This window comes from Notolepis coatsorum (assembly GCF_963971535.1).
Source record: "Notolepis coatsorum genome assembly, chromosome: 15".
Taxonomy (NCBI): domain Eukaryota; kingdom Metazoa; phylum Chordata; class Actinopteri; order Aulopiformes; family Paralepididae; genus Notolepis; species Notolepis coatsorum.
Window position 1 is genome coordinate 2,173,796 of NC_140179.1, and position 61,356 is coordinate 2,235,151.

General features: G+C 43.2%; 2 protein-coding genes across 3 annotated transcripts in view; both read right to left on the minus strand.

The window, feature by feature from the left end:
- The window catches only part of mkln1 (muskelin 1, intracellular mediator containing kelch motifs), a gene marked incomplete at its 5' end in the record, with an annotated part of 84,707 nt that extends 66,344 nt beyond the window's left edge, over positions 1-18,363 (minus strand). For both annotated transcript variants that reach the window (XM_084330893.1, XM_084330892.1), the window contains 2 exons: positions 15,133-15,202; positions 18,281-18,363. In XM_084330893.1, the coding sequence (XP_084187019.1) occupies positions 15,133-15,202; positions 18,281-18,363 (153 nt within the window). The remainder of the gene's footprint in view (positions 1-15,132; positions 15,203-18,280) is intronic.
- Positions 18,364-31,440: 13,077 nt separating this feature from the next.
- LOC311241625 (solute carrier family 22 member 7-like) lies at positions 31,441-57,501 on the minus strand (the record flags this gene model as incomplete). Its single annotated transcript, XM_084330501.1, has 8 exons — positions 31,441-31,651; positions 33,142-33,250; positions 34,023-34,237; positions 36,715-36,867; positions 41,594-41,762; positions 46,968-47,064; positions 49,629-49,958; positions 57,451-57,501. The coding sequence occupies 8 exons, from the start codon at positions 57,499-57,501 to the stop codon at positions 31,441-31,443; spliced, it is 1,335 nt and encodes a 444-aa protein (XP_084186627.1).
- Positions 57,502-61,356: the final 3,855 nt, after the last annotated feature.

The window sequence follows — 61,356 nt, forward strand, 5'->3', positions numbered from 1 at the left end:
TCTGCTGTGGTACCAGGCCAGCAGCACTATATTCTCTGTCTGGCTCGCACTCCCTTTAATTCCTTTTGCACAAAACTCTTGCTCAGCAAAGATGGGAAATACTATCAATTCAACCTTTATTTAATCTCAAATGATTTACAATGATGTTCAGAATTTCTACAGGCATAAAAACACAAGATAAGGAGGAAGGAAAATCAGCTTAAGACAAATTAGACAATGAATAAATGGGACAAACAGTCACAGACTGAAATAGGGAGATGTGTATCATGTTTTTACAGTATTGATTTTTTGCGGGTTGATCATTCCACAAAACGTGGGGCATTGAAACTATATCAATTGATTATTTAAAACGGTATCACTAGTATGCATATCAGTAAAAATTAGACTATCAAATAACATATCAATTACCAATCATTAATTTGATCTCGAATGGAGAGAGGAATGAGACTTTGTTTTCAGCTGCCTCTAGCTGTCCATTTCAGCACTGGACAGCGCCCGGTTACACTCAGCAGAGCGCTGTCCATTTCAGCACTGGACAGCGCCAGGTTACACTCAGCAGAGCGTGAGAGTCAGACAGAGAGGACAAGCCAATGCTGCAGGTAACATACAGCAGGACACACACACACGCACGCACGCACATTGTTTTTATGACTCAGTATGGGTTAGTGTGAATATATAAAACACAGTATTTTTAATGACTTGTTGAAATGAAAACTTTGAAAAAACCCTCTGGGCTTCTTTCCTCTCCTGCACAATTAACACCTTGACGGTGTATTATTTAATCATAATTACTGTGCAAATAGACAAACTAAACTAAACTACTCATCAGGCACAACTTCTCATTTTGTTGTTTTTGTGGCAGAATTCAAAACAAAATATAACTTGCAACTTTCATAGAAATATAGGTTGCATATATCATCTAAGACCAAAGGCTGTTTATGAATATTGTTTTCAGATAAATAACCCTAAGAAATAACCATAAGAACCGATATTAGTTAATTAATTAATTAACCGTTTCTGCGCCAAAAACGAGTTAACTCGTTATTGCCGTCCAATCGTTGAGTGCCAACAACGAGTCGACTCGTTGTTGTGATCGTCGTTTCTTTTATTTGCTATTTCCATTCATAATTCATCCAGCGAGGCTCTGGGAAACTCTGGCACTCTGTCTGAGATCGCAACGGCCCGATACCGCCGCCTGGTGGTATTCTGCCGATGTTGCACTTACTTTCTGCAGGAAGCATGGCTCTGTGCGTCGGTGAATGTCGTCCGGACGCAGTTATCTTGTAATGTGGATCCAGATGAACAGTCAGGTGCATTGAATCGCCTTCGAGACGCAAGAATCAATATGCTTTTGGAGTTTATGGCGTCGGCCTAACGGAAATAGAATCTAATAATTTGAATATTCTTTCTGCCGTGTCATCGGCTAGAGGTAAGAGCAATCTAACGTTAATTCCAGCTTGATTGTCCATTTCTATCATTGCAATCCATCTGATCAACATATGCAGTTGTACTAACGAATGCCGTTATTGACAATCAATTAATCATAAACGACCCCCACCCCCCCCATTCCCTGCATGCATGATGGAACATAATATATACCGATAATATGCATTTGAATTTTAATTGTAGCATGTATAGGGACGAAATGCCAATCGATTAAGTATAATAATGCATCATGGCCTATAACGGCAGGTTATGTATATAACCTAGTTATACGAGTACTGGCTAAGCGTCCCGCTCTTAAGCCATACCGAGATATACCTCATCTCATGTACCTAGTGTACTCCATCAACGAATAAACCAAAAATACACCCAGCACCTGCCAGGCCCCGCCCCTACTGCCGTACTATATTAGTACTGGGCATGGCCACCACTCACTCTTCCTCGGAAAAAGTTTCCAAAGAAAAGTTTCCCCAAGGGAACTCAGGGCACGCTAAGAGCGGGACGCTTAGCCAGTACTCATAACTAGGTTATATACATAACCTGTCGTTATATTTCGTATTGGCATCGCGTCCCGCTCTTAAGCCATACCGAGATATGGGGTAGAGCGGACGCGAGGCCCGACAAATGCACCCCCCTGAGGACCCGTAAGCCCACATCAGGGGGGAGGGGAGTCCCGTCACCCCATCCTTCCTAATGAAGAGGGGGCGCAATCAACTCCACCCGAGTGTGAACAAGAGGGAACTAGAACCCCTTGAACACACAGCACAGGCGGAACCACATGTGACACAACACACTGTGGCCCACACCCACACACCCCTGCTACGCCACCAAAGGACGGGAAGCAGGAGAGGCCACAGACCTCAGAACCGCCTGGGAGATAGAACCCCCGGTCATGTCCATGAGGTAAAACCTTACGAAGGGACCCGGGGAGGACCATGAAGCTGCAGCACAGATGTCCTCCACGAGGCCCCACCCAGGAGAGCGGCAGAGGCAGCCACCCCATGAGTGGAGTGCGCCCTGATGCCCCCAGGGGGAGCCAGCCCGGCCAACGTGTAGCAAAGGGCAATGCCCTCGCACAACCAATGGGACAGGCGCTGTTTCGATAGTGCCTTACCAGCACGAGAACCACCGTAACAGACAAAGAGCTGATCGGTAGCCCTGAGGCCCTGAGTACGGCTGAGGTAAATCCCCAAAGCCCGGACCGGACATGACAGGTGAAGGCCCGCCTCCAACTCACTACGTGAGGAGGTGGATGAAACGCCTGAACCACAATATCCCTGGAGCGGAAGGAACTCTGGATATTTTTAGGCACGAAGGCAGGATTAGGCCGCAGAGTGGCACCGCAATCGGAACGAAAAGACAGGCACTCTGGTCGTACCGAGAGAGCACAAAGCTCACCCACGCGTTTAGCGGAGGTGACGGCCAGCAAGAACGCGGTCTTGAACGACAGCTGTTCCAACGGCGCAACTCAAGAGGCTCAAACGGGGCCAAGGACAACCGACCGAGGCCCAATTGAAGATCCCAACTCGGAGCCAAAGAGCGTTTTACCGGCTTAACGCGTCGGGCGCCAAGCAGGAACGCTTCACAAGAGGGTGGCTGAACAAAACATCACCCTCAAATCCCTCATGATAAGAGGATATAGCTGCTGCATATACCCTCACCGTCGAAGCCGACAGTCTATCAAGGAGAGACTGGAGGTAAACAAGGACAGCATCCAGGAGGCAGGACACCGGATCCCTGCCCCCCGCCTTACACCACTCTTGGAACATACGCCATCTGCCCGCGTAAAGCGCGACAGTGGAGGGAGCATGCGCATTCCGGATGGTATCAACCACAGAAGGGTCCATCCTCTCCAGACTTACCCTCTCACCAGCCAAGCCATCAGACGTTGGCACAACACCGGGTGCTGAACAGCGACCCGTGTGCTTGAGTGAGGGCCTTCGCCGACCAAGGAATAGGCCATGGCGGAGCTACCAGTAGCTGGATCAGGACCGGGAACCACACAGCTGCGCCCCGGTCCGGCGCAATCAGGATCAAGGACCTGCGCTCCTCAACGTACCCGCCCCAACAACTGACCTAACAGATGTATGGGGAAGAATCCCAGGCGGCACGGCATCAGTCCCAGACCTGCCTGACTATGTCCGGACGTAATCCCCACCCGTCAGGGTGAGGACCGCCCCGCGACATTACACCTGTACCCACATTCACCCTGCCGGGGATGTGGGGAGCCCTCAGGCTGCGCAGATGGAGAACGCCCATAGCCAGCCGCCCGCCGCCCGGTGCAGACGGGGGGAGCGTACTCCTCCCTGTCTGTCGATATACAACACAGACGTCGTATTGTCCGTCCTGACTTGCCTCTCACCGGGTCTATTTCCATACTGGAAAAGAACCACCTCCGTAACCTCCTCCTGGGGTGAAGAGGCGGCCAAGAGGGACCACGGAATGAGCAGATGCCCTCATACCGAGCAGGCGTATCACGGACAGCGCCGTAACCGTCCTAGGACGGAACCTCCCGAGCGTGTCGCAACACGCTCTGAGAGGGATGCCCATAGCACTCCACCCGTTGACTGGGAAGAGGAGTACTCTACTTCCAGTCTACAGCAACCCCAGGCTGGTAGGAACCCTGCCTGACATGATACCTGACGATCCACCTTGACCGCCAAGGACGAGAACGTCGGCAGGGCAGAATACACTTCGTAACCCCTGACGACGCAGAGGCCCCAGTGCGGCCTCCATGCACTTGGTGAAAGCCGAACGGCAGCCTCTGGTACTCATACGCTAACCCTGTAAGGAAGTGTAGGTAATCCCTAGGACGGAAGATCGGGGATGCGAACACGCATCCTACAGGTCTATGGAGGAGAACCAGACCCCCACCTGACAGTGTTCAACAGGTAGGAGACGAGCCAAAAAATACTGAACCTTCCCATGGTCCAACATGGGTCTGACACCCCCCCCCCTCCCGATGTCTCAGGCACCAGAGAACACCGGGAGGAAAACGCCACGACAATGGCTTGCTTCGTCCACAGAGATCAGATCTCGTCGACCAGAGCGTAGAGCCATATGGAATCCGCGATCACGGACGGAATCGCGGAATTGAGCAATAAAAATGGAATCAACTATAAAAAAGAAAAAAAAATAAAATTACTTTTTATTTATTTTTTATGTTGTGGGACTTGTACAGCACTTTGTTCAACTTTGTCAGTGCTGTACAGTTTAAACCTTTTTAAATCTTAGACAAACAAAACACTGCTTTCATGAAATATTGTAAGTCGTCATTTGAGGCTTTATAAAAGCACCACAATGAACACAAAGCTGTCAGTGCCGAGTCCGACCTCATCTTAAATAACAAACAGCATTGCTTGTTGTAGTTAACAAACAGAGGCAGAGTTGATTTTGCAAAAATATATAGAATTTTTTTTTTTTTTTAATAATCGAATTTTATTTTCATATAATCCCATGCCCATCAAACGAAGCTTCGAAGTATTTAAGACAGCCCTATTAAATGGACTGTTATATCTTATTAAATTGTGGACATTTATTCATTCCCACTTATTAGACACTATTTCTGATGGTAAAATGAGCGTACAAAGCAAAATACAGAATTCTGAAATATTAAAACGGAAAAAACGGAATTTGGAAAAAAATTAAATGGAATTTGGAAAAAAATAAAACGGATTTCATATGGCTCTACCAGAGCGGTCACTGCTGGTGACCCCGACAATAAGGTCTGTACCAAACCCAAAAACGGGTGGGGTTGTGTAAATACAAGTCCCCGCCTCAGCGTTCTCTCCATCCACCTCGACATATGGTACTGCTGTAGCCATATGTGATGACACTCCCAACGCACCCGCCGCCATGTGACGCAGGTCGGCAAGGAACTGTAGATAGGCGGCCCGGTCCCACCCGCTGTGCGTAGCCAACCCTGGACCTGTGCGAGCAGAGTGTTCCGTGTCGGGACATCTGACCCCGACACTACCCACGAGGCAATCGCACCCAAGGGGGGACCCGACAGAAAGGGCCGGTTTGATACGGGGGAAGCTGACATCAGTTCTAGGTGACAAAAGCTCCCCCACTGAACACCCCTTCAGAACATGCTGAGGAGTTGTTCTGCAGCCGGACATGCAAGGTGTGAGGCCCCCATGGGTTCCTACACACCGTAGCCCTGCAATGATATTACTAGCACCCAAAATCACACGCGCCTGCGAGACCACTGCCAATCTTTCAGGAGTGGGAGGCACCAACATGATACGTGGCCTGGCGAAGGCGAGGCCGGGGAAGCCCGCACTGTGTGCCTCAAAAGGTTTCGAGCCCCCCTGCTGACAACACTTATAGTTGACAGACGTAACACCAGGCTCAACCAACACAGCTTATGGTGTGGGAGCCGCTTGACAGCACAACATTCTCACGGACAGACCCAGGCTCAGCCCCTGTCCCCATGAGAAGCGAAAAGTGGGGCCGCCCGCGCTTCAACGAAGGCACGCGGCCCACCGCCAAAGGAAACAATCAGCCCCCTTTTTTCGCTGGTGTTGGGGGAGGGAGTGATCGGAGAGCGGGTTGCTCGCGGCAGGACGGCGACGGCTTGTATATTCCAAGCCGAGCCCATCCAACATGGCCGATCCCTCGGCCGCCAAGGCTGTCGGCCTTGTGGACACCTGTCGATTCAACGCCCAGGATATCTCTGGCGGGGGAAAACATGGCCGCCTATCGAGGGCCTCGTCATCGCCGCTGACGAGGCCGTGCTCTCTCTTCTTCTGGCTGCGCGGTGTGGGGCCTAGGACAAATACCGCCCGCGCTCCAGCGGAAGACCAAAATCCTCTGCGGAGAGGGGAGCCCTGAGCGGTTATAGCTTGCAGCTGGGTCAAAGCTAATAACGTCAACAACCTTGCGCGATGTGTCGATGTCGGCTGGCCCTCAAGGCCCCGCCACCAGACACCATTTTTTGATAGAAATAACAGCAATTCGAACACAGTTACTAATCGCTGCCAATTCCATACCGTGGCGGTACAGGCTTTAACAGCCCACCAGCCACTCGCCGGGCCGACCCACCTCATGGCGTCGGCCGGGCGGGGCACTGTTTCAATATGTCAAAAACAAAGGACTGATGTTAACACGGAGCACCAGTGGTGGTTGCAAACAGCAACCTCCACTGTGGTGTGCACCATGAAGGGGTTAATGAATAAATGAACTAACACCACGAACATACTGTAGAATGGGCAAGCCCATGCACACGACGTTAAGGGGAGGCGGACCAGAGAGAACCAGTCCCGCATTCATTCATAATATTCACAACAGCACACCAGCCCTAGACCTCAGCCCATTTACCCATGAAGGTAAACAAAGCCCCCCCCCGCACTACTCCCCCAGTAGACACCGATTGACCGTCAGCATGAATGGTTGAGAGGGAAGACTGTAGCATAGACAGACATTCCCGTAGCAGAGAGACAGAACAAAAACAGTAGCCCCACTATAGCATAGCGTTCAACGCTAATGTGGACAGAAAACAGTCAGCTGAGCTAAATTCCATCCTGCAGCAGTATAGCTCTACTGCCACCCGCCGGGCCGACTCGCTCTCAAGCATCGGCTTCCGGGTGGGACACCGTCCAACCCCGCCGAGGCACAGGATCGATGCTACCTGGCTAGGCTACCTAGCCACGGCACACCCGCCCTGCACCCTGTTGTCAACCCATTTACCCGTAAAAGGGTAAAATAGGACTCGGCAAAACCCCCCACATTAGCTACCGACTGACCTTCATCAATGAACCGGTTAAGAGGAGGGAAAAGCGGCAACATCCCACGGCGGGGAACATTAGAACAGTGCCCAGCATTTCAGCATTAGTGTTAGCATTAGAAATAGCATTAGCATTTAGCGTTAGCATTAGTGTGTAGCAGCACGCTCCAGGATCACTTGGAACAGTCCACTTCAGGGGAACGTTCACCAAACCATCTCGCCCCTGGCGCCGACACACAACTCGGTTGTGGAACAAAACAAACCAGCATTACTAACACTAGCATCAATGCCTGATGACACAGGGCCTACCTGTGTGCAAGCCAAACATCGCATGCTGTTCCTCGATCTGCTGCCACAAGACGAGGGAACATCAGAATAGACCCGACGTGTCGTTGGAACATACCCCGAAGATTCCAGGGGTAAGCAAATCTCCGTAAGCACTCAATATTATCTAAACTTTTCGAACAACTAGTTGCATAGGGCGTCTTGCATCCGCTATGATGGAAACGAAAATAGAGATAGAGTGAGTGGTGGCCATGCCCAGTACTAATATAGTACGGCAGTAGGGGCGGGGCCTGGCAGGTGCTGGGTGTATTTTTGGTTTATTCGTTGATGGAGTACACTAGGTAAATGAGATGAGGTATATCTCGGTATGGCTTAAGAGCGGGACGCAATGCCAATACGAAATATAACTAGCGTTCTAGGAATTACCCCAGACCACTCTAAAACTATACATATTCACCACGGTATAAAACGATAATGTATAAAAAATATTACTTTCCCACATCTTGAACGATAGATACCCGATGTCGAATGGGCCATAGTATTGCAGATATAGCTATAATATTTAAATAGTTATAACCCTGCAAACAAGGTGAGCGACTCCCACCGTTTACAGCGTTGGCGGTAGAGCTGAAAAGATGCTCTATTGTCATTAAAGGCCCAATGCATGATTTTTAGACAATATCAACGTGGGGTATAGTTGCATTAGGGCTGCACGCAGGGAGCGAAATTAACTTTTTGACTCACCGGCCAGTGGCGGGTAGATGGGAAGAGTCTACCCGCCAAGCATATTTCTTACCTGCCAATATATATTTTATATATACAATTTCTTTTAAAATAAAATATATATTATATAATCATACTTGTAGTTGTATTATCTGCGAGACATCGCCACCACGCAATAAGTCAAAATGCTTGCTATCTGCAAACAGCTCCACTGTCTGTTTTGGCTGTGTTGCTCTTCTAGAAAAATAATCCTTTCAGGGTTGCCTATTGAAATACTGTACACTTTCCTACTGTACACTTTCCTGATTAATTGAAATGGGGGACCCTGATGTAAACAAGACGAAAGTCTTTCTCTGGTCTGCATCCCCATAACAATTGTGTGTATTGAGCTGTACTGTATTGTACCCATTCTGCAATCTGTTAATAAAGTTTTCAATCAATCAATCAATCACACCTCCAGTACAGAAACATTGTTTGAGTTTGCGTGTCAGGTAGACCATTGATTGACAGTCGAGTCTGCCAATTACATCACATCGCTTGCACTCCGGTGCTGCAGCTGGACCCATTGCCCACCTCTGCTGTTGATAACGCTAGCCAAGTTATTATACACACAGATACACAGTGGGCCAGTGACTTTGGTGTAGGGGTGTAACAATGCATCGATCCTAAGGGGGAAATTCAACTGCATCGATTTGAAAATGTTAGAATAGATTATCGCAATTTTAATGTGTACACGTTATGTTATTGTCATGTCCGTTACAGCCAACACACCGACATACGCTACTGCATCAACGTTATGATTAACAAAGTAAGGCATTCGTTTTGTTGCATTAACGTTATATTACTATTGCTATCGATAAATCTAGGTGTTCTAAAATCTATTGCTATTGGTAAGAGAGACTATAATAAGTTGGTGTCTCGGAAAACGAGAGCCCTGATCGCGGAGTTTCAGGAAGTAAACAAGAAAAATTAGAGCTTCCGATTGGTCATTTGCTTTATTTCCCATGAAACCAGTCACTTCACTCTACTGTGATTGGCTTGAGTGCAATGTGGGACTTGTAGTTTTTTAACGATCTCGCAGTGGAGGAAAAAAAAGACGAGAGAGGAGATAATCTGTATTCGCACAGCGTGCGCGTAATTGATTTTTACCGTTCGCATACAAATATTTTTAGGGGCCTGCTTATGAACTACACGTCTACACGCCACACGGCGGGCAGCCCTCTAAGTGTCATGCGCCAAAGGTAAAAACAGACCGCCCCTGGCGGGCGGCGGGCTTTAGTTTCGGTCCCTGGCTGCACGATTCTGGCTAAAATGTCACGATTTTTCTCCCTAAGAATTGAGATCACGATTCTCTCACACGATTCTTATTTTTTCAATAAAAACATGTATTGCACTTAAACAGACAACATAACATTATATCAAAGTTGTTACGAAGGATCAGATTAAACCGAATATATATATTTATTGATTGATATATATTGCATAGGATTTGTATATCGTCTGATATCCCTTGTGTATTCTTTGTACATATACACGGAATATCCCTTTAACCTAGTACAGACTAGGGCTGGGCGATATAACGATAACGATAAATATCGCGATATATTTTAATAATCGATATCGAAAAATCGTTTTTTTTTTTTTTTTTTTTTAACCGTTTTTTTTTTTTTTTTTTATACCTGCAACAGGGCAGTTTTAAAACCAGAGACAGTGGACAGACTTGTCTTTCTTGCCTGCAACTTAAAGTAATGGCTTTGCTTGTCCAAATGACAATACTGACCTAATTCAGATTTCTTTTTCTCTTGTCCATTTATTTTGTTTGCTTTCTAATTTAAAATACATTTTGAAACCGTCTGTACACAGTAGGCTATGTGTGCTAGCAGAACTAGACTCCAGTCACGAGTCACAGTGCACATGTGCGGTGGTTTGTCCACCAAAAAAGCGCCAAAAGATCGAAAATAAACTAGCAGAGCCAGAACTGTACTCCTCTGGAGCCACAGCCAGCAGAGAAGCCGGTTTACTTTAGCTTTTAAACCAGCTGCAGCCTGAGAACTGGAGTGTGAGGGGATGTAACACTAAAGATGGCGGCAATGACAAAGAATTGCTGCAAAATAAACATACATCTGTTGTTAAAAAAAAAAAAAAAAAAAAAAAAAAAAAATTATACTTATAACAATTCGATAATTATCGATATCGAGAAATAAAATAAAATTATCATATCGTTATCGCGATATGATTTTTTTCCATATCGCCCAGCCCTAGTACAGACCATAATATTTCGTTCTCCTATTGGACAGCGGTCCCTTAGGCGCCACTGCCATACCCCCAAGGTCTGGTTCAAAGTCACCGTCAAAGACTTGCCTGGACATGAACGGCTCTGCGCAAGGATACGAGACAGGAATAGGGCTGGTACTAGTTTGTTCACCTAACGTATAAATACGGCGCAGGTGAATACAGAAGTTAGTTAACCTAGTTCGAGTTACCCAAGTGAAGCCTCACCCACGATACAACGTGCGGTGAAGTAGGGCCCGTTTGGCCCCAAATAGAGCATTGAGACCGCGTGCGAATTGATAGCTGAAGTATCAGAGTTTAACGCTGTACCGTCGAGTTTGACCTATTCTATTAATTCAGTAATAGTCTATTTATGTATAGTGTATCGTGCGGCTACCGTTCTACAGTGACCAGCATCACCAACGCTTCCTCGCACCAGCTAGTGTGCTTATCCAGGCTGGGCAGCTTAACCTGGCGCCTTCACCCGAGGAGCCCTAGACGAGGACCGTGTGGATTATGTACACTGGATAACCTACCCGACGACTACATAGCCCTTTTCGGCTGGATTATATTTGCTTTGGTCCTGTAATTGATGGAGCGGAGAATCGCCTACACCCACAATTGTGTGGGATTTACCCTGTGAGGAGCAATGTCGAGCCCGCCTCTCAGAAGCCTGAGGCTGGCTAGCTTTCTTCCATGCGGAGCTGCATGCCACGGAGAACAGCTGTTATTCGTCTGCGGATCAAGAGATTATTGCACCGTCTCCTGTACTTGGAGTCTCTCTATTCATCGTTGACCCAGACTCTACTACCGACAAATCCTCTCCCCTTGCTGGCCTACAACCGGAGGGACCCTGCCGGTGTCTCCCGCTGCCTTACTAGAGTACCATAGATATAATTCCTAAGATTCAGGTTGTATTCATTGTCTCCTGCGTAATATGAGAATGGACATACGTTATTGATTTGCTGACGCACATTCTTTTGCCTTATAAGCGACCCTACGTAAAGTATTGTTATATACTATCATTGCTGCTAATAAATATTCTTAAACCCAGTTGTGTGTGGAACCGTGTCATTGTGGAGGTGTTCACATCATATACCTGTGTACTGTATGGCCAGTAGTAATGTACATAAGACAGTAGTGGTTTAATGATACCATACTTATTAATACAGTCAGGGAATTGTACCCCTCAGTTACAAAAGTGATCGACTTAAAAACTTAAAAGTGTCTTGTAACATACAAAATAACTCAAGTCTCTTTTCCTCTCTTACACCCGTGCGCGGGACATGCGTGCGTCGCGGCACTTTGCTCTCTCGTCAGTCAGCTCAGGGCATCATTTGACAAACGCTCCGTCAAATGACCACTATCGGTTCTGACCTTTGTCCTGACTCTAGCGTCAGGATGTTATGAAGTGGATGGCCATTTTGGATAATAACACTGTATTTTTACCGGTACACACATTACAAAAACGTTTCTACAAAACTAATTTTCCGTGGGATTTTTATAAACTTTGGACTGTATGACTATAAGACGTCAGGCTATGGAACCGTTGTGTTGTACAGCTCCGTCTCATCTGGAACCCAAAAACAGGAATCTGGCGACAAGTCAACACAAAACTTGAATGTTGAATATATTGAATGTCGAATTAATAGTGTGTTTTGCTTTACATCGTGTAAGTGTGATTGATATCGCAACTGGGATTGTTCCGAAGCAAATAAGTCAACACGTGAATGTAGCGTGACGTGAATGCATAGGGGAATAGGAGCGAGTGTTTTAATGCAACTGATCTCCATTTTGACGCCAATGCAAATACATCAGAATAGTCTCGTCATTTAGAAATGAGATCGCATACGTCTATGAATCGAGATCACGATTTTTTTTACGATTAATCGTGCAGCCCTAATTTGCATACATTCTAGGGGTGTAACGGTACACAGAAGCCACGGTTCGGTACGTACCTCGGTATTGGGGTCACGGTTCGATTGGGCGACTGGTGTGTGTGCGCTGTGAGGCGTATTCTTTGTATGGCTGCTCGTACCGCAGCGTGACGGCCGTACCGTAAATTCGCGCGATGAATACACGTACCGTTACACCCCTAATACATTCCCTTTCTTAAAAGTAACACCCCAACATTTTCAGAGATATACTGACTTGCAATCTTCCCCGGAGTGCAAGACAAGAAGATTGATATCAGTTTAATCTCTGTGCGTCCAGTAGCCCCAGAGAGAGGTCCAGGTGCCCCAGAGAGGGGTCCCGTTGCATGCTAGACAAGCTTACAGCACAAGCACTGGAAGCAGTAAAGAGCAGCTAGCCTATCTCGGTCAAAGGTGAAGAAATATAACTTCCGACAACTCCAAAACGGATGCCCAGAAATTAAATTGACATCACTCCTCTAGTCTGACTCTGGGGAAGATGGCGAAGTTCTTGTTAAGTTCTCCAGAGTAGTGTTGTCACGATACTGGAATTTCTAACTTCGATACGATACCTTGAAAAGTATCGATATTCTATACAATTTTCGATACCACAGGGAAAAGATTTTAATCTTAAAATGTAAATTTCTTTAAATTTCTTTTTTCTCTTGAAAACTAGAAATCATTCAAATAACCTTTGTTTTTATTCGACACAAAAAAAATATCAAACCAAGATGAATTTCCCTATTGGGATTGAAGTGCAAACCTAACTTTCACCAATCTTCATTTAAAAAAAAATAATATATATATAAAAGGTTACTCTTGATCAAACAAAGATGAATGTCCCTATTGCGATTAATAGTGTAATAACTTGCTTTTTCACCAAACTTCACTTAAAACATGAATTTCCCTATTGGGATTAATAAAGTGCAAATCTAACTTTCACCAAACATCACTTTTTTGTAAAAATAAAATGTGACTCTTGAGGGGGGGGGGATTTTTTTGAAAATCGATAGTGCAGAAAGTATCGATATTGCGGGAAATTAGTATTGAAACTGTTTTAAATATTCAGAATCGATATTTATGGAAAAATCGATATTTTTGACAACACTACTCCAGAGACAACGTTATTGTTAAGTTCTCCAGAGACAAAGTTATTAAATTTAAGTTCTGCAGAGACAACCAATATATTCAACTATTCTACTAAGTAGACTAATTTAAACCTCTTAATTGCCTGCAAATAAGTGTATTTACCTAAATGCATTAGAGTAGAATTATTTCTCTGCTCTAGCTTGAAATCACAGTCTTTTGGAGGTCATAGCTGGGCTAAATTTTAAAGCTAGAATGAGTCTAACGGTCCTTTTCTTCCTTTTGGGGTGGAGGGGGGGCTTATTCTATATATTTGTATGTGGTTGAGTGTACATATTCCTCATCCCAAACAACAGAAAGTCTTACAAATAGCACCTTTATAAATTGAAGCATAGGTCAGTTTTACTTAGTGATTACAAACATGAAAAAAAATTTACAGCCACAAACTTTTGCAACTTCTATTTAAAACCTGTTATTACATGGCGTTTTCACATTCGCCGAAATGCTTGCTTGTGATTGGTCAATAGCCCCCCGACAGCGTTTTTTCAATAATGACCGCAGTGCGCAGCTGTTCGCAATCAAGCCCACTGACACACACTGTTTCAGTGCAATTAGACACTCGGTGTTCTGCTGCCGGCGATGACAGGGGGCGGAGCGACGAGCGGAGCCAGAACGCAGCCAGAACCAGTGTTGCGAGTCGATGTAAAATGAATTAGGTATATTGTTAGTAAGTTAGCCATGTAATAAGCGGGATAATGTATAGCCTACTCGGTCATTGTCGCAAAATAATTGACCTTCACTACGTTTAAAACACCTCGGCGCGGCGCCTCGGTATTTTAAACTCCGTGTCGGTCAATTATTTTGCGACAATGACCTCGTAGCCATACATTATCCCTTACATATTTACCAGTGTTAAGTCATTGTACAGAGAGTTCAGTCAATCAACTGGAGAATGAAAACATATCTCCATCTCTAGTTCTTAGTTTTCGTGTTAGGGCTTCCCTGTTTGTTTTCACCACTGGCCTGTAATACAGCGTCTACAGAGGAAGAGGAATTCTTCCTTGGATACAGTAATATACCATAATGGCAACTTCTCAGCATTACCAGAGATTTCCCCCACCTTTACCTATTTCTGTGTTGGTAGATTGGTGGTTTGTATACGATATGTGTTTCAGCTGATCTCAGCTTACCTTACTAAACGCCATTCACACTGCCATTGATGTTGAAAACACTGAGACTTGAAGGTTTTACACCATAATTCACCCATGTGAACGCCTCTAGGTTCTATATTTTGCGAACATTACTGTTACTCTACTACAAGCCATTCAAACCGACGCATCAATTGGGAGCACCCGGTATTTGATGACAAGCGCACCCAACAACTGAAATCGAAAGTTTGATGTGGGGATTTGAATGACTTGTACTAAGAATACCGTAACGTTAGTGAAAACATATGACCTAGTGGTTTTCACAAGGGTGAATTACATGCCTAGCAACTCTTTTCCATCCTTTTTCAACATCAATGGTAGTGTAAATGGCACTTAGTAAGGTAAACTGAGATCAGCTAAAACACACACCTAGGAACACAGAATTAGACTGGTATGGTCATCAACACAAGGGAACTCTGTTTTTGGACAAACAGCAGGGATACGGGTGTCTCTTGGAACTAGACGATAGATTTACCTGTGGTGGGTAGTTGCTCTCAGAAGACCACCTGGAGGACTGATCGAAGGGTTTGTCCACCAAGATGTTTCTGTAGATGAGGGTGAGAAAAAATAAGTCAGCTTTGTGTGTCGACTTGGTTCTAATTAACGTCAGATCCTGTCGGTGTACTGGCAAATAAAAGCCTCCTCACGTGTTCACCGGCACAGCTACCCTTGCCACCTAGCTGATTGATTGATTGAAAACTTTATTAACAGATTGCAGAATGGGTACAATACAGTACAGCTCAATACACACAATTGTTAAGGGGATGCAGACCTTGTTTACATCAGGGTCCCCCATTTTCAATTCATCAGGACATATATGACATACAGATAGACAGTCCTGCTACATCTATACATTTATGACATACCAGATTTGCAAATACAGTACTGTTTGTGATACAAAAAGAGTCCAGAAAAGAGAGTATATACATTTGACGTTAAAAACTGTACATTGGAGGAGGTTGGGTGGGGGGGGGGGGGGGGGTTGGGTAGGAGGGGTTGAGGGGGGGGGAAACACTGTACAACTGTACAAGCAAAACTGTACATTGGAATATTGACAACCATACTAGGTAATTTACTGTACATTGGAGGGGGTTGGGAAACACTGTACAAACAAGCAAAACTGTACACTGGAATATTGACAAAACCATACTATGTAAATAAATTACTAGCTGCACTCAAAGTTCTAATTATTTCACCTTTGACCTTGGTTTCAGCTGCCCTTTCAAAGCTCTCATTTTACCTATATCTGTATATATTCCATACAGACTCGTATTAGTTATACCACGCACTAGTGGCTAGTATGGTTTACTACCAGTGTATTCATACTTGTACCATCATATATAACAATACTGTACATACATTAGCCTAGCATATTTACTACCCGTCATATTATACTCCACATATTCACATGTTACACAGTAACGTCAACATTATGATCGAAGCCTTCGGTACAGCCCTAGTGCTATACACTTCATTGCATTGTACTGTGCGTGCTGTGCAATCAATGACAATAAAATGTGATCCAATCTATTTCAGTAAGAGTTCATCTGTATTCTGTATGTGTGTGATGTAGGCTAAATCAACTCCCAAATAGAGTGGATCACGTAAGGATGTTGGAGAAATATTTGGAGTTTAACACAACGTTAAAAACTGACCCAAGATCTTTGCAAGAAGTCTTTGTTTGGACTCCGAAGACAGATAGTCAGCACAAACCCGCTTTTGGTGAACAGCATTTGCATGTTGATGGCTGTCTTTCATCTGTGTATTTATTCTTCTCTAGGAAATAGTATTGCATGCTAGCCTTCCTTCTATTGTAGCTTCTTGCACCTTCCATGATGATGACTACTAGACACATAGTATACATGTGAATGAATGAATGAATGAATGAATGAATGAATGAATGAAAACTTTATTTAACAGATTGCAGAATGGGTACCATACAGTACAACTCAATACACACAATTGTTAATAAGGGGATGCAGACCAGAGAAAGACGTTTGTCTTGTTTACATCAGGGTCCCCCATTTTGTGCCATACTGAATGCTGATCAATGGGGTGGGCAACTTTAGCTAGTAGTGCTCATATATAGTAGTAAGTTGCGCTAAAAATCAATCTAGATCTGAGTGATGGTATGTTGTTTACCACCACCTACCGCTATGCTAGCTAGCTAACTCTGTTAAAACAGAGAAAAGTCCTAACCTGGAAGCCTGCAACAGGCAACACAAATAACAGCCAAGTAGCTATAAAAGATGACTTTACCAACAAACTGTACAGCTATCGTTCGGGAGAATTCGTTGACATAATAACCCAACTATCCAGGTTTATTAGCTGTGTTGACATAAACATGAGCTGGTTACCTAAACGTCCCATTGGAGTGCTTAGCTCCGCGCAACTAGCCCACTGACTAGTTAGTGTGCGTTCGTTTTGGCTGAGCTGGAGAAACATGGCAGCAGATTCGTCTCATTGATTGATTGATTGATTGATTGATTGAAAACTTTATTAACAGATTGCAGAATGGGTACAATACAGTACAGCTCAATACACACAATTGTTAAGCCGGGGATGCAGACCAGAGAAAGACTTTCGTCTTGTTTACATCAGGGTCCCCCATTTTCAATTCATCAGGACATACAGACACACAGTACTGCTACATCTATACATTTATGACATACCAGATTTACAAATACAGTACTGTTTGTGATACAAAAAGAGTCCAGAAAAGAGAGTATATACATTTTGATCGGTAGTATGTCAAAAACCTAACGACTCCACGTCTATAGCTATTATTTATAACTACTACAAAGTCTTAGAATTTTAAATTAATTAAATACATAAAAAAAATATGTATACAAAATGGACAACAAAAAAACAGGGTAATAATATACAAAGGAACTAAATTAATGTCAAGACTAATCGATCGAAACGGACAGATTAACCAAGTAACTTCAAACTAGTGTTTTTTTATGACCATCTAACGAAGAAAGACTCGGTTTAAAATTCAGTCAATATTTATATTGTTATTACTTGCATTACTTTGACCCTTTTTTTCGTATTCTCTGCATTGCTTTTATTATCATTATTATAATGTCTATTGCATGCTCGTGTTGTGTCTATTTTACTGATATGAAGCAATTTGGGCTGCAATTCTTGTATGAAAGGTGGTATATAAATAAATTGTATTATTATTATCATTATTATTATCCGATGGCAAAGCCAGAAACTATGACTATGAGCGCAACGTTGACTTTGAATGTTTAGCACATCATCAGAGAGATCTGTTGACATTAATATTAACATGAGCTGTGTTTGTTGATTTGAGACCAATATTATTAACACGGGGACATGAATATGAAATTAAATAAAAATTACTACATTTTTTTATTTAGTATGCGGCGCAGACTGTCCTCTCAACAACAAAGCATTGGAAGAATCTACGCCCATACAGCCACCGGGCGGCACGAGTGAACAAATCAAACTCTCCTTGCAGCTCCTTGCAGAACTAGCAGTAGCTGGTGGCTCCAGGAGGCCAGGCCAGGGAGACAAACACCACCAAGAAACAATACTGTATGCAACGAAAACCCGCTACATATATAGGCTGGTTAATAAAGACGTGCAAAACTCACTCGGGTAAATATGTGGAGGAGTAAGAGCTCCATTTGAAAACGCTGAAAGAGAGGACTCTACTCTCGACAGGAACGACCGCCATCTTGTTGCACAAAATAACAAGCAGCGGCTATAAGCGGTGCACTACTGCGCATGCGATGTTGGGATTGATTGATTGATTGATTGATTGGAAAGTTTATTAACAGATTGCAGAATGGGTACAGTACAGTACAGCTGCTCAATACATACAATTGTTAAGGGGATGCAGACCAGAGAAATACTTTCGTCTTGTTTACATCAGGGTCCCCCATTTTCAATTCATCATAAATCATGGGCGGGGCTTTAATAATAATAAAAAATTCAATTTGTACCGCACTTTATATTTGTGAAAATCTCAAAGTGCTACAGGAGATAAAGATAAAAAAGTTAAATGAATAAAAACAACTCAAATGAATAAAACAACCAATGAAATGGGAGAACATAAAAAAAAAATTATAATAATAATACAAATTAATAGAAGTCAAATTAAAAGTAAAAGAATAATTCAGGCAAATGCCTTGTTAAAAAGAAATATTTTTAGGCCCCTTTTAAAAACATCAACGGACTGTGGTGCTCTCAGATGGTCGGGGAGGGCATTCCACAGCCGAGGAGCAGCTGAGCAAAAGGCCCGGCTTTCTACTTCTAGCTCTGGTTTAACATTCATTTTTCTTCGTTGAAAAATAACCAAATATGTCTTTCAGTGAAAATGTACTAAGTACCTTAGGCCGGGGCGCTGTCGTATTCGATTTATATAGAATAATCTTCAGGACTAGGAGATTGCATTTATAGATTTATTCAAAGGTAAGCATTCGTTAAGCATGAGTGTAACTCCATCCACGGCTGGCAGCCAACTGACTGTCAGGACCCCTTGTCAGGTATACATAATAGGAAGGTGCGCCTGGCGGGCCTGTCGTAAATGATATATTCAAAGCATGAATATTACATCCTCCTTCTTTTAAAGAAAGCTTTATAAGCTATGAACAAAATTGAAATAAAGAAAGGTTGTGCAATACTCTGTAAGGGTTTCTTTGTAAACAATAACAAGTGCGTTACCTGTGTCAGGACCAGGCAATGTAAACAGGTAAGATTAATATGTTAAACATAAAAGATTCATGTATCAAGGTATTACAGTTCGTACTGTGTGCCCTCTTATTCTGGAAAGTCTGCTTTAATATTTGAATACTTCAGCTGTGAATAAGGTATGTATTCATGGCTTATTTGGTCGTGTGTCTCAACACTCTTACCATATGCAGCTCTTATTTGTAGAATTAGCTTGCTAACAAAATGGGAATATATCGAAAAGTAAACAAGGTAAGTAGGTCATAGATTCAACACATATAGTAAGTCATCATTTCAGCATACATTAATATTTTGTTACATTTCACCACCCCTTTTTTTTTTTTTTTTCAATGGGGTAAATGGTGTTATAATAGGGCAGCGATCCGCCTGCACCCTGTACATTTATAGGTCTAAAATGTCTCGAGGCTTCACTGCTCGGCCGGATCTGGTGTAGTATGAAGCTGAGTTCTCTTCTGAGTCCTCTGACAGTTCATGGTCGTTGGTCTCCGGCGGTTGATCGACGCTCTCTGGACTTGGCATACCGTCGCTGTCCTGGAAGTGTTCCTCTTTTGTGTCCCTCAGGTGCCTGCGGTTGCGGCGGTATTCGCGTCCATCTTGGGTGCGAACGTGGTATGACCGCGCAGTGTCGGCTGGTTGTATGACTACTGCTGGCCTCCAGCGTCCATGTTCTTGGAGCCTGACAGATTCACCACAATGTAGTGGGGGCAGCGGTCTAGCTGACCTGTCATAGTATTTCTTCTGGTGCTGTTGTCTCTGCACTCGCTTATCATGTCCATCTTTGGGGCTTACTACCCCTGGCCGCAGCTGTTGGTTGGTGCTCGGGAGGGTTGAGCGTAGCCTGCGGCTCATCAACAGCTGTGCCGGCGATTTGAAGTTGTCGACTGGGGTGTTACGATATTCCAGGAGGCTTAGGTACGGGTCTCTTCCGTCTGCCTTAGCCTTGTCCATGAGTGATTTTGCCGTCTTCACAGTTCTCTCCGCTAGTCCGTTGCTTTGCGGATAGTGTGGGCTTGACGTGACGTGTGTAAACTCCCACAACTTGGCGAATGCCTCGAACTCTTTAGACTTGTATTGTGGTCCGTTGTCTGAGACTATGGTCTCTGGGACGCCATGCCTGGCACAGGCTGCCTTTAGCTTGTGGACAACAGCTGCCGATGTGGTGCTGTGAAGTCTGTCTAGTTCGAAGAATCTGCTGTAATAGTCGACGGTCACAACATAGTCCTGGTTGTTCCAGTTAAAGAGATCTGTCCCTACAACCTGCCAGGGGCGGTCTGGGATACGATGAGGCATCATGGGCTCCTTGGTGTTTGATGGGCGGCGCTCTTGGCATATTGAGCATTTCTCCACGACTTGCTCTATATGTCTACCCATTCCAGGCCAGAACATGATGTCTCGTGCTCTCAGTTTGCATTTTTCCATTCCCATGTGGCCTGCATGGATCTTGATCAGCATCTCTCCTCTGAGGCTGGTAGGGATGACTATTTTCTCCCCTTTGAAAATGATTCCATTCGTTTTGGATAGTTCATCTCGGTGATTCCAGTATTCAGTGATGTTCTGGGGGCATTGTTTTATCCCTCCAGGATAGCCTGGCTGAGCAGCTTTAGCTGTGTGTCATTGTCTGTTGTTTCTCTGATCTCCTGTAGCCTGTCGTCGTGCACAGGTAAGCTGTTGTATACCATGTGTACCTGAAGGTCCATCCCTTCACTGAGACCGTCGTCGTGAGAGGTGAGTGATTTCCTGGACAGCATGTCGGCAACTGGGATGTCTTTTCCAGGGCGGTGCACGATCGTGAAGTTGTACTTGTGTAGTTGCAGTATCATCCTCTGTAACCGCGGTGGGGCTGCGGCGATCGGCTTCTTCATGATCGACTCCAGGGGCTTGTGGTCAGATTGCACCATAACATGGCGACCGTAGGCATATTGGTGGAATCGTTTGAATCCATAAAGGACTGCGTACATCTCCTTTTCGATTTGTGCGTAGTTGACCTCGCTGTCCGTGAGTGATCTGGATGCGTAGCTAATGGGCCTTCCTTCCTGCATCAGCACAGCACCCAGACCATACTTTGATGCGTCCACTTGCAAGCTGAGCTCCTTATCTGGGTCAAAGTAGATGAGGACTGGCCCAGGTTCACTGGTAAGTATGTCTTTCATCTTTTGGAATGCAGCGTCGTGCTGCGCGTCCCACAGGAACTCATTCGATTGTTTAAGCAGCTGTCTCATGGGTGCGTTGATCTCGGAGAGGCTCGGGGCGAACTTCGCCAGATAGTTGACCATACCTAGCACGGTCTCCAGTTCTGCACGGCTCTTTGGCGCCTCCATCTCCTTGATGGCAGCTATCTTGCCTGGGTCAGGCTTCATGCCGTCAGCTGAAAGCATGTGCCCGAAGTAGCTCACTTCGGTGGCTCCGATGGTGCACTTGTCTGCGTTGAGCCGAACGCCTCTCTCCCGTGATCTCACCAACATTGCATGTAGGTTCTTATCGTGTTCCTCTCTGGTCGCGCCATATACAAGGATGTCGTCTACTATAGCTGCTACTCCGTTCAGTCCCTCGTATGTTTCGTCGATTTTTCGTTGGAACTCGTCCTGGGCAGAAGCGAGCCCAAATGGTAATCGTAGGAATCTGTATCGTCCAAACGGTGTGTTGAACGTCGTCAGCTTCGATGATTCTGTGGAGAGCTTGATGGACCAGTATCCCGACCTTGCATCCAGTACGCTGAAATAGCGTGCCCCTGTTAGTCTGGGTGTGATGTCCTCTAGTGTCGGCAGAGGGTAGTGCGGGCGCTTGATAGCCTTGTTTAGCTCCTTAGGATCCAAACATAGTCTGAGCTTGCCTGTGCGTGGTTTCTCAACAATGACCAGTGCACTGACCCACTCCGTTGGTTCGATGACTCTAGCGATGATCTGTGTGTCTTCCATACTCTGTAGCTCCTTCTTTAGTCGGCCACGCAGGGCGATCGGTGTCCTTCTCAGTGGGCAGACTACTGGCGTGGCGTCTGGGTCTATATGGATGTGACACTCTCCTGGGAATAGTCCTATCCCTTTAAACACGTCGTGGTATTCTTCCATGATGGTCTGTTTATCTGTGTGTGCATTTACTGACAACACTAGTTTAATGAGGTCCATATTCAGGCATGCCTGTAAACCTAGAACTGGGGGTGCCTGAGTGTCTACTATGTAAAAGTCTAACAACATGCCACGCTCTTTGTATTCACACTTTAACGTGCATGTGCCCTTTACCACTAGCTTCTCTCCCCCATATCCTGTCAGTCTGTGTGAAGTAGGCTGTATTTTGCGTTTATCTTGTAAACTGTGATACTCTCTCAAAGGAATTACATTTACTTGTGCACCTGTGTCTAGCTTAAATTTAAGCTCTGTGCCCTGTTTTCCTACTTGTATATCTGCGAACGCTTGTTCTGTTGCATCAAACCGTCTGTCTGTCACGGTGTCTACATACAGTTCGTCTGACTCTTCTCCTGACTCAGAGCGCATGCTAATCTCGTGTACTGACTTTTTCTGGAAACTACCGGCCCTGCAGACTTTGGCAAAGTGGTTCCATTTTCCACACTTCGTGCACTGTTTCCCCCTAGCTACACAGTTATCCCCTTCCTTGTGAGCTCTACCCCCACAGTATCCACAGTTCTTACGTGTGTCTGTGTCGCTCGTTCTGTTCGCTCTCTCTGTCCACTCTGCTCTGGGGCGATATCTCTGAACGCTATGCTTCTGTTCATGTCTGTGCACCTCGTGCACGAGCTGCTCCTGCACGCTGCTCGTGGCGCCAGTAAAGCTCTTTATCTGTGATTGTGCTAGCTCGTGGGCTCTAGCTATATCTACCGCTTTGTCTAACGACAAGTCTGATCCAACGTTCAATAGTTTCTCTCTTACTTTTGCTGAGTGTATGCCAAACACTATGCGATCTCTAACCATCTCATCATTGTTCACATATGCACAGTCCTTCACGAGTAGTTTCAATGCAGTGACAAATTGTTCAAATGACTCGCTAGGTTGCTGGGTTTTCTCATGGAATTTGTACCTAGCGAAAATCGTGTTCCTCCTTGGAAGTACATATGCTTCGAAATTGTCATAGTAGCTCTTCAATACCTTTTCTTCATCTGCACTGAGAGTCCATGTGTTGTGAATGTCTCTCCCTTTTTCTCCCCTCCACAGTAGCAGGTAGCTACATTTCTCGTCCTCTCCTTTCTTCTTGAGTGGGCCCGAAAACATTAGCTCTGCGTGCTGCCTGAACTTCTTCCATTCTCCCGGTAAGTCCAGAGAATCCCAATTCATCCGTGGCGACGGGACTCCGTTGATATCCATGTTCACCCCACTTCTGACACCATGTCGTATTCGATTTATATAGAATAATCTTCAGGACGAGGAGATTGCATTTAGATATTTATTCAAAGGTAAGCATTCGTTAAGCATGAGTGTAACTCCATCCACGGCTGGCAGCCAACTGACTGTCAGGACCCCTTGTCAGGTATACATAATAGGAAGGTGCGCCTGGCGCGCCTGTCGTAAATGATATATTCAAAGCATGAATATTACAGTAAATGATATATTCAAAGCATGAATATTACAAATGACACAATTATTAAATTGAGTGGAACTTTGCTTGAAGTACCTTTCATCAGAAAGTTGTTGGGGCAGTAAATATAGTATGATTAAAGGAAAGCACTGGAGTACAAGTAAATATAGTATGATTAAAGCAACGCATTGGAGTACAAGTAAATATAGATTTAGATATTATTGTCACAGCTTTTTTAAATGTACATACATTCAGAAAAACTTGAGATGCTTGTTTTTCCCGGTACCACAACCTAGTAGATTTGTAAACATAATATACAACGTATATCTATACAAACTATAACTATAAGCTATAGCTATAACTATAAACTAAATAAGCTATAAATATACTATAAACTATCCTTCAAAGTGTGCAATAGACTGCTGCAGTCGTTCTACCAGTCTGTAGTGGCCAGCATCCTCTTCTGCCAAGCTGGTCAAACTAGAGGTGGTGGCAGAGAGGGGGATGAGAAGGAAGCTGGCTGCGTGTATATTTTCCCCAACGGAGTTGCACTTCCGCGTTCGGTTTGCGCGATCTGATTGGCCACTGATGTTTTTTTCAGCGCCAATCGCGTTACTCCTAACAAACTGGTTAAGCTTGGCGACTCTTTCGAAGTCGCTCTCTTTCGAAGTTGGTTAAGGTTAGGGTTAAGGTTAGGGTTAGTTGGTTAAGGTTAGGGTTAGGGTTAGGGTAACAGCCTGCTGGCGCGATTGTTAGGAGTAACGCGATTGGTCGCTGAAAAAAACGTCAGTGGCCAATCAGATCGTGCAAACCGAACGCGGAAGTGCAACTCCGTTAGGGAAAGTATACACAGAAGCTGGCTGCTATCCTGGAGAAGCCCTCCCACTCCCTCTACGATGAGCTAGTCAAGATGAGAAGCACGTTCAGTCACAGACTCATACCCCCCCCGGAGTCGGACACTCAACTAACCGCCTCGGCCAGTCCTTCATACCAGCGGCCATCAGGCTCCACAACAGTGGGCAGGGACCGCTGCCAGACATCCAACTACTAGTAGGAACTTCCATCACTGAGACTCCCACCTAAACGGACAACGTGTATAACATTATGAAGTATATCACGCCATACGTACCTTATGCATACTGCACCTGTGTATACTTACTTAATCACAGCATATATTTAGATTATAGCGTCTATTGTAACTATATTTATTGTAATGCAAATAGAACTGAGAGGGCATACATACCCTCATCTGCACAATGACTTATTTACACTGCACTTGCGCATAATGCGCATACTCAGTTCATTATATTGTGAAGTATAGAATAGCCACGTCTAGGAAGGAGAGGGTAGGGCGTGTTTTATGGGGTTGCTATATGTTTTATTATGATGCTCTATGTTTTATTATGATGCTCTGTTTTATTATGATGCTCTATGTTTTATGATGTCTGTCCATGTCCAACATCAGGGACCATGATGGAAATAAGTGCTTGCACTTTCTCATGTTTTTATCCCTTGGATGCTGTCTTTTACTCCACAATAAAAATCAATCAATCAATATCGTTTACACTGCCTATTTTTATATTTATTTTTACTTCCCCACTGTACTATAATTTTATGACCTGTATCATGTATTCTACTATCACCAAGTACCTGTACCTCCCCTCCCCCATGCTGCTATTTCTCAATGCCTGAAGGGGATCAATAAAGGAATATCTTATCTTATAAACTAAAGATAATTCTATACAAACTATACAATAAAAGGTATTATGTAAGTGCTTGTGTGGTATGTAAGTCACTTAACCCTTTCACTGCCACACTACCAAACGGTTAACCCTTTCACTGCGACAATACAAAAGGTTAACCCTTTCACTACCACACTACAGAAGGTTAACCCTTTACTAACGGTTAACCGACGGAAAGTTTGGTAGTGAAATGGTTAAGGTGCTTTATAGTATATAGTATGATTAACGGGGACATATTATGGAAAATGGGTTTTGGTCTAGTATGTTATGTAGTAGTATTAATGTTATTTAGTTACTGAGGGATAAATATATATGTATTCCTTGTCGCTTGGCCAGGGTTTGAAGTCGTCATATTACCAAGCCTAAACAAATTGTTCGGAATTATTGCCGTTGGTGACACAAGCAATGAATTGGCTTTGATCGATCAGTGTTTTTTGCAGCCAGGAACACTGCTTACCTAACGAACTGCCTAGTTTCTAAAAGCTGATCAAGAACCATTCCAGTGAGCCAGCATGCACAATACCAGGGCCCTAAATAGAACATAAAAGTTATTAATATTATAAAATCAGATAGCTCAAAAAAGCCATGGTATAATGATTACATTCTTGCCTGGAAAAATATTAAAACTATAATAATGGTCCTGTGTTATACGTTAAAACAGCGTTCAGCCTATAGTCGGCATAATATATTATCTGGCCGACTATGAAAAAAAGAATCCCAGCTAGTTGTTAGTGTGTTTGTTTTGCATTGCAACCACCTTGCAGTGCAGGCAGCCAGGAGGGTCTCTTTCTTTTTTTTTATTGAAGTGTGTCTTACTTTCATATTGCCTACTTGGTAACCGTTTTTATAAAAGCAATAGCTCACTTCAGGCTGTGGTATAATGGTTATTATATCACAGCTAAGGGGCTGTCAAGCGCAGATATAATGTATTCGGCGACCCCCAAAAAAATTCATGTTTGTGTTTGCTGCATGACTATGTTGCAATGTGTGTTACGAATAAAGACGTCTTCAAGTCCAGTTTAATCGTAATCTAATCTTAAAGATACTTCTGCCTTAAGATCAGTAGCATGACTCAGGGATAGTTTAAATGGTAAATGGCTGCTTTTTTATATAGCGCTTTTATCCAAAGCGCTTTACAATTTGTTACTCACATTTACCCATTCACTCACACACCGAAGGCGGAGGCAACCATGCAAGGTGCCAACCTGCTCATTGGGAGCAATTAGGGGTTAAGTATCTTGCTTAAGGACACATCGACACGCTGCCCGGGAGGAGCAGGAATAGAACCGGGAACCTCCAGATTGCCAGACGACTGCTCTACCTCCCGAGCCACTGTCGCCCCAGAGATTAAGAATTCAGACCATTGTTGACTATGCTCATTTAGAAATGCAAAAATACTTGACTGGACTTGAGATTTACGGACTGCACTGTATGTCTGTTAGTTCAGTATTCAAAGATGGCCTTGAATGGGGACTCCGCTGAATGTGATGTTCATTGGGAATTAACGAGGTGAACATCAGTGATAGAGGAAAAAAACAAACATTAACGGTAAATAGTATGATATTGATAACCTTGGTGTGTAACTAATGCTGTATAATACAGGGGATCTGCTTAAATGCACAGTTATTACAGCTATTCCCACAGCATAGCTTATTGAAGATGTTTCTATCCAAATCATGTAGGCTTAATTAATATAAATATTATTAGGGCCTTAACCCTTTCACTGTCACACAACAACAAGTTAACCCTTTCACTGCCACACTACAGAAGGTTAACCCTTTACTATCACACTACCGACGGTTAACGGTTAGTAAAGGGTTAACCTTCTGTAGTGTGGCAGTGAAAGGGTTAAGTCAGAGGAATGTTATGGCGAGGACCAAGTCTCTTCTCTGTCAGTTGTCTCCAGTTACGTAATCAGCTACGGTAGAACAAAAGTTACAGGCCGAAGGTCGAGTCAAGTTAGGCGCCAAAGGGGAGGTGGGTGTTGAAGCAGATGGAACCTTGAGCGGTGATATCGGGACAAAATTGGCACTTTGGTATCCAGCTCGGAGTTGAGAGGATCCACTGCTCAGCTTAAAGGAACACGCCAACTTTTGGGAAATTCGCTTATTTGCCATCTACCCTGGAGTTAGACAAGCAGATACATACCATTTTCTTCTCTGTGCATGCATTAGGCTTAGGGAACAGCCGCTCTGTTAGCCTATAGCTTAGTGTCATTCACTGGAAGTAGGTGTGCCAGTGTAGCCTAGTTCACAACAGTCACGAAATACACTCCAAAACATTCCTGTAAACATGTTGTGACCTGTGTATTTACCACGTGGAGAGAAAAAAATCATTTTAGTTTTCTAAGCAGATAATATACTCTGAACAATTTTTTGCCGAATCACTGCTGCCTGGGCGCAGTGATTTCATCACCTCAAAAGCCCAGTTTAAAAAAAAAAAAACAGGGCTTTGGAGGTGATGAAATCACTGCGCCCAGGCAGCAGTGGTTCGGCAAAAAATTGTTCAGAGTATATAGGCATAATATCTGCTTAGAAAACGAAAATGTCAAAAAAAAAATTATTTCTCCACGTGGTAAATACACAGGTCACATCATGTTTACAGGAACGTTTTGGAGTGTATTTGGAGTGTATTTCGTGACTGTTGGGAACTAGGCTACACTGGCACACCTACTTCCAGTGAATGACGCTAAGCTAGGCTAACGGTGTGGCTGTTCCCTAAGCCTAATGCATGCACAGAGAAGAAAAGGGTATGTATCTGCTTGTCTAACTCCAGGGTAGATGGCAAATAAGCTAATTTCCCAAAAAGTTGACATGTTCCTTTAAAGTCCTCATGAAACGGCTATCAGAATGCTATTTGATTCCACATATTTATGCATTTCCTGTAAAAACAGGAATGGAGGGACTTGTTGTGGATATTGATTGGCGTTTACAGTAACCTGCTGAATGTGCATTACGGTCAACCCATTAGCTAGCAAGCTAATGTTAGCAACATACGTTAGCAATGTTATGCAACATTAGCTAGCAAGCTAATCATTGAACATTTGTTCAATTTAGTTAAAGAGGCAGAGTGCAAGCTCAGTTACAATGTGCTGCAAATGTCATTCTAGAAAGAATTTCATTGGATGCTAAATTAGTATGCAGGATGACTCAATATCTTTTTTTTAAATTGTTTTCCAGGAAATTACAAACTCTCAAATACCATTAAGAATACCTACAAAACAACTTTTTTGTCATTGTTGGGACAGATACTGGCGTATAAGTGACAGTGCAAGACTATGTTATAAAAGAACATAAACATCTATTTTGATTTCATGGAGCCTTTAAGTATATTGTAACCATTTCCCATTTATGTCAGTAAACCTGAGTTACCAAAGAACACCGGAGCATGTGTGTCGTGTATCGTATCGCTCTCACCAAATCAAAGACAATTTTGAGCAAATGTGTTGGTCTCACATTATCTGATGCTGCTTGTGGAACATTGTGTCTATAGTTTCAAACCATATTACCATTCCTTATAGGACCAAAAAAGCTTTCTTTTTAAAAGTTATTTACTACCGATTCACCACTGCCATTGACTTCCAGTGACAGTGGCTCAGGAGATAGAGCGGTCGTCTGGTAATTAGAAGGTTCCTGGTTCGATTCCCACTCCTCCCGGGCAGCGCGTCGAAGTGTCCTTGAACAAAACACTTAACCCCTAACTGCTCCCGATGAGCAGGTCGGCACCTCGCATGGTCGCCGCCACCGTCTGTGTGTGAATGTGTGAGTGAGTGGGAGAATGTGAGGAACAAATTGTAAAGCACTTTAGATAAAAGCCGCTATATAAATGCACCATTTACCATTCATGACAATACTGCAGATGTAAATGTGAACCAATTGTTTTTATTAAAAAAATCAAGGATAATGAAATTACATCACAATTAAATGATCTATTCAACATGTTTGGCCTCAACAGAATAAACAAAAGCCCTCAAATGCAATAAATAACTGGGGAACACAGCTGAGAATTATGTCCAAGATCAAGGTATTTTATTTGAAATCTTTATTTCGAACATGCAATGAATACAAACAAACAATAACAAAAGCAAAACATAACTCAATCTACATGTTCGAAAAGGAGTAGGAAGAAGTATACACTTATTTAACCCTACCCCTTTTCCACTACTCAAATGAGTGTACTATTTTAAAACATAAAAAAAAAAAAAAAAATATATATATATATATATATATATATATATATATATATATATATATATATATATATATATATATATATATATATATATGCAAAACAAAAAAACAAAAACTATATATGTAAAAACATGAAAGAAAGAAAATAAAAACACCCGTGAATATCAAGTCCCTTCCTCATCCCTGCACCTTGTGAACATCATTTCCTTATACATCAGTTTGAATTGTCTCATGTTTGGACATTGCTTTAGCACCACATTTAGACTGTTCCACAGTTTCACTCCACATATCGAGATGCAGTGTCTTCTCATGGTAGTGCGTACGTTTAGCACCTTTAAATTGCGTTCTCCCCTCAGATTATAACCCCCCTCCCTATCAAAGAACAATTCTTGAATGTTTCTTGGAAGTGCATGACTTTTTGCTTTATACATTAATTGTGCCGTTTTAAATTCCACAAGATCATTTAACTTCAATGTCTTTGACTCCAAAAACAATATGTTAGTGTGATCACGATAACCTGCAATGTGAACTATCCTTATGGCCCTTTTTTGGAGTATAAAAAGTGGTTGTAGTGTAGACTTATAATTGTTTCCCCAGACTTCAGCACAGTAATTTAAATATGGTAAAACTAGTGAACAGTAGAGAATGTAGAGTGATTTTCTATCCAGAATGTGCTTTACTTTACTCATGATGAATGATTTTATGAATGATTTTATTTCAGTCTTCTTTTACAAAGCTTAGTAGTAGAATATTAAAAAAAAAAAAAAAAAATGAAATGATTCGTGAGAGTTTAGATTGGACATGTTTTATGTGAGGTTTCCAACAGATTTTATGGTCTATTATTACACCTAGGAATTTATTTTCATAAACTCTTTCAATAATCACATCATTTATTTTAACTTGTACCTGAGTATCCAAACTACAGTTTCCAAACAACGTCATTTTTGTTTTGCTCAAGTTCAATGATAATTTGTTTCTATCAAACCATTCCTTCAATCTTCTGTCTTTTCCCCCTTTGTCCTGGAGAGGGTCACTTGCGTCCTCCCTCTCTGGTTACTGCGACACTCTGGATCAGATTCACTCTCCTGCCTCCAGCGTGTGTCTATGGGTTCAACAAAAGTTACACATGTTCTGAAATCTCTCCATTGGCTTCCTGTGCGCTATAGAATTTTATTTCGAGGAAATGTGCTTACAGGTTAGCACAAAAATTTATGGACGTTTATTTAGAAAATTGTGTTTTGCTTTGTTTACAGAATCAGGGGTTATCTGGGAACACTGGGAAAATAATGTGAAATATGTGCATTGCGCCTTTTCTGCAGTTCAGCCGTGACAAGAACCCGTGTCAGAGAGCACCATTATAGGAGGTGGTATAATAAAAAAAATGCTTAAAAATTAATATTAAATTTATAAATGTAAATGTATGCTTGAAACATGCAAATGTTCAAACGCACACACACTAATAAGCATTGGAGGCTTTTAACCAGGGCCGGATTGAGGAAATCATTCAGGCCAGGAAATATAGTGCGAAATATAGCCCCAGTCAGGCCACTTTTTAAGCAGGGGGTCTTTTTTGTTTTTTGTTACAAAGACTTAATTTCCTGCATTCTACCTTGGTTTCTCAATGTCCTCAATGGTCTCTCGCAGCGGCGTGTTGAGTGTCTCTGGGAGGAGCAAAGCCACCAGGCCTGACGTAATGGCAACAGAGCAGATGATGATCTCCGGTAGGTGTCTCCACACTTCATCCAAAAGAAGAATTAGCGGCGCTATTGCCACACCAATATGAGCCACGACACTGGCGTAGCCCACACCGTTTTGCCTGATAAGATAGGTGGAGAAAATGAAGTACTTATGCAGTGAAAACCGACATTTAATGAAAAGTTGTTCTGATATTGCATCTATTGCTCATATGCTCTTCAACTTCAACATTTCCAACTTCAAACAAATACGGCCCTCCCTAACACTTGAAGCCGCAAAGACATACCTACACTGTATATGGTCTTCTCCCACATTGAATATTGCCTTCTAAACTGGTCATTTACTGGGGCCACAGCCATGAAACCCATAGAACAACTTTACAACAGAGCATTGAAGGTATATGACAGGAAACGGTACTCATACCACCACTGTAAAATCCTGGATAAGCATCACATTTAAAAAATGTGTATTTTATTTTTTTATTATTTTTTAAACAAACATATAAACAAACATGACAACACACGATAAGATATACAAGCATTAATTGTCAGGGCACATCCAATGAGATCACCTTTTAGTTAGTTGTTTTATATAAGATATACCCATAATACCTGTTATCTAAAAAAAAAAACCTACACACATATGCTCATTTTAAAATTTTAAAACCTCAGACGTTATAAAAGTTCCTGCTTTGTATATAAATGCCTGCACAGATTAGCCCCTCCCCCTCTCAAGGAGTTTATCCACGAGAAAAGGAACACTGGATTAGCCACTAGGTCAAACACCAGAGGGGATTGTGAGGTCCATTTTAGAAAGACCGCCTTCAGCAAAAATGTTCTATCGATAAAGGGAAGTGGAACATGGAACAGCCTTCCGGTCCCCTTAAGGGAATGTACCACCCTGTCCACCTTTAGGGGCCAACTCAGGAAATGGCTGTTAGACAGCCAGATATGCACTCATTAGGGATGTTAGTGATGTTGTACTGACTGAATGTCATGTTAGTGTGGTCATGTCAGTGATGTCAGTTTTTATGAATGAACGTTGTATGGTCCGTTTTGTGTTTGTTTTATGTTAGGACTACGGGTGGAAATTAGCCCTGTGCTATTCCCGGCATATTTACGTCCTTATCATGCTGTGATGTTATGCATACACTCGTAAATTATGTTCATTAATTTGCATTGTCCTTAATAAACAAATCTTAAATCTTAGCCTAGTCAAAGCTAATATTTAGCATTCGTTTAAATCAACTGCAGTACTACTGTCAGGGTAAATGGTGCATTTATATAACAGCTTTTATCCAAAGCGCTTTACAATTTGTTCCTCACATTTTACACATTCACACACCGATGGCGGAGGCAACCATGCGAGGTGCCAACCTGCTCATCGGGAGCAGTTAGGGGTTAAGTGTCTTGCTCAAGGACACTTCGATACGATGCCCGGGAGGCGCTGGAATCTAACCAGGAACCTCTGGATTACCAGACAACTGCACTACCTCCCGAGCCAATGTCCCCATCAGGGGATCCTTTACTGAGAGCAAAACCTTGATGATAAATGATTGATGACAAACATATAATGTGACATATAGAGAAAACACTCCATATTGTGACAGACCTTACAACTGTGGGGAAGAGCTCTGCTGTGTAGAGGAGTACAGTCGCGAAGGAGGCCTCCGACAGCCCTTTTCCAAGCACAGCCACAATAGTACGAACGAGCCAGAAGTCTGAGAACAGTTAGAGAATTTCTTTGAGTCAAATTCACAAATAACAAGCTGTATAGTCAAAATCACAAATAACAATATGTAAGTCACACCTCCAATTGTTAAACATTTAAAAAATAAAAACATGTTTTTGAGTGGAGGGGATCTTTAAGAATAGCATTCATATAGACGATGGTGGGGATGTCGTGCATACTAACACATAAATGCACACAATGTGAAGGAGCATCTTTTTTTTTAATTTTTTTTATTTATTTTTGGGCTTTTCTGTATTTTTCACCCATCCCAATTGAGTCGTTATGCCTAATTCCATTCCTGGTCGTTGCGCGCATTGCCCGAATTGTCGGTCTGGGGAGGGTGTAGAACTACCACATGCCTCCTCCGGCTCTGATACATGTGGAGTCGCCAGCCGCTTCTTTTCACCCGACAGCGAGGACTCTCACTGGGGGAACGTAACGCGTGGGAGGATCACACTATCTCCCCCAGATCCCTTCCCTGCTGAACAGGCGCCCCGATAGACCAGTAGGAGTCGCAGTTTACAACGACCAGGATACATACCCCACCGGCGGCTTCCCACCCGCTAACACTGCCAATTGTGTTCGTAGGAACGACTGACCAAGCTGGAGGTACCGCTGACTGGATTCGATCCCAGAGTCTCTGTGGTGGTAGGCGAGTGCTTAGTCCACTGCGCTACCCAGCCGCCCGGTGAAGGAGCATCTTATTGAAAGGTGGTAGCAATGGCATATTTAGTATAGAAATACATTTATGTAATAATAACCTTTGGGAACAAAGATGTTTATAAAAACGCAGGTTCCCGTGAGTAGCAGGGTGCCTGCTTGGCACTTTCTCCGTCCAATGATATTGAGCAAGAAATAGATTGTAATCTTAGCCGGCAGTTCGATCACAGCGTAGATGAAGTGGGTGAGGTAGATGTTCAGACCAAACCCAGTTATGTTTAGGCTAATCCCGTAGTATGTAGAGGCAACTCCATACCTGGAAAACAAGGAATTTGTAATTAACACCTTATCATGTGATTGTAGCTTGCATCTCTTTCTTTTGGTTCATAGTTCTCTTGTGACCCAGAGAATTCTAGTCCATAAATAACTCAAGACTATGAGATACATTGTGACATTTCAGTCCTCGTGATGACATGTCTCCCAGTTGAAAAGTGACTGTCAAATATAGATTGTCACTACAGTGCAAGGTAACATTAAAGGAACACGCCAACATTATGGGAAATGCTTTGCGTTCAGTAGAAACTGGCTGCAAGAGGAAATTGGTATACCTTCTTGTCTGACTCTGGAGAAGATGGTAAGTGCATTTCCCATAATGTTGGTGCCTTCATGCATGAATTATGACAACCTCAGTCAGGATCCCCCCCCCCATGTGTTTTCATTAGTCTTGGGGCATGAAAAACAAGATTTTAACTTAAAAGAAAATTCATATTTTTTAATACAATATATATACCGAAGTAAAGCCCTATATGTTCCCTGTCGATTGACGTCTCAGGCCACAAAACCCGTTCAGCGGTTCTCGAGTTACATGCTGATATGTGAGGCGTGCACCGAAGTACACAGCAGACTTTTTATTTGTTCAAATACCACTCCCGACTCCCGACGCTCTACAGTAGCTCCGTCAATCATTTGGCGATTATTGGATAGGGTTGTAACCAATGAGTGTGGCTTTCCAATGCTACCCCACATGGGGATGAGCGAATCAGGGATCTAGGTGAAAAGTCACAAGCGCAAACAGGAAGAGACATTTCTGCCGAATGCATTGGAGTCAATGAGGAAATGGTTTTTCTGCAGAGCTTTTTTTTCTCTTTTTACCAAAATCGCTCCTAATCACTCATTTCTGAACGGATTTTTATGAAATCTGGACATGTACTACACAAGACCTCAGGGTGTTTTTTCAGCCATACCAATATTTTGGGAAATATACTTTTGGATATTGCAACTACTACAGAAAAACGTGAGTAACAAGTTTTTCTACATCTCAAGTTCACACCCATGTTACTCTATTTCATTAGCACTAAAAGTGAATCTTCTTTATTGTATCAAACACTTCAGAATGTTATCTTTCAGAAGAGACCAGGCTCATGCATGTGCTATAAGTATAAAGTATAGTATTTTGGTTTTCAGAAAAAGTATACAGTCCTCAAGTTCAAGTAAAAAAAATTGCCACTTTTGGGGGGCGCCAGTTAAGAGGTTAAAACCAATCAAGAAAATTATATAAAATGAAAAGTCCATTGTGATTCACATATTTACAACAGACAACAGTATACACACAGATGTACAGTATACAGAGACATACAGTATACACAGACATACAGTATACACACAGCACACAGACGTACAGTATACACACAGACGTACAGTATACACACAGACATACAGTATACACAGACATACAGTATACACACAGCACACAGACATACAGTATACACACAGATGTACAGTTACTAGGGGTGGGATGATACACCGATCCAGATCGATACATCGATCTAATTATCAATGATCCAATAGGATCGATGCAATGTAAAAAGATCGGTTCATATCGATACTCTTATTTAGAAAATCCTGTGGCGAGTCTCATATCTGCCCAACAACAACAGCACCAGCTCCGTGTGTGTAACGGGTCAAATGCATCTAACATGCTTTGCATCCTCGCCATTCATGTATGCCCACGTCGCGTTAAAGACCTAAACTGATTGATTGATTGATTGAAAACTTTATTAACAGATTGCAGAATGTGTACAATACAGTACAGCTCAATACACACAATTGTTAAGGGGATGCAGACCAGAGAAAGACTTTCGTCTTATTTACATCAGGGTCCCCCATTTTCAATTCATCAGGACATATATGACATACATGACATACAGATAGACAGTACTGCTACATCTATACATTTATGACATACCAGATTTGCAAATACAGTACTGTTTGTGATACAAATAGAGTCCAGAAAAGGGAGTATATACATTTGATGTAAAAACTGTACATTGGAGGAGGTTGGGTGGGGTTGGGTGGGGGGGGGGTTGGGTGGGTTGGGGGGGGAAACACTGTACAACTGTGCAAGCAAAACTGTACATTGGAATATTGACAACCATACTAGGTAATTTACTGTACATTGGAGGGGGTTGGGGGGGGACACTGTACAAACAAGCAAAACTGTACATTGGAATATTGACAAAACCATACTAGGTAATTTACTGTACATTGGAGGGGGTTGGGTTAGGACATTTACTGGGGCCAGTTTCGAATTGCAGTCTCCCGTAGGTGTTCTATAGGCTAACAGAGCGGCTGTTCCCTAAGCCTAATGCATGCACAGAGAAGAAAAGGGTATGTATCTTCTTGTCTAACTCCAGGGTAGATGGCAAATAAGCTAATTTCCCAAAATGTTGGAGTGTTCCTTTAAAGCCCAGCTATTTACTATCATGATAAAAAATAAATAGGGGGGCTACTCACCATACAATGCCTGTCAATAGACTTAACCGTCTAATTTTGGGGGTCCTGAATAGGTCAAGGTAAGTGTAGTTCTTCTTCTGGTCTTCAGAGTTCTTCAGATTAGTGAGGGTCTGTAGATTGGTAGAGAAAGCAGGGTTATCTCTGTGGTTGTACCTCAAATGATGGCCAAAACCACAAGAGGCTATAAATTCAATACAGCACATGGCAGAAACAGCTAACAAGGTTGAACCTTACAAACGTTGCATTCAACCTGTCACAATGATCATAGAAAGCTATCCTAAATAATAGACAATATTAACTACTTTGGAGTTTCTTTGGAGGTTTTTGGCAGCTTGCTTGCTAGTTGGACCCCTTCAGATAAAGAACCATAATATGTCTGTTTTTACATTTCTCAGACCACCCACCATTGATTGATTGATTGAATAGTTTATTGATTTAGAATGGAAAATCACACATATACATTTGATCACAATATGAAACAGGTATACATTTCTCCATTTACCAATAGGATTCAATAAACACAATAAAGCCATAGGTTTGTTTCCATTGTGGTCCTTCATCATTGGTGTCAGTGGATTTATGTACTGGTGTGTGGACGTGGGTGTTTGTAGTGTCTGTGTGTCAGGATGTGTGGTATAAAAACAAAAAAATACATACAATAATATTCCATTTTATAGAAAATAAAAGAATAAAAAAGGAATAACACATATTAAAAACCCTTTGTTCACTACTCCCAGCTTCTGCTACTTATGATCCACCTCTTTATAGCTAATTTAAAAGTGGAGAAGTGCCTATTAGAAGTTGTCAAGTCGACCCACATCACTTAGAGTGAGAGTGTGATACATGAGTGTGATACATGAGTGTGAGTGTGATACATCACTTAGAGTGAGTGTGATACATGAGTGAGACTATGTTTGACTCAGCACTTCTGGTCAATCATAAAAATACTATAGTCAGGGCGGATGGGTGGCGCAGCGGTCTAAGCGCTCGTCACCAACGCGCGAGACACCGGTATCGGATCCGGCTGTCAGCGTTGCCTCCGGCTTGGGCCGGCCGTCATACTGACTCAATTGGCAGAGTCAGTGGGAGGGGAGTCGATGGGTGGTAATCTGGTCGTTGTGAACAGCGACTCCTACAGGTCGGTCAGGGCGCCTGCACAGTAAGGACATGAGATGTCGAGGGTAGTGTGAGCCTCCCACGCGTTACACCTCGCCAATGAGAGTCCGCGCTGGCAGGTGAAAAGAAGTGGCTGGCTGACTCCGCATGTATCGGAGGGGACATGCGATAGATTCTTCAACCCTGAATTAAGTTATCTTTCCTCAAACACATCCTGTCCCCGAAAACATCCCTGATTCGTTCTTACAGAAAAGAGAAAAATGCTTATATCCTTATTGCGTTATAGAAGGCAGAAGGGGTCATACGTGACATGTTATTGTACCGGTTATGAGGGTCTAGGAATGACCTCCTAGACCCTAATCAGTCAGGCTTCAGGACTGGTCACTCCACAGAGACAGCCCTCATTGCGGTCACAGAGGCACTTCACTTAGCAAAAGCGAAAGGCCTCTCCTCTGTCCTGATTCTCCTAGATCTATCTGCAGCCTTCGACACAGTCAACCACCAGATCCTCCTCGCGGCCCTCGCAGGAATGGGAGTGGCTGGCTCTGCGCTGACATGGTTGTCATCATACCTCAATGACCGCTCCTACCAAGTGTCATGGAGAGGGACCCTGTCGGCCACCCGCCCCCTGCGGACGGGTGTCCCCCAGGGCTCGGTTTTAGGACCCCTTCTCTTCTCCCTCTACACTAAATCACTGGGTAACATTATCACGTCTCATGGCTTCTCCTACCACTGTTATGCCGACGATACTCAACTCTTCCTCTCCTTCCCTCCCTCAGATATCCACGTCTCTGAGCGGATCTCGGCCTGTCTGTCCGACATCTCCGCCTGGATGACGACCAACCACCTCAAACTGAACCTAAGCAAAACAGAATTGCTCCACCTGCCGGCCAAATCCTCCCCCCTGACCGACCTTTCCATCACAGTCGAGAATGCAGCTGTGACCGCGTCCCCGACCGCCAAGAACCTTGGTGTTGTCCTCGACGACCAGTTGAACTTCTCTGCTCACATCGCAGCGACAACCAGAACCTGCCGATTCCTCCTGAGCAACGTCAGAAGGATACGCCCCTTCCTGACAAAAGAAGCCACCCAACTCCTCGTCCAATCAACAGTCATCTCCCGCCTCGACTACTGCAACGCACTGCTCGCTGGCCTCCCGGCCACTGCCACTAAGCCTCTTCAACTCATTCAGAACGCAGCGGCCCGCCTGATCTCAAACCTACCGAAGTCGGCCCATGTCACCCCACTTCTTAGGGACCTGCACTGGCTCCCCATTGCTGCACGAATCCGCTTCAAGGCCCTTGACCTAGCATACCGTGCGGCAAAGGGAACTGCTCCCGCCTACCTCCGGTCAATGGTCTTTAACTACACACCCTCAAGACCCCTACGCTCTGCATCTTCTGGCCGCCTCAGACCTACTCCTATCCAAGCTCCGGGAGGGTCATCAAAGAGAAGTCGCCTATTCTCAGTCCTTGCCCCACAATGGTGGAATGAACTACCCACCCCAGTTAGGACAGCCGAAACACGTCCAATCTTTCGCCGTCGACTAAAGACTCACTTCTTCAACCATTATCTGAATAAAAAAAAAAAAAAAAAAAATAATCTAACCCTAACTAACCATACTGTCATGCACTTGTCCTAATAAACTAACCTACACTGTAGCACTCAACACTTTGATGAACATTGTTACTCAGCTGATAGAGTTGTGCTCTTCCTGATGGCTTGTCGTACAGAACTTGTAAGTCGCTTTGGATAAAAGCGTCAGCTAAATGACTAAATGTAAATGTAAATGTTATGAATTTACTAGATTCACAACAACTATTGAGTGTGAACGATAAAGTGCATGCAACATTTAGATTCATAACAACAACATAATGTAAAGGGAAGTGGATTTAGAGCAGACGATGAAATGAGCACAATGAACGATAAAAAGAATGGCTTCCACCAAGTATGACTCGGTTCTCTTCATTTGTACCAAAGAGCCGTTCAAAAGAATTGGATAATTTGCGAACGTCACATCACTAGTAACTACAAATACGTAGCATTTACATTTAGAAATAACTGACAATATTGTCATATCTTGGATGGTCCACAATTCCTTTTTGTTAACTCAATGGAGGCCAAACCCGAGATAAGTCGGGTTAACTCGCCAGCGGTTGGGCGCCAGACCCGAGATTTCTCTGGTTTTGGTTTTTTATTCCTTTATTCGATGTTTTTATTCATTATTCATCTAGGGACCTTGGTGTTACCATAGGGAATGAGTCTGAGATCGCCAAAGTGCAATACCGGCCGCATCCAGCTAGACGGCGGTATATCGAGCACCCTTTGTAACCTTGTATCTTGGCCTGTGTAATGGCCAAATGTCTCCGGGCTCACTTTTCTTTGTCGGGCGATTGGAGCGGTTCTCCCGGTTCCATTGAAGCGCGTCAAATATCCCTGATCCATATGTTGTGGTGGGTTATGCCGTCGGATGTACCAGATGGCGATCAAACAATTGGAATATTATTTTTGGAATACTCCTGAGTAAGGACTATCCAACGTCAATTTTAGCTTGATCGTGCAATGCTTTTATACCGATCGGGCTGATAAGTGTTTTTAGTGTTCAATACGAATGCCGTTACTGGCAATCAAATAATCAGAAACGACCCCCCCCCCCCCCCCCCCCCTTTCATGCATTCATGATGAAACATAATACCTATGACATAGATTTGATTTGGGAATAGTAGCGAAGTAGTGTACAGGCAAGAAACGGCAACGTTTATAGTAGAATTGACGTATAAGGCTATAACTCAGCATTTCGGGAATTACCCCAGACCGCTCTAAAACCATACTTATATTCACCACGGTATAACACAGGAACGTATGGATGGAAAAATGCATTATTTTTCACATATTGAACGATAGATAGGTGATGTCAAATGGGCCATAGTATTGTATCCATAGCTATAATATAGATAGAATATAGTTAGCTCTACAAACAAGGTGACGCACTCCTATCTTTTAAAGCGTGGCCTTGCTATGACGGGCTCCGTCTAATAGCTGGCGCTGAATGAGTTAATAACCCACAGTAATTTATCCGCACTATAAAACTTACCTCAAATTTCAACTTTGATGCCAATTTTCCTCTCTTGTTGAATTGAGCACATCTATCAAGGTAATATTGTGCCTTTTCCACTTTACCATTGGCAAAAAGCCACCGGGCAGATTCAGGAACCCACCTACAATTACAACCAATTTAATATGTAAAATGAGGAAAAGCTTACACATTTCAATCTGCTACATTGACTGAGTTGCCTATTTCATGAAAAATAACCCGTAATTATATCCTTTCATCTTAAAGGAACACGGCAACATTATTAGAAATGTCCCCCACCATCTGTGATATTTATATAATTTTCTCCAGAGTCAGACAAGAAGATAGATACCAATTTCCTCTCTGTGCGTTCAGTGGAAAGCTATCCGGTTGCATGCTACCTTAGCACAAATTAATGGAAGTGGATATGAACCAGCTAGCCTAATAGCTGTTGGCCAAAAACACCTCTCCCAGAGTTTTAAGCTATAGGCTATCTGAGCCGTATCCGCTTCCATTCATTTGTGCTAAGCTAGGCTAGCTTGCAGCCAGATAGCTTGCTACCGTTCAGCACAGGAAGGAAATTGGTACTGTATCTATCTTCTTGTCTGACTCTGGAGAAGACGGTGAGCGCATTCCCCACAATGTTGGCGTGTTTCTTAAAAATGGAAATGTGAAATATTCCCCTCTTACCACCAAGTCAACACGGAGAAGCCTAGAGGAGCAGTGATGGCGATGATCAGCGTCCGCCAGTCGTTCACTAGGTATGCGACGCCTGCAAGTATCATGTTGCCTACTGACATGAATGTGCCGCCAATCACGCCAATGGATGCTCTGTGGCCAGGGTCCACCCACTCGATACCTTGAGGGAGAGGAATTGAGAGTGTGTCATGGCACTGTCAACCAAACATATGTATAAGGTATGAGCTACTTCTTGGAATAGTATGGTAAATAACATTTATGGACAAAATTGCAGGCCTTGCCAGACAACAACAACAACAACAACGATGAAACTGTAACTTTTCAGGTGGGCTTTCTATAGCTTTAATCTTCCAAGGACCCAATTAGTTTATTTTAGGCTTAGTCATGAAAATATACATTTAATCAAATAGTCAAGAAGGCTCGGCAGCGCCTCTACTTCCTTAGGAAGTTCAAAGTGAGTCCAAAGATCTTAAGGAACTTCTAGTCGTGCACAATAGAGAGCATCCTGTAACATAGGTAACATCAGCACCACCTCCTGGTTTGGGAATAGCACCGCACACGACCGCAGCAGACTGCAGAGAGTGGCTCGATCAGCCCAACGCATGCACCATCAGAGGTGGGCTTCCCACTCTCCAGGGCCCTCATTCATCAACGTGGCGTAGAAAATGTTCTATTTCCACACGTAAGCACAGAATTTAGAATCAGTGCACGCACAAAAAAAACTGGATTTATCACACGTGCGTACACAGGTTCTACGCACACCTGTCTTGATAAATATGACTTTGATCCTACGTTTGAGCTCGTGCACTGTTTTAAGTATTTGCATACCAGAACCGCCCCGATTAACCATATACGGTAATGGAATATCCCCATGAAATGTGGAAAAATGGACTAAGCCGAGGGAAGCGTGTTATGAGACAGGCTGACAGACGTGTACACGTACGGTGATGTCGGATATGATATCTATTAACCATTGCTGCCTGGGCAGCGCAAACACTAATAAAGACCGTGCTGGAATATGACTGCCTTTTCCCGTGTTGTTTGATTAATACCCAGGGATTAAAGTTCTCCTCAATTTTATTCCAAATCGCGATGGATTTTCCGTCAATTTTCTACCTGCTGCATATGATTTCTAGAGGCATACTACAATCTATTTTGATGTCAGTATTGGGTAGCCTATATAAACAATAATACGAGAGCATATACAAGAACAATGAATCTCACTGCATGTATGATGTAGCCTGCCTTTCAATACATGAACTTGAATTCCATCATGTTTGTGTGCGGGACTCACAAGGATGTTGTCACAATGGGTGGTACCGGTACAGTAATAATAACAGTCCACACAATATCACGATGGACCATGCCATAGCCTATGTTCTATTATGACATGATCTGTGACGACAAATGTTCTAGAATGTTTGATTAAGATATCATACTCTGACAGCATGCCTATGATCAACAAAAACGCGAACTTGAATCCCATCATCATATTTACATAGTCTGTCCACTATCTGGTGTCATTGCAATGCGTTTTTTATTCTTTCTTACAGTAAAAAGGGGGAAGAACACTATATCGTGGGTGTTCATATGACTTGTATTCTGCTTACAGCTTCGAAATTCCACTTGTTTCGTTTAACGTAAAGCCTTTTAAATATAATCAAAACGTTCCCGTGTTTCTGCGGTCTGTGCGCAAAATAATAACGAGTTGAGCTACGCGGAGCGCAGTCAGTCAGTAGGCCTACACCCCGTATATTCCGATAACGCTATATAAACCATGCTGCATTCATTCTGAGAGAAAGATCTATTATTCCAAATGCTATTTATAGGGTTTTGACCATAATTACACTACTGTTGCTATTTTACAATGAACTATAATGAATTACGGTTCATACAGAACATGCCAGTGTTGAAACTAATGCACAGAAGCTCATTTCCTTGTTGTAATAATATATTCTACCACTGGGCGTCAGTTAAGTGTGCTCCGAGCTGTGCGTACACATAAGCACGAAGTCAAGTTCAAGTTGAAATTGATGAATCCCACTCTTTGCTTAGAAATGGTCGTACGCACAGGTTAAGCACATATCTGTGCGTAAGACACGTTGATGAATGAGGGCCCCCAGGAGATTTACACCAGGCGTTCCATTTGTATATACAAATATGGTGAATAAAGTCATCTGAATCTGAATCTAAAAGGCTGTTTTTCCTGTACCAACTGGGACCTATATCATGACCTGGACCTTGAAGAGGCCACTGATACTATTACATATTATATAACATTTTGCAGGGATAATGTGTTACCCAAGAAATCAATAACCAACTTATGTACCCAAACAATAAATCATATATTTCAAAGGAAATTAAAGAGTGCATAGTTAAGAAGAGAATTGCATTCAGGAACAAGGATCTTTTGGCCATGAATATCCAGAAATAATCGAATCATAAGTTAAGGAGGGCCAGGAGGAAACAGAAAGATACATTCGAATCCCATTGCTCTTCTATGAACACAAAACAATGTTGGGACTCTATGAAGTTTATGACAAATATGGCCACAGCTAAAAAGTCTCTGTATAGCCACCCAAACAACTGCCTCTTTGCACTGCTGCGGTCAGGCAAGCGCTACCGGAGTCTCGTGGCCAGCACAGATAGACAAAAGGAGCTTCTATGTAACACTTATCCATTCTACACTCATTGCACACACATGCACAGCACACTCACTTTAAACATTCACCTTTAACATTCACTTTAGACACTTTAAACACTTTTGAAACATTACACCATATTTTATTTATTTATTTCTGAAAGATTTGCACTACCTCTTCTACCTCATTTCTGCATTTTGCATTATGTTCCTGCATTTTGTACATTTTAGCTTTGTATATTTTGTTTGGTATTTATTTATTTATTTGGTATTTATTCTTTAACTTTTGGCCTGTACTTTTTAATTGTATGAAGCACAATCTCAGGAGGGTCTCAGAAGCAAGCATTTCACTATAATGTACCTTATATGTGACAAATAAAACAAAACTTGAACTTGAATTGTTACATCTCTAACTTTCACATTGGTGAGCAGTGTTGGGCAGTAACATGGTGCTGTAATTGTTTTATTTTTTTATTGATCTTTTTCCCCCTCCATTTTCCTCCGATTTTCTCCCATCCCAATGTTAGTTGTATGCCAATTCCCAATCCCCTTCCTGGTCGCTGCGCACTTACCCCCCACAGTCAGATCATCTGGGAGAGTGGAGGCTACCACGTGCTTCCTCCGACACACGTCCAGCCAATCACCGCTTCTTTTCACCTGGCAGCGCGGATTCTCATCGAGAGGGCGTAGCGTGTGGGAGGATCACACTATCCCCCTCAAGTCCTATCCGCACTTAGCAGGCGCCCCGACCGAACTGTAGGAGTCGCTGTTTACAACGACCCGGACCCACCCCGCCAGCTTCTCCCACCCTCTAATACAGCCAATTGTATTAGTGCAGACGGCCAGCCAAGCTGGTGACAACCCCGGAGCTGTGAGCTGGATTCGGGGCTGGTGACGAACGCAATCTCCGCTCGGCCACCTAACCGCCTATGTTGCTGTAATTGTATTACTTTCCCAGTAACAAGTAAAGTAAGGCTTTACAATTTCCCAAATAGTAATTATAGTACAGTTACTACTAATCCAAGTAACGTGCAGTCTGGCGTTACATCGTTGCCAGACTGCAATGTGTATTTTTTTGTCCTCCTATAACGTTGGTTTAAACACAGTCCTCTCCTCTGTAGTAGTGTGTGTGTAGTGTGTAGTGTGTAGTAGTGTGTGTGCGGGTCGGCAGGTCAGAGGTCAGAGTGAAGTCACGTTGGCTACTAGTCAAAAAGCGGCATGAAGAGGGAAGAGAGGTATCGTTATGCATTATAGCTGTCTGATGTAAACCATGTGGGCGGGGGCAGGAAAGAGTTTGCAACCGTGAAAAATACAACATTTCATTTGATGAAGCATCGGACACGGCAGCACGACACAATGTGAAACTTGGAATCATTTGAGTTTTACTGTATTTACTGTGGCTTTTTTGTTTTCTTTTTTACTTACTGAGCACAATTGAGAGGGTGATTCCTTCTAATCCAAAGCCAGTGAGGAATCTCAATACTGCAAACATGATGTATGAGTTTGCGAAGGAGCTGGCGACGCCAAATATAATCGCCATGGTGTAAGATAATAAGAGAGTGTCCTTCCTCCCGTACCTGAAAAAGTTTGATGATCAAGTCAAGGTTATAAATCAACGGTCTCATCAGAAAGCCTCAATAAAGTACAAATCGACCACAAGAAAAAAGGTACATAATGTACGTAATGTTATAGCCATAAGTAGTATATTTATGAATTGTATCAGCAACTGAAATTTAACCAACAATCATTGCAGTCACGGGGTGGGTGTTCTCACCACTATCTAACTATGATTATAGTTGTTGAGGTTAGTTTTAACATTCAATTAACGGTTATGGTTAAGACATGACGTTAGCGTTAAGGTCAGTTTTAACATTCACTTAACGGTTATGGTTAAGACATAAAGTTAGGGTTAAGGTTAGAGTTCGATCCCCAGCAAGAGAACTTAAAGGTTTTCTGAAAACATCAAAAGTAAAAAAGAAAAAATAGTTTATATGTAATACATGTACTCATTTGTTGTAATACATACACATGTTACACTTTCAATACAATGTGGAAATATATTTATTATGGCTATAACATAACGTACATTATGTACCTTTTCTCCTGTGGTCGATTAGTACTTTATTAAGTGAGATTGGGCTGTAAATACAGAGACACATGAAGATGAGAAGTCATGCCGTACAAGGTTTTATTCTTTACTGCACTAAGCCACCAAACCACCAAACATGCTTTTCTTCATGCTTTGTTATACTGAACTCAAAGCAAGAAGTCAGTCATTCTGTAATGATGTGTGTTGACGACATTCCAAGCCCGAACCATAGGCGCATATACTGTGTGTGATTACACTTTACTGTAGGCCCTCGCTGCTGTGAATCACTTTGGGCTGCAATTAGTGTATGAAAGGCTATTATTATTATTATTATTATTATTATTATTATTATTATTATTATTATTATTATTATTATTATTATTATTATTATTATTATTATTATTATTATTATTATTATTATTATTATTATTATTATTAATAATAATAATAATAATAATAATAATAATAATAATAATAATAATAATAATAATAATAATAATAATAATAATAATAATAATAATAATAATAATAATAATAATAATAATAATAATAATAATAATAATAATAATAATAATAATAATAATAATAATAAATTTATTTTATTTTGTAAGAAGTAATAGAAACATACTTATCACAGAGGGCTCCGAAGGCCATCGCTCCAAACATCACTCCAACAAAGAAGATCGTTCCTGTGACTTTTTCCATGCCTTTCCTGCCGCAGACGAGATCCCACTATAGGAGAGAACGGTTGCCAAGTGTGGTGAATGAACATTTCGTAATTTACTGTCGTAGGCCATGCTGCTGCTCTCAACACACTTTACTGTAGGCCATGCTGCTGCTCTCAACACACTTTACTGTAGGCCATGCTGCTGCTCTCAACACACTTTACTGTAGGCCATGCTGCTGCTCTCAACACACTTTACTGTAGGCCATGCTGCTGCTCTCAACACACTTTACTGTAGGCCATGCTGCTGCTCTCAACACACTTTACTGTAGGCCATGCTGCTGCTCTCAACACACTTTACTGTAGGCCATGCTGCTCTCAACACACTTTATGGGATGTCCCTTACACACAGAAGCTGGGACGTTATAACAGCCATATCTTCAACTTTGAGGTGCTGTTGTAGCCATGCAGCGTCCTTTTTTTTGCTGTGGTGTGCGGGGGGGGGGGGGGGGGGGGGGGGGCAACATCAACTCGAGGGACTCCAGCAAGCTGAACAAGCTGGTGAAGAAGGCTAGCTCCGTAGTGGGTGGTGAGCTGGATAATCTAGAGTTGGTGGCTGAGAGGAGGATGATGAAAAAGCTATAGAAGCCATCCTGGAGAACCCCTCTCACCCCCTCTACGAGGAGCTAGCCAGAATGAAGAGCACATCCAGCCAAAGACTCATCCCCCTCCGACACACCACAAACTGCCTGGGCCGGTCCTTTATACCGGCAGCCATCATCAGGCTCTACAACAAAGGGCTCAGACGGCCGGCTCGGCTGCCAGAACTAGAACTATATCATTGTCAGAACTCGGGACTTGAGAACTATATAGACTAGAGACTCACATCACCGTACTGACTATCTTGTATTTTGCACTAGAGACTCATATCACTGGACTCTTATCACTGGACTATCTTGTATTTTGTACTTTTTTATATTATCATTGTATTTGTATTTATATTTTATATTGTATTTATAGTGTATATAGATACTGGGCTGTATAGGATCATCTTATCTTATCTTATCTTAACTGATCTCAGTTGATTCCGTTGAATAGCCCGCCCGGTGCATAGTCACATGTCAACACAAAAGCCATGTGCTTTTTATGGGCAACGACAGAAACTCGAGAAAAAAGGCCGGTGGCTGACGATTATACTGTAGCCTACATTCTCACGTAAACGTGACTCTGCCCCCAAACCGAGACTTATTTTTTTAAACAGAGTTTTTTTTTTTTTTTTTTTTACTATTTAGAGATACTATAACTGTTAGTTGTTACAGTAAATATGTTCTTAAACATTCAAACTGTGATAATATGGAAAATATATATAAATAAATAAATAAATAAATAAATAAATAAACATTTTATAAATTTTCTCGTGATCTGATTTTTCCGACAGGGTCTGGGTCACATTTATTTAATAAATTTGTACTTGCCTTTGATTGTCAGTCTTGCATTGTGAAATATGCAAATCTATCAGGCCTCCCCTGATGAGGGCATGCTATTTGAAAATAAGTTCTGGTTTGATATCACACTTATACTTATACACTTTACATTATCATACAGTGCAATGAGATGGACAGCAATTGGATTATTTGTCTTGAACATGAACAGATATCTTGATATATTAAAAAAATAAAATAAAAAAAAATAGGCAATTCTGACCACAATGTTGTCAAGCTAATTCCCACATATAAGCCTCTGCTCAAAAGTATAGCAAACAAAAAAGTAAAAGTGGTCCATGTTTGGAACGAAGACAGCATTGGCTGCCCAAGACATTAAAGTCCTGCCATAGACTCAGTTTCTTCCCCTCAGCAGCTCGCCTGGTAAATGAGTCAGGTGTCCCCCTGCTCCCCCCCCCCCCCCCTCTATGGTGAGCTGCTAGGGCTGGACCTCTGGACTTGAACTGTGTTGCACTGTATCCATGTCCCCAACCACTGCACTTTACTGTCTTATTAATTGTCTCACTGTTCTGTCCTGTTTTGCACTTATTTATTTATTATTATGTTTATTCCTATTTGTGAGAAAAAAAAATCATGCACTGTAATGTCGAATCACGTTCCATTTGTATATACAATATGGTGAATAAAGTAATCTGAATCTGAATCTGAATCTGAATCTGAATCTAAAAGGCTGTTTTTCCTGTACCAACTGGGACCTATATATCATGACCTGGACCTTGAAGAGGCCACTGATACTATTACATATTATATAACATTTTGCAGGGATAATGTGTTACCCAAGAAATCAATATCCAACTTATGTACCCAAACAATAAATCATATATTTCAAAGGAAATTAAAGAGTGCATAGTTAAGAAGAGAATTGCATTCAGGAACAAGGATCTGTTGGCCATGAATATCCAGTAATAATCGCATCAGAAGTTAAGGGGGGCCAGGAGGAAACAGAAAGATACATTCGAATCCCATTGCTATATGAACACAAAAAAATGGTGGGACTCTATGAAGTTTATGACAAATATGGCCCCAGCTAAAAAGTCTCTTAGTGTTCTAAATGAGGGTGAGAAGGCCAACGAACCTACCTTTTTTGTACATTTTTCTTTCTTTCTCTTTTCTTTTAATTTTTTTTTTACCTCTGTGGCCAAAGTGGAGGTGAAGGTGCTGTTGTCATAAACCCATCCACTGCGACACTGGACCATGGGCAAGCCGGTAGCGTTGGAAACATTGGACAGGAGATGAAACTGGGGTTCCGCGAACATTTCACAGGAGTGGAGACTGCCGTCCTCCCACGCCGGAATGCTGACGGCCAGTCTCTTCTCCGGAGGTAGCTCTCCGAGGAGTCCCCCTTCATCCTGGGTGCCCGGATCGCAGTGGTGAGAGGGCACAGCCGCGATGAAGTTATCCAGCAGGAAGTGACACGGCAGAACCATCCGGGGGATGGCGAGCATCGCAATGACCAGTACCTGAAAGAGAGGCAGTTAAATCATTTTGTGTCCTGTACTGTGCAGGACAGTGATGCAACAGTAGCAGGACAGTGGATCACAGTGATTAAACAGTAGCATCACAGTGATGTAGCAGGACAGTGATGTAGCATCACAGTGATGTAGCAGGACAGTGATGTAGCATCACAGTGATGTAGCAGGACAGTGATGTAGCATCACAGTGATGTAGCAGGACAGTGATGTAGCAGGACAGTGATGTAGCATCACAGTGATGTAGCATCACAGTGATGTAGCAGGACAGTGATGTAGCAGGACAGTGATGTGGCAGGACAGTGATGTAGCATCACAGTGATGTAGCATCACAGTGATGTAGCAGGACAGTGATGTAGCAGGACAGTGATGTAGCAGGACAGTGATGTAGCAGGACAGTGATGTAGCAGGACAGTACATCACAGTGATGTAGCAGGACAGTGATGTAGCAGGACAGTGATGTAGCATCACAGTGATGTAGCAGGACAGTGATGTAGCATCACAGTGATGTAGCAGGACAGTGATGTAGCATCACAGTGATGTAGCAGGACAGTGATGTAGCATCACAGTGATGTAGCAGGACAGTGATGTAGCAGGACAGTGCTGTAGCAGGACAGTGATGTAGCAGGACAGTGATGTAGCATCACAGTGATGTAGCAGGACAGTGATGTAGCAGGACAGTGATGTAGCATCACAGTGATGTAGCAGGACAGTGATGTAGCAGGACAGTGATGTAGCAGGACAGTGATGTAGCATCACAGTGATGTAGCAGGACAGTGATGTAGCAGGACAGTGATGTAGCAGGACAGTGCATCACAGTGATGTAGCAGGACAGTGATGTAGCAGGACAGTGATATAGCAGGACAGTGATGTAGCAGGACAGTGATGTAGCAGGACAGTGATGTGGCAGGACAGTGATGTAGCATCACAGTGATGTAGCATCACAGTGATGTAGCAGGACAGTGATGTAGCAGGACAGTGATGTAGCAGGACAGTGATGTAGCAGGACAGTGATGTAGCAGGACAGTACATCACAGTGATGTAGCAGGACAGTGATGTAGCATCACAGTGATGTAGCAGGACAGTGATGTAGCATCACAGTGATGTAGCAGGACAGTGATGTAGCATCACAGTGATGTAGCAGGACAGTGATGTAGCATCACAGTGATGTAGCAGGACAGTGATGTAGCATCACAGTGATGTAGCAGGACAGTGATGTAGCATCACAGTGATGTAGCAGGACAGTGATGTAGCAGGACAGTGATGTAGCATCACAGTGATGTAGCATCACAGTGATGTAGCAGGACAGTGCTGTAGCAGGACAGTGATGTAGCATCACAGTGATGTAGCAGGACAGTGATGTAGCAGGACAGTGATGTAGCAGGACAGTGATGTAGCATCACAGTGATGTAGCAGGACAGTGATGTAGCATCACAGTGATGTAGCAGGACAGTGATGTAGCATCACAGTGATGTAGCAGGACAGTGATGTAGCAGGACAGTGATGTAGCATCACAGTGATGTAGCAGGACAGTGCTGTAGCAGGACAGTGATGTAGCATCACAGTGATGTAGCAGGACAGTGATGTAGCAGGACAGTGATGTAGCAGGACAGTGATGTAGCATCACAGTGATGTAGCAGGACAGTGATGTAGCAGGACAGTGATGTAGCAGGACAGTGATGTAGCAGGACAGTGATGTAGCAGGACAGTGATGTAGCAGGACAGTGATGTAGCAGGACAGTGATGTAGCAGGACAGTGATGTAGCAGGACAGTGATGTAGCAGGACAGTGATGTAGCAGGACAGTGATGTAGCAGGACAGTGGATCACAGTGATGTAGCAGGACAGTGATGTAGCAGGACAGTGATGTAGCAGGACAGTGATGTAGCATCACAGTGATGTAGCAGGACAGTGATGTAGCATCACAGTGATGTAGCAGGACAGTGATGTAGCAGGACAGTGATGTAGCATCACAGTGATGTAGCAGGACAGTGATGTAGCAGGACAGTGATGTAGCAGGACAGTGATGTAGCATCACAGTGATGTAGCAGGACAGTGATGTAGCATCACAGTGATGTAGCAGGACAGTGATGTAGCAGGACAGTGATGTAGCATCACAGTGATGTAGCAGGACAGTGATGTAGCAGGACAGTGGATCACAGTGATGTAGCAGGACAGTGATGTAGCATCACAGTGATGTAGCAGGACAGTGATGTAGCATCACAGTGATGTAGCAGGACAGTGATGTAGCATCACAGTGATGTAGCAGGACAGTGGATCACAGTGATGTAGCAGGACAGTGATGTAGCATCACAGTGATGTAGCAGGACAGTGATGTAGCAGGACAGTGATGTAGCAGGACAGTGATGTAGCAGGACAGTGGATCACAGTGATGTAGCAGGACAGTGATGTAGCATCACAGTGATGTAGCAGGACAGTGATGTAGCATCACAGTGATGTAGCAGGACAGTGGATCACAGTGATGTAGCAGGACAGTGATGTAGCATCACAGTGATGTAGCAGGACAGTGATGTAGCATCACAGTGATGTAGCAGGACAGTGGATCACAGTGATGTAGCAGGACAGTGATGTAGCATCACAGTGATGTAGCAGGACAGTGATGTAGCAGGACAGTGCTGTAGCATCACAGTGATGTAGCAGGACAGTGATGTAGCATCACAGTGATGTAGCAGGACAGTGATGTAGCATCACAGTGATGTAGCAGGACAGTGATGTAGCATCACAGTGATGTAGCAGGACAGTGGATCACAGTGATGTAGCAGGACAGTGATGTAGCATCACAGTGATGTAGCAGGACAGTGATGTAGCATCACAGTGATGTAGCAGGACAGTGCTGTAGCAGGACAGTGATGTAGCAGGACAGTGCTGTAGCAGGACAGTGATGTAGCAGGACAGTGATGTAGCAGGACAGTGATGTAGCATCACAGTGATGTAGCAGGACAGTGATGTAGCATCACAGTGATGTAGCAGGACAGTGATGTAGCATCACAGTGATGGAGCAGGACAGTGATGTAGCATCACAGTGATGTAGCAGGACAGTGATGTAGCAGGACAGTGGATCACAGTGCTGTAGCAGGACAGTGATGTAGCATCACAGTGATGTAGCAGGACAGTGATGTAGCATCACAGTGATGTAGCAGGACAGTGATGTAGCAGGACAGTGATGTAGCATCACAGTGATGTAGCAGGACAGTGATGTAGCATCACAGTGATGTAGCAGGACAGTGATGTAGCATCACAGTGATGTAGCAGGACAGTGGATCACAGTGATGTAGCAGGACAGTGATGTAGCATCACAGTGATGTAGCAGGACAGTGATGTAGCAGGACAGTGGATCACAGTGATGTAGCAGGACAGTGATGTAGCATCACAGTGATGTAGCAGTACAGTGGATCACAGTGATGTACCAGGACAGTTAAAGGTGTATTCCACCCAAATAGTGTTAAAGGTTATAACCCAAATGTGTCTTCCCCGAATGATTTTAAAGGTGTATTCCACCCAAATTGTTTTAAAGGTTATAATACAGTAGCAGGACAGTGGATCACAGTGATGCAACAGTAGCAGGACAGTTAAAGGTGTATTCCACCCAAATGGTTAGCAGGACAGCCCCATCACAATGTGCAGGAGGTGTGTACAGTAGCAGTACAGTAGCAGTACAGTAGGTGTACAGTAGCAGTACAGTAGCAGTACAGTAGCAGTACAGTAGGTGTACAGTAGCAGTACAGTAGGTGTACAGTAGGTGTACAATAGCAGTACAGTAGGTGTACATTAGCAGTACAGTAGGTGTGCAGTAGCAGTACAGTAGCAGTACAGTGGCAGTACAGTAGGTGTGCAGTAGCAGTACAGTAGCAGTACAGTAGGTGTGCATTAGCAGTACAGTAGCAGTACAGTAGGTGTACAGTCACAGTACAGTAGGTGTACATTAGCAGTACAGTAGGTGTACAGTAGCAGTACAGTAGCAGTGCAGTAGGTGTACAGTAGCAGTACCGTAGCAGTACAGTAGGTGTCTGTATGTTCTTCTCCAAGGGCCACAGAGAAGTTGCAGAGCAGGATATCTTCATCTCCGGTCAGAAATTACAGGTAGTATCAGAATATAAGTATTTAGGATTACACATAGACCCAAACCTTAGCTTCAAAAATCACATAAAAAAGTCTGCAATAAGGTAAAGTTCAGCCTATCAAACTTCAGGTACATAAGAAACTTCCTTTCAACAGAGGCAGCAAAGCTATATTTTCATTCAATGGTTCTTTCCCACATCACATACTGTTTGATAACCTGGTCCAATTCACATTCCACCATTCTGAAACCACTTCAATCACTTTACAAACAAGCAATAAAAATTCTAGACAAGAAACCATTCAGGTACCATCAATTGTCACATTCTAAAAAAATATAATCTACTCAGTTGGGAAAACCTGACCCTATATCAAAACGTCTGTCTAGTTTTTAAAATAAAGTGTGGATTGGCTCCTCCTCCTTTGTCCGGTTTCATCAACCTCAAGTCTGCCTCAACCAGGAACACTAGAGGTGCGGCAAGGGGGGACTGTACAATCCCTTTCAAAAAAAGTGTATTTGGCCAGGCCGTCTTCTCATACAGAGCATCCCACCAATGGAACTCAATTCCTCAAACAATTAGAGTGTCCACATCATACCATTCATTCAAGTGCAGGGTTAGGGAATGGCTCATTGATAACCAGAACTGTCAACACTGAGGTGTCTGTATGTGTATATGTGTGTGTGGATATGGATATGGTGCGTCTGTCTATGTCTGGGTCTCTTAATATGTCATGATGTGCTCTGTCCTTGTGTCCATGACTGTATTGTGACCTGTATCCCTACTATGTCTATGTGCTTTTGTTGTGTTTTTATTCTAATGTATTTATCTTGATTTTATTCTGTTTTTATTGCTAACCCTTTTTTTACACAAGATTTTAGCCTGTACCTTCTGGCAGGGGGACTACCAATGGAAATTAGCCTTTTGGCTAAAATTGGGTGCATTTACATTTGTAAAATGTTTTATTAATGTACACTGTCCCCCTTGAACAAATAAAGTAAACCTAACCTAACCTACATTAGCAGTACAGTAGGTGTACAGTAGCAGTACAGTAGATGTACAGTAGCAGTACAGTATGTGTACAGTAGCAGTACAGTCACAGTACAGTCGGTGTACAGTAGCAGTACAGTAGCAGTACATTAGGTGTACAGTCACAGTACAGTAGGTGTACATTAGCAGTACAGTAGCAGTACAGTAGGTGTACAGTAGCAGTACAGTAGGTGTACATTAGCAGTACAGTAGCAGTACAGTAGGTGTAGAGTAGCAGTACATTAGGTGTACAGTCACAGTACAGTAGGTGTACATTAGCAGTACAGTAGCAGTACAGTAGGTGTACAGTAGCAGTACAGTAGGTGTACAGTCACAGTACCGTAGGTGTACAATAGCAGTACAGTAGGTGTACAGTCACAGTACAGTAGGTGTACAGTAGCAGTACAGTAGCAGTACAGTCACAGTACAGTAGGTGTACAGTATCAGTACAGTAGGTGTACAGTATCAGTACAGTAGGTGTACAGTAGGTGTACAGTAGCAGTACATTAGCAGTACAGTAGGTGTACAGTAGCAGTACAGTAGGTGTACAGTCGCAGGGCAGTTAAAGGTGTATTCCACCCAAATGGTTAGCAGGATAGTACATCACAGTGATTCAACAGTAGCAGGACAGTTAAAGGTGTATTCCACACTCTCAGGACCCATACGAGGCTCCTCCCACTCTCAGGACCCTCGCTCCCATTGGCTGATTTGGGTCACGTGACCGTCACAGGGTCATGTGATCGTCCCACCCAATGGCTGAATTGGAGTATTGCACTGCGGGATTGATTGATTGAAAACTTTATTAACAGATTGCAGAATGGGTACACGTGACCGTCACAAGCCCGAATTGATTGATTGATTGATTGAAAACTTTATTAACAGATTGCAGAACGGGTACAGTACAGCTCAATACACACAATTGTTAAGGGGATGCAGACCAGAGAAAGACCTCAATGCAGTACCGTTACATTTGTGACCAGGCACGTGCACACATAGAGGCCATGGGGTGCTTGAGCACCTGCCTTTTTCAGCCTCATCCAAAAAGTGCCCTTTTTGAATACAAATTTAATAAATATTTTTTTTACCGTTACGCATATAGACTGCCCTTCCAACTGAAAAATGTCAGGATAGAATCAAAATATTAGGTAAAGAGAGAGAGATGCCCCATATTCCATTGCAGTTTGCACGGCCTCCTCAGCGTGCCTCTCCACGGACCTATATATTTTATGCATAGCGTGGGTGGTGATGATGATGATAGAAACCGCTGTTGAATGCTGGTATTACACTCATTGAGGGACACAAAGAAGTCAAGTCCGATGGGATTTGGGAATCTCAAATACAAATCGGGATTGGAATAAAAATTGCATTTATATTAAACAATACAGAATATACAGCACTTCTTGGGGCTGTAGGGTAAGCACTTATTCCCTCCCCCCTGAACATTTATGGAGATGTATGGGCCTTTTAGGTCAGTGATAAAAGTGTCTTTCAAGGATAAGTGAGCTCCTGCACTGATTATTATAGTTCAATATTCAATATTTGATCACCAAAACCCCCCAAAAAGCATAAAAAGGGGCCCCCCTGCCCGAAAAGGGCCCTTAAAAATCGGTTAATATATACACACAAGTGTAGTGCCCTTTTCAGCCTTTGAGCACCTGCCCCTCTAAAGTCCTGTGCACGTCCCTGTTTGTGACATAAAGTAAATATATACAAGGGTGAGGCTTGGTCTCTCTGTGTTCTCTCTCTCTCTCTCTTTCTTTCTCTCTCTCTCTTTCTCTCTCTGTCTCTCTCTCTCTCTCTCTCTCTCTCTCTCTCTCTCTTCTCTCTCTCTCTCTCCCATGGCTCCCACGGGCCGAATATTACCCCGATCCTTGCGAGATTAAATCCACGTGTACCTCTCGGTGTGCCGAAGCTTTTCCTAAATCACTTCCATCATCGAAAACGAGGGGAAAAGGTCGGCTCGTGACCCTGAAAATGTCGCGTGATTTAAAAAACGCTGTATTAAGTGAGCCTATTATAGGCTCCATGCGAGCTTTTTACCGTGGAAACATCTGGGCGTCCCGCAACTTTTACCCATTCACATGTAGCCCCGAAAACGCTTAGAAAAGGAAAGTTGAAAGCGTGGAATAAACTCGCCGAAACGGTAAAGTGTCCCACGGGCGCGCCGTGATTCCGATCCGCGTGAAAATATTCACGGCCATAGAGGAGACCGTCAGACACCTTTTTGCAACCGAATATGTGTCTCGAATTTGCTCCCACGCGGCGCGCAAAATCGCACGCCCAGCCTAGTAAATGAGAAAAGCCTGCCCCTAGTGGAGCAGGACAGTCCCTACACAATTACAACAGTACAGGACACAAAATGATTTAACTCCTACTGACCTGAAAGCGTCCGAAGCTGCCCGCTTCCTCCAGGATGCTGTCAAACGTCATCCTCAAAGCTGTGCGTGGGACTCTGTAGATTTTAGAAACGGTCCCGGAGCACGTTTGTTTTTTATAGGCTACAAAAAATATATGGTCAATCAACGCCCAGATTGCATGAAACCCAGCAACACTCAACAGAGAGGTTAACCTGACCTGAACATTGACTGAACCCTGACAGGTCACCCTGACCCAAAACTGCATCCCCTTGGTCACACATTGACACACTGCTCAGTCACTTTTGTGCAAGATGTCTACATGTGCTGCTGTAGGGTCAATGATATATTACCCTAACGTGACCTACAACAAGGACCTCACACTTGTTCTCTCCAATAGTGCTCTAGATATTTCCCCCACATATCTCAAAGATAATGCCACAGTGAAGTTATAGATATCATCTGGCACTAGATATTTGAATATATACCAGTCCTTCTTCCTTGATATTTCGCTCCAAAATGTAACCCTATAAAACCAGCTGAAAGAATTTTAGCTGCAGTGCTCTCCATTCCGAGGCAGTGCAGTTGCCATACCAGACTGTGACGCTAGTGTTTGATTGATTGAAAACTTTATTAACAGATTGCAGAACGGGTACAGTACAGCTCAATACACACAATTGTTAAGGGGATGCAGACCAGAGAAAGACCTCAATGCAGTACCGTTACATTTGTGACCAGGCACGTCCACACATAGAGGCCATGGGGTGCTTGAGCACCTGCCTTTTTCAGCCTCATCCAAAAAGTGCCCTTTTTGAATAAAAATTAAATATATATTTTTTTTACCGTTACGCATATAGACTGCCCTTCCAACTGAAAAATGTCAGGATAGAATCAAAATAGGTAAAGAGAGAGAGATGCCCCATATTCCATTGCAGTTTGCACGGCCTCCTCAGCGTGCCTCTCCGCGGACCTATATATTTTATGCATAGCGTGGGTGGTGATGATGATGATGATAGAAACCGCTGTGGCCCATACAGTTGAATGCTGGTATTACACTCACTGAGGGACACGAAGAAGTCAAGTCCGATGGGATTTGGGAATCTCAAATACAAATCGGGATTGGAATAAAAATTGCATTTATATTAAACAATACAGAATATACAGCACTTCTTGGGGTCTGTAGGGTAAGCACTTATTCCCTCCCCCCTGAACATTTATGGAGATGTATGGGCCTTTTAGGTCAGTGATAAAAGTGTCTTTCAAGGATAAGTGAGCTCCTGCACTGATTATTATAGTTCAATATTCAATATTTGATCACCAAAACCCCCCAAAAAGCATAAAAAGGGGCCCCCCTGCCCGAAAAGGGCCCTTAAAAATCGGTTAATATATACACACAAGTGTAGTGCCCTTTTCAGCCTTTGAGCACCTGCCCCTCTAAAGTCCTGTGCACGTCCCTGTTTGTGACATACAGTAAATATATACAAGGGTGAGGCTTGGTCTCTCTGTGTTCTCTCTCTCTCTCTCTTTCTTTCTCTCTCTCTCTCTCTCTCTCTCTCTCTCTCTCTCTCTCTCTCTCTCTCTCTCTCTCTCTCTCTCTCTCTCTCTCTCTTTCTCTCTCTCTCTCTCTCCCACGGCTCCCACGGGCCGAATATTACCCTTTTCTTGACTCCTTCTGTATCACAAACAGTACTGTATTTGCAAATCTGGTATGTCATAAATGTATAGATGTAGCAGTACTGACTATCTGTATGTCATGTATGTCATATATGTCCTGATGAATTGAAAATGGGGGACCCTGATGTAAACAAGACGAAAGTCTTTCTCTGGTCTGCATCCCCTTAACAATTGTGTGTATTGAGCTGTACTGTATTGTACCCATTCTGCAATCTGTTAATAAAGTTTTCAATCAATCAATCAAAAACCCCGATCCTTGCGAGATTAAATCCACGTGTACCTCTCGGTGTGCCGAAGCTTTTCCTAAATCACTTCCATCATCGAAAACGAGGGGAAAAGGTCGGCTTGCAACCCTGAAAATGTCGCGTGATTTTAAAAACGCTGTATTAAGTGAGCCTATTATAGGCTCCATGCGAGCTTTTTACCGTGGAAACATCTGGGCGTCCCGCAACTTTTACCCATTCACATGTAGCCCCGAAAACGCTTAGAAAAGGAAACTTGAATGCGTGGAATAAACGCGCCGAAACGGTAAAGTGTCCCACGGGCGCGCCGTGATTCCGATCCGCGGGGCATAGAGGAGACCGTAGGACACCTTTTTGCAACCGAATATGTGTCTCGAATTTGCTCCCACGCGGCGCGCAAAATCGCGCGCCCAGCCTAGTAAATGAGAAAAGCCTGCCCCTAGTGGAGCAGGACAGTCCCTACACAATTATAACAGTACAGGACACAAAATGATTTAACTCCTACTGACCTGAAAGCGTCCGAAGCTGCCCGCTTCCTCCAGGATGCTGTCAAACGTCATCCTCAAAGCTGTGCGTGGGACTCTGTAGATTTTAGAAACGGAGCACGTTTTTTATAGGCTACAAAAAATATATGGTCAACGGCAACGCCCAGACTGCATGAAACCCAGCAACACTCAACAGAGAGGTTAACCTGACCTGACCTGGATCAGAAAACATTCCCTGCAGGTCACCCTGACCCAAAACTCCATTTCCTTGGTCACACATTGACACACTGCTCAGTCACTTTTGTGCAAGATGTCTACATGTGCTGCTGTAGGGTCAATTATATATTACCCTAACCCTAATGTATCATCAAGGACCAGTCACACCCAGCACATCACCTCTTTTTAGCTCCTTCCCTCAGGGAGGAGATACCGGTCCATACATGCCAAGAGTACACGATTTATGAACAGCTTTTCCCCCCAAGCAGTTAGACTGTTAAACACTCATTGACTGTCCCCTCACGTGCACCATGCACTTACCACTGCACTTGATAATCTCTGATTACCACCCATTATGCACTTTATTATTTAAAATATTCTGTTATGTACAGTGTTATGTGTTATGTGTTCATGTATGTATTATGTACTACGGTCTGTGGGAGCTCCCCTGAAATTTCGTTGTATACTTTGCAATGACAATTAAAAGTCTATTCTATTCTATTCTAAGACAATCGGGTCTAGCCTGCCAGCTCTAGAAGAGATCTACGGTGCCAGGCTGCTTCCCCGTGCCTCTGGCACTATCAACAACCCCTCTGGTCACCCAGCCTCAGGCCTCTTTGTCCCCCTCCCCTCGGGCAGACGTCACCGCTCTATCACATGCTCTACCTCTCGGTTTACAAAGAGCTTTTTCCCCAGTGCTGTGCGGAGCCTGAATGACTCCAAGAGCTATAGTTTTGTATTTTATCCTATTTTGTTTCTGTGTTTTTATTAGTGTTATTAGTCAGGTTTGTGGAAGCGCTGTTTTAACTATGATATGCACTTTTAGGGGATGTTCGATATCAATTTTAGCATTTGTCTTTTTTATACTGTCTGTGTTTTTACATATTTTTCCTGGTACTGTTTACACAGTGTTTGCTCATATACCCGTATTCCAATGTGGATTCGTCCATACATGGCAATAAAAATCTTTGACTTTGACTTTTGACTTTGATATATACACATGATGCAGACAGGAGGCTCTCCCTGAGTGTAAACTCACAACATAACAACATTCAACAATAACTCATCATTCAATCCATTAGTTGTCAAGGTCTTCAATGTGTGGATCCAGAATGCGTCACATTGTTTCAAGCGTGTCTCTATGTCCTCACCCCTGGGCGCCGGTTTTATTATCTCAATGCCACAAAACTTGAATGTGGAAAACGTCATGTTTTTGTCGTCAACGTGACCTACAACAAGGACCTCACACTTGTTCTCTCCAATAGTGCTCTAGATATTTTCCCCACATATCTCAAAGATAATGCCACAGTGAAG